Here is a 71,747-nt window from a genome sequence, read left to right as displayed (position 1 = left end):
AAGATGGGGAAGAAAAAAAAACCCCTACATTCCTGAGTATTTTATTTTATTTTATTTTTTTTGAATCGGACACCTTTTCCCAAGATGTCTCAAAGTGTTTTCTCCTTAAACCACAATTATGTAAGCAGCGTACGCAATGTTATTTCAGCCTGTGTGGGTATGACAGGGCTTTGGGCTCACAGCTACAGCAGTGTGAGATCCCCATCCTGTGCAGTTCTGCAGTGCAGTCCCAGGGCATTTGCGATAGAAATTAAGTTATGCTCACACACTGTCCTCCCTTCTGGCACAAGCCATATGTCTGCATCTCATGGTTGTTCTGTTGAGTACGTGTGTGTGTGTGTGTGTGTGCATGCGTTTGTGTGCATGCTTGCGTGTGTTTGTGTAAGTGTGTTTGCACGCATGTGTGTGCATGCGCACGCGTGTGTGTTCAAAGTGTGTGTGCGTGTGTGTGTGTGCATGCTTACGTGTGTGTGTGTGCGCATATGTTCATGTCTGCGCGTGTGTGTGTGTGCGTATGCCTGCATGCTCACGTGTGTATGTGTGTGCGTGTGTGTGTGCGTGTGCCAGTGAAACGCCACAGCTGTTTTACACAGTTTTCTGTGTGTCTGACAGAGGATGGGCGTAGCTCTGTTTCGGCTGAAAGAACTGACAACACTAGAAAAGGGCAGCCAAGGACTCTCTGTCTCCCTCCACGATTCCCCCCCTCCCTCCCTCCCTCCCTCCCTCTCCTCCCTCCCTCCTTCCCCTCCCCTCCCTGCCTTTCACATGAATTTGCTCTCTTTTTTCTCTCCTCCGCACCCCTGGTCCAATCAGCGGCGTGTGGTGTGAGAGGTCAGCTTGTGTGAGTGGTTTTTGTAGCTGGAGGTGGTGGATGGAAAAGCTGCACTGCAGATTGCCGGATCCTCAGACTCCTCCTGGACAAGGAAGCCGTTTGTTACTTTTTTAAATCTCCCAACAACAAAAAAAAAGGCAGCCATCCTGCTCTCCGCAAGTTTTTGCTGCCCCATCGGGACGGTGTCAGCTGGGGTGGTTGGTTGTGGGGGAGAGGGTGGGGGAGTTTGGGACTCTTTTTGGGTGCAGTTCAAGAATTTGGAGCAGGGATAGGAGGACACCAGGGAGAATAATGTCATTTGGTGCAGATGTTTTCGCCATGTTGACGTGTTTGACCTGAACCTCAGCCGGGTGCTCTGGGAAGAACCAGGCAGGGGAAGCAGTGAGATACTGAGAATACTTTGCATTTCCTCCTTTTCCGCCTGTGAAAACAGATGCACCGTAAAGCAGAAGTGGACACTGTGGGCCGTATCTGATTCTGGTTTTCGTGCCAGCTTCTTAATCACTTAATTAGCTCTTGCATTTGCAGCATCTGACTTTAGTCACATTTATTTTGGTTGGTGCATGAATGATGGCCAAAAACTGTTTGTTTTTGTGTCCCTTTATGAAATGTTTTACGGTGATGTAATCTAAGAGTGAACCAGTGTTGGTGTTTACAGCCAATTAACTCATTTAGCCGGGGGGTTATTGGTGGAAACAAAAACCTGGGTACACACCGGCCCTCCAGGACCGGAATCGGCCACCCTCTGCCATAAAGCAGGAGCAGAGGTGGAAAGTCCAGGTGGTCAGAGCAGTGAAAGTCCTGCCATGTGTTTCTTCCACCCGTGAACTCAGCCGGCTTGATGTTGCTAATTAGTGCTACCACCTGGCAGAAGCAAATCTAGGCGGTTGGAACAAAATCCTGGGGCGGACTTTTGTTTATCGGAAACCTGGACTTCACATCTCTTAGCAAACAGCCTGGAGGCCTGGTCCCAGAGAGCCGCTTGGTTGTCACGCATCACAAAATTGATCAATTAAAGCCGTCGATTATATAGTAAACTGCCCTCGCCTGGTTTATTGGGTCGGAATTGGCTGATGATTTTAAGGTGGAAATAAAAAAAAGCTGCACCCCTCCCGTAAAAACGGAGGGACGTTTTCGAGAAGTGCTTAACAACATGGCTGCCTGATGGGCCGTCCCGTTCACGCAGTGGATTTTAGTGCGGCGATGGGCCCACCGTTTCTTGTGTGCAGTGATTAGTCAGAAAAATTCAGAGCCGCCCGTGATACCAAAACTGAAACTTTGGGGCGGGAAATGTGCGACATTCAAACTGAGCAAAACACGTTTCATTCATATAAAGCTTCACGTATTACTCATATAACTGAAGTGCTTGGAGGAACCTGGGGAGATGTGGCTGGGGCCGTTGGGCAGGGGAAAGCACCAGGCAGAGTCAGGGATGCAGTTCTCGGGCAACTTTAATTACAAGCAGCCACTTTACACTGTTTCAGAGTTTTGCTCGGCACGCTGACGGAGGAGAGCGTTCTGCTCTGACACCGTTTCACACACCTGTTTTAACACCTCTCCTGCCTGGCAGCAAGCTGCAGTGGAGGGTGAAGAACCACAAACAGTGTGTGTAAGTTAAGGCATGTACATTACATTACATTACAGGCATTTGGCAGACGCTCTTATCCAGAGCGACGTACAACAAAGTGTATAACCATAACCAGGAACAAGTATGACGAAACCCCTAGAGAGAAGACATATACAACATTGCGTGTGTGTCTCCAAATTCCTTGTGTGACCGACACTGAAGAACATGTGCCGTTAACACAGGCATGCACATCATGACATACCTAATAGAAATTCCTGCAAGTGGTCTGGACAGATAATTGAAACCATAATTAGTCCGAATAGGAGGGAGACAGGAAATTAGCGATCCAGTTTTCAGGAAAATCCCATCCCTACAAGAGAGTCTGAGGGGTTTCTTGATTCTTCACCTGTGACTTCATTGTGTTTCCTTATCTAAATGCCATCAGATTTGTCAGGTACATGGAGGTACTATGCAACACCTTTTTTTACCTGAGTCTTGTGCAGTGTAAGTAAGGGGTGGGGAGAATATGAATAGTGCATGTAAGCAAACTTGTGTTGACCGATCAGAACTTCCGGCATCTCCCTCTCGCAAGACTGTGATCAGGAGAGAGCAGGGACACTGAGCTCTCTGTGCTTCTGCCTATTAATGGATCTTTAATGGATAATTAAATAGGGGTGTCAATAGATTGTGGTGTCATCACTTTTCTCTTAGAAACCAGACAGGAGCCCTCCGCCAATCATGGAGAACGCTGGTAACAAAAAATTGGACAAAGCCAATGATAACTGGTGGCTACCTTCTGGCTGCAGTCCCTTCATTGAAAAATGGCTCCAGGAAGTAAAGCCAAAAAGTCACCACCAATTGCCATCAGCGTTGCTCTGTTTTCTTTCTACCAACGTTCTCTGTGATTGGTTGGAGCTTCTCTATGGTTTCTGTGGACCACAGGCCTCATCACAGTTATTGCATGTGTCAAGGCCCTGGGACCACCCGCTCCGAGTTAAATAGGCTTTGTGGAGTCAGAAGCTCTTGGAGCACCACGTGCCTTCACTGGCATGAAGTGGAAAGACGGGGGACGTGCCAGATACGAGGCTGTTCTGCTGTACGTAGGTTTCCATATTCCGTATTCAGAAATCACGCAGGGAAGTTCGCAGTGATGGGCGGGAACTGACTACTCGACATCCTCCGGGGATCAAGGATCCATTCCTACTTTATGGTCTCGTTCATTAAGTGTTGCGAGGAAACGGATAGTCCTCAAGTCGCGTTGACTTCCCCCCAAGGCCTCGTTAATTTGTATTTGTGAGGCTCCCGTAAAACCAGCAGGACTGGAGTTGCCCCTCTTGTTTCTAATGGCATCTCTTCAAACTGCGCTAATCGCTAACGCCTGAGCAGTTAGCCGTAGCCGCGTGCTGTGAAAGTGACTGAGTGAGCTTGTTTCGGTCAGCCTCTGTGTGGTCACTCCACTGTAGGAGTCGTCCAAGACAGACATTCATAGCTTGGCTCGCAAAGAAGGAGGTTCTGGGTTCGAGTTCCCTGCTGCCCCGGATGCGTGGAGTTTGTGTGTTCTCCCCGTGTTTGCATGGGTTACCTCCCACAGTCCAAAGACGTGCAGGTTAGGTGAATTGGAGATGCTAAATTGGTGTGAACGTGTGAGAGTGTACGCATGTTGACCCTGTGATGCATGGTACCCTGTCCAGGGGTTATTCCTGCCTTGCGCCCAGTGCATGCTGTGATAGGCCCTACTCCCCCTGCAACCCTGACTTGGGCAAGTGGGTATAGATAATGGATGCTAGATGGATGGATGGATTTTTTTAGCTTCTGTGTCATTAGCTATTATTTTCAGAAGTGTCGGGCAATGGATGCGGAACTCAGCTTGCAGCTCAAAGGTTGTGGGTATGATATCCTTGATGCGGCGCAGCTGTTGTTTTTTAAACCAGAACTGATTCCGCACAATATAGGCCTAGTCATAGATTGTGAATAAAAAAAGTCACTCTACATAAAAACTTCTGCTGAATATCAGAGATGGTGAACGATCCCCCTAAACACCCACAACGCATCGTCCAGTCGTAATCGCTTTCACTTTTACACAGCGGAAGCAGAGAGAAGACATTCTAAATCAACTGACAACTCACGTCGTTGCCTAGCAACAAAACAGTGTTTCTCCAGAATTCCAGTGCTGAGTTAAATAATTGATTGTGGGGTGAAGTATAATCTCAGTCATTAGGTTAATTGGAGAAGAGGGCTGTTGCTCAGCTGTAAAGTTAATTCTCTTAGAGGTGAAAATTAATGAACTGTCAACACCATCTTGACTGGCAGATTTTTAAATTAAGTATTGAATCTAAGATATCTTCACTCTCAGTAAAGTCACCCACATTTAGATAATGAGTGTAATGTTTTTGCTTTGTGTAGCGACTCCATAGATGACCCTTCATTTTTATTGCAAGGTTTTTTTTTTTTTTGCAGCTTGATTTGTGGGTTTCAGTGATACTGGAAGCAAACTGCAAACTGTCTTGTTGAAGACAAGATGGAGGCAAGCCAAACCGAGCACAAATGTAAACATATTTGTTAATGGTCTATTAAACACTAATCACCAATCTCCATATGGATAAATTAGAAGCCTTTTCACCCTCTGTCTGTGTAAACTGTATTTCTCATCCCAAAGGAATAAAATATAGGCTACCTCATGGTAGCTCACAGTCAAACCCGTTGCTTAACGCTTTGACATCTGTAAATATTTTCTTCCAGCTCAGAAATTGGCTTAAGCGGCAGCCAAATAATTAGACACGGTCTGGCTCCACACATCGTTTCACAGTACGAAATCGCAACTGCTTTCTGCTGATCCCGCATCTTCAACGCCAGCTTGTTTCAAAAGCAGAAGAAAAGAACACTGAGAAAACACTCATGCTGAAGGATTAGCATTAAAAATTATAATAACGTGAAAACAACAAGAAGAGCGTGTGACAGCAGAGGCTACGTTGTATCTGTAAATGAATAACTCGGTCCGTAAATATAAATACCTCAAAACAAATGCTGTGAGTGGGCCGAAGCCTGGCAATGTTGTGTAGACTCGTTAGCCAAAGCGGAATTTGGCAGCCATTTATATATAAATTCCATGACTTAACAAATTAGATCTGATCTGATGACCTACCACACACACCCCCCTTTAAAAAAAAAAAAAAAAAATTTAGGAACGGAAATAATAACCCATTCCCCCACCCGACCACGCACACGCACACTCATTGTGTTTGGCCGGATAATGTCCGTTTTATAAGAGAAAATTAAGACGCATCCTGTCGTAAAAACTTCCGAAGTGAATTCAAGATGTGCTGCAAAGTGCTGTGAATGACCCGCTGCTGCTTGCCGAATGCCACTGCGAGGAGCCTTGGGCATCTTTCCCACCGGAAACAGCCCTGGCTGCACTTGGACTTGAAGTAGGCCTACCTGCAAACTCACGCAAAGCCCTGGCGTAGCAGAGAGAGCGGTGCTGTGCCGGCCAAGACGGGTTAGCTCTTATGTTTTCCTACAATGCATCCAGGCAGTGCGTAAGCAGGGATTAATGCATAAATTGCTTGCAAATGTAATGTAACGAGCTAATTTGGCTAATGGGAGTACATTTAGAATTCACTACCGTGGGTGGCAGTCAACTAAGTCTACGGGACCATAGCCGAGAGCTCTTTGGAGAAGCTAAAAAGGTTGGAGCCGCGTTTTTGGAATTTGCGGCGAGCTCAGTACGCTATACACAGTATATTTTTAAGGTGAATAAAGGTGCTTCCTAGTGCTAGTTTCGTCAGGATTCAACACTTGACTGAATAGCGACGCACTGCCACGTACAATGATGGCATTGTTTTGCTGCTAATCTCGCACACAACGCTGAACAGAAGCCAGCCACGCCACTTGTGTGTGGCAGTATGTTTATGCATTGGTTTATACAGTTAAATATACAGTTATGCAGCATATACATAGTAAGAAATCACCTAGATTCATATCAGTTCAAATCAAATTCAAACCAATTCAGGTTTATTTGTCGTCACATTTCTCACAAGTAAATCTGGAGAGGAATTGTTCCGTTGGTAATGGTTCAAAAGTGTGGAAGTGAAAAACATTCATGTAGGCTGACTCATACCAGGTAAAGTGCTCACACCAGGTGGAGGTGTGTACAGTTGCAAACTGAGGTGTGTTGTGTGACTAGGTTGGGCCTCACATGGGTGGGAAATGTAAACGTGATGTTGGGCAACAAGCCTAACCGACTGACGTTCTCATTGTCCTCTCTTGCTTTTGCCGGGAATAATAATCATGCAGGAGAATGGCTCTCATGCATTGCCGTGAAACTGAAAGGGCAGTGTTTCAACGGGTGAGACTGCAGAACAACAGCAGTGTGTGGGTGCTATTTCCCCTCGTTCTTCCTTACCATAGACCGCATTCACGCTGCACTCTAGCTTGAACAGACCCGCTGAGGTCATCTGGGCCTCGCTTGCAACACGCCACTGTGGTTAAGCCCAGGAAACCAGGTTTTTGGTCACATGACAGAAGGTCCGCCCGCTCGCCAGTCTCTTCGGTGAATTGGCAGTTCAGCTTATAGTAACACACTGCTTCTGCAAGCCATGGGTTCCGGAAGCTTCCTTCCGCACTCCCCCCCCCCCCCCCCTCCCCACACACACACACACACACACATCTGGTGTTACCGAGGCAACCAGAGTGCCCAGATAAGGGGTTGCGTTGATGAGGAAGTGAAAAATGAAGTGATGAGCTCATAGTTAAAGAGGGTGTTGGCTGAAACCGCTTTCTGCACGGTAGGGAAGAACTTATCCCCGCAGAAGATGGGGTTTCCATTTCCTTTTTTTATCCTAACACGTTTATCCCCCAAAGATGTGTGACTCGAAATTAACGTTTTCGTTGAGTCCGGGCTTTACTGTGATGTCGCACATGCCACACCCACATGTACACACACACACACACACACATTGGCATATTGATTAGATTCACCAGAAGTTTATTCACACTGATATGATAATTAGCAATTCACACAATTTTTTATCATCTTATTCATGGTTGTTCCCCACCAGCCTCTTCTATATCTCGATTTAAAAAAAATAAATTCTGGCTTCAGTTTGAACACCTGTGTCGACTGGATTTTAAGGTTGAGCTCGACGAGTGCAGAAAAACGTCGTCGTTGATCACGCAAATCACCCTCAGCTGTGTTTGCCTCCTTTGAGAAGCTGCTCTTTCAACCCCAGCAGTGCCTGATCTCTTCAAAGAGAGAACGCTGCTTCAGGTGTCACACCTGGGCGTGAACCGCCTTGAATTCTCCAGGAAAAAAAACACAGGAGAGTCAGGGTGAGGTGCAGTTACCTTACGTTCCCTGGAATTTGTGTGCTAAGATTGTGGCTGGCACAGCTTTTACCTTTTTGTCTTAGATTTTGTCCAAGGTCCACCACCAGACCACATGAGGTGGAGTGGATCAGCTGTCATTGGTTTAAAAGGAGAGCAGGCAGTCCACCCTTTTTGTATTTTATATTTTTTTCTTTTGGTTGAGACAGAGAAAGCAGAGAGAGTAACAGCCCAGTGACCAAAACCCAGAACCTAGAAATCTAGAGGGGTGGAAATCTAGGTTGAGAGATATTTTGATATAAATGGGCTAGGTTAGCTCCAATATAGCTCAGGTTTTACCCAGATATTGCTTGGCTATGTCCTAGTCAGCTAGAAAACATATATTCCATTTAGGTGTTTGGGTGAAAACCTGGCTACATTTGGTTTGAAAGTTAAAGTTTTCTATCCAATCAGGACATACCCAGGCTATATCCAGGTAATAACCTGAGCTATATTGGAGCTTACCTGAGCTAGCCTTCTCCGTTTATGTCAGAACAAATCTCAAGCTAGATTTCCACCCTTCTAGATGTTTAGATTCAGGCTTTTTCTCCCCGGGTTGGCAAATCAAGGTGACTGGAAGGAACAAAATACTGGGGAGGACTTTTATTTTCTGAAACTGGATTTTCCACTTCTGCTCCTTGACATCAGATAGTTTATACAAGCAAAATGCAACACTGGGGAGAAATTATTGAGCTATTCATGCCCCCCCCCCCCTCCCTGTGACATTCTGTGCTAAGTACCTCTTGGTACGAGTACACTGGCGGTCAGAATGTTTTCTAATTTTAGTCCGTATGAGCCTATGCCATGAATTGAATGACATGTGAACACCCTGGAATATTCGTGGAGTTTTTTTTTTACCACCCATTTATTCCTGTTTAGCTTCTGTTTCCTGTTTGTGACTTATGCACTTCAGTGGTCATGTCAGTGGTTCTTTATATTGCTGATACTGTGGGCAGCACATGGTGTGCCGTGGTTGCTGGTGGCAGAAGGAGCCATCTCTTTCTTTCTTTCTCTCTCTCTCTCTCTTTCTGTCTGTTTCTTCTTTCCTTCCTCTCTGGACATGCTGTCCCTTGGCAGAGCGGAAATCTGTCACACAGAGGGTCTTTGTCATGGTGGTGTGCCGACTGTACAGAAAATGATGCGGGGGTGGGGGTGGGGGTGGGCGGATGAAGTCTGTTGGGTCCTGTTTGGGTCTGTAACCATGGAGATCTCTGTCCTGTGACAGTGACAGTGGCGGAAACCGATGTTTGGGGAGGGGGTGAAGGGGGGTCAGGTTGGGCGGTCTGGATGCCTCTACAGGGCACAAGGGAGGCTTCAGTTATTTGTTTTAAAAAATAAAAAAACTGGAACAAATCAGTTGTGTGCTTTGGATTGGACTCCAGTAGCGCTTATGCTGTGAACAGGACCATAACGCTGCTCCATATGACATCTTATTATCATGCTCTGTGTTCATGTGGCTAGCCTTAATGTTCCCAGCCCATGCATGATGTCTTAGCCAGGGAGTGGCCCTGTCTCAAGTTGGTTGAGATAAGGAACTAGTGGCTGGCTAGTTACACAGACAGCATTAACTCATTTAAAATCCTCAAGTTTGTGTGGTCAGAAGTGGAAACAGTGGATGAAGTGTAAATAAATAAACAGGAATTTAAAATTGCTCATTTATATATAACAAAAATTAGATAATGTGTGCTAATTTGTTATATTTGCCTATTTGTCATGTGCATAATTAAATTAGCAAATGCTGACTCACTTGCCATATGCTCTGGGCCTGTGAACATTACTTGTTTGTGCATTCAAATTGAGGTGACAAGCATTGGCCTCCTTCCCATCATGCACTACAACATTTATAAAGCAAAGCTCCATGTCAGTGAGAAAGCAGTGTATTTTTAAACTGAACTGAATAACTGACATTAAGAGGTGACAGAGCAAGCATTTACCCTCATTGTCAATCTCTACATTCAAATTCAGGAAACCTTGAATTTATTAATTGACTATCACCAATATCTTGACAAAGACGTCGTTAGTTTTCTCCCTAGTGAAAATGTTATAGAACGGGCATACTCAAATTTTGCCCCCAAGGCCAGTAGCACTGCTGGTTTTCTCTGCTACCTGATAGTTAATTGATCACTGATTGGTCAGAGGTTGTACTCACCTGATGTCACAAGTTTAACTAAGTCCTGATTGGTTGAGGGAAGTACTACTGGCCCTGACTCCCTGAGGGTCAGGTTTGAGTATCCCTGTCATAGACGCTTATTCACAAACCAGGCCCACTTTGAAATATTCAGATATCTTTGTCTTGCACAGGGTTTATGGCTTTTACAGTGTGGCTGCATTGCTCAGCACAACTGCAATGTAAAATTTTCACTGTTAAATTAACTCTTAGATGATGATGATATACTTTATTGAACCCCGTTGCGTAATTTGTCCCCTGCATTTTGACCCATCCTAGTTACTCAGGAGCAGTGGGCAGCCACAGTGCAGCGCCCGGGGACCAACTCCAGTTCTGAGGCCAGTGCCTTGGTCAAGGGCAACTGCAGGAGCGCACCTAACATGCATGTCTTTGAGTGTGGGAGGAAACCGGAGTACCCGGAGTAAACCCACGCGAACACGGGGAGAACATGCAAACTCCACACAGAAAGGCCACAAGCCGAGATCTGAACCCACGACCTTCTTGCTGTGAGGCGACAGTGCTAACCACTGCACCACCGTGTCCACCCAGCTCTTACAGTGTACATGTGGTCCCTGTTGGACTACATAAAAACTCTGTTACAGTTGAAGTAACTCTGGACATTTTACTGTGTGGTCACAACTAAGATGCAATCGTGTGTGCATCACAATCATAATCTTGAAATGAAAGTGAGATTTGCTCTGTGTACTGATTTGATCTCTTAATGCGATGCTCTCTGCTTCACTTATGGTGTGGTTTGAAAGATGTGTTCGCATTAACATAAATGAAGAAATTAATAAAAGAAAGAAGCGAAGTAATAGGACACAGTTATCAACTTGGACTTCTGGGTAAATTATTTTAATTGATGGAAATTTAAAAGCAAACAAATGGATTTAAGTAATTATTATAAAAGCTTTTGAAGTACAGGTGAAAAAATTCAGGCCTTCACAGTCAGCTACAGCCTGGTACGTTCAAACAAATACAACAAGCGATGATGAGCTAATGAATGACTTGTAATTATGAAACAAGAAATATTTTAGTCAAACTTTTCTTTGGTTTAAAAGCATGTAGATTACAAGGTGACTTGAGTGTTGTCTTCTCTCTGTCTCTGGGCAGCCATTCTCCTTTGAGTAGCCTAAGAAGGGATCATCTGTCAATGCAATGATTTCTCACAACATGGGGAACCACGTGCATGTGCATGGAGTAGGTAGCTATGCTCAGAGAATTATTACACTTTTATTACACAGTTCCCAAAGATAACTCCTCACCTTTCCCAGGGTTTAGTTGCTGAATGTGTGGCTCTCGGTGCCCCCACGCCCAAAACCTGTAGGGAGAAAAGTGCGTCACACGCCACACTAAAAAAAATATTTTTTTTTTGAAAGGCTGGAAAAACAACGTGAGATTAGCGTCGGGCGATAACGGGACTAGCGGAACTCCCTCAAGCCAGGGATCTCTCGGAACGTTTTCTTAAAACCGGCGAAACGACTCCTCTGTGGTGGCGACATGGCCTCGGGCCAATCACATGACAGGAAAAAAAAAAAGAATTCTCACAGCTCTCACATTCCATTCCAAGAGCTCAGAGGAGCACGGGTAGCGATGACATCACCACTGACCTAATTTCCTGTGCGTGCACGTCGATGGAGGTGGATAAGTGGGCTCTAAGTTCCAATGTTTGTCTGCGGGGTTAGTCTCCTAGCCTTATTTCACTGATGTGTGCGCAGATAAGTGTACTGCAGAGGCTGGATCAAGCTAATCTGATTGTCATACCGGACCAGAATTCAAAATCTAGGATGAAAGGGGATCAGGCGGACCCCTGCATTGATCCCGAAACAAGGGGCGTGGGTGTTATTAATAGCAAGCAGCAAGCCTCTCTCGACCCCCCCCCCCCCCACCATTACTGAGGTGCCATAGAAACACAGGGGAAGATGGGTCATTGTTGCCAAACTTCACTGTGAGTGATGGGTTGTTAGCATATTTTGCTCAGCCCTGCTGCTGACGTCACCTGTTTGGGAAGGGCACTGCAGCTCCCATACAGTCCAAAACCGACCTGTGTGGACAAGCTTACACGGGCAGGTCCTTCATTCAGAAGGGAAGGGTGTAGTTGGGGGGAGCAGTCATTACGTTTTTACTAACCTTTGGGTCCAAAGAGCGCTGAGTAACAGGGGTTGTTGCAGTAGGGTTTTCCTTCATGCTGGAATAAGGACAGAAGCAGCAGTTCAGGTCTAACAGTAAAGCTCTGAGGCATGCTTAGTCCTTCGTCGCCATGAAATGATCTGCTTTCTGCAGAGAGATTCTTTGTCCAATTCTGACGTCATAAGAAAATTGCAACTGACAGTGACCACTGTATGTGTGTGTGCGCGCATGCACGTGTGTGTTTGTGTGCATGTGTGTGCATGTATGCTTGTGTGTGTGTGTGTGCGTGTGCATGTATGCTTGTGTGTGTGTGCATGCGTGTGCATGTGTGTGTGCATGTGCATGTGCATGGATGCTTGTGTGGATGAGCATGTGTGCATGTGTGTGTGTTTATGTGCGTGTATGCATGTGTGTGTGCATGTGTGCATGTGTGTGTGCATGTGTGTGTGTGGTCTGGTCTCTATTCAGGATTCCCACCTCTGCGTGCGAGCCCGCTGCCAGAGTCTTGTTGCACTTCTCACACTTCAGACACGGCTTGTGCCAGTCCTTCCCCAGGGAGGTCACCCTCTCCGCTGAGAGAGAGAGAGAGAAAGAGAGAGAGAGGGAGAGACAGACAGAGAGAGAGAGAGATGGCTCCTCATTAGACAGACAGACAGACAGGCCACATTTCTCTTTTCAATCCCTCCTTGCTCAATCCCTCATCTTGCAGTAACTACCAAGTGGTTTACCAAAACGAATCATGCTCTAAGGCCTGCAAACCCAGAATATAATGTAATGAGACCAACAGAACTATATTGCGTCCTCCAACTTCTGTTTCCTCCCACTTAAAAGCAGGCTTTTGGGAAACAGTGCATTGTGGGTAAGCTGAGGAGGCGTGCTGTCAGGACGGCGGTGAGAGACTGCTGCCAGCTGGCTCTGCCACGCCATTGGCCACTGAGCCCTGCCCTCCCTCTGCAGCTCAATGCTGATACGGTGTCTGTCCCTAATGGGGAATTATTTCTGGGCGTGGTCCCTGCTGACTTCAGGAATTCCATCTCGACACAATACGACACAATTTATCAGCCGGGCGAAACCATGGTAACAAGGCGGTGTAACGGTCGAGCGTCACAGTGACATTTGGAACTGTCGTGCGTTTCATAATGTTTTTACGACTGGGGGAATTGTGGGAGTGGGGAAATCTCTGGTGCTATGACATCACACTGTCAAGAGTGCGAGCCTGTAATGCAGCGTATCACTGCCAACGTGCGTGACACTGCCGAAGACCACTGATGAAGAGCAGGGCTGTGGAGAGAGCTTTTGAGGGGCAGGTGCTCAAAGTGAGAAAAGGGCACACCGACTGAGAAAATCTGTTTTTACAGACACCCAGTTATTGTACACAATATATTTTATCAAAATTAATATATGAAAATGAATGACAGCGACAAGTAATAATACAAATATTTGTTTATCAAATCAAAGGGCCAAATTGGGCACTTGGGGCAAAATGGCCAGGGGAGATCCCACACGAGTGACATCTCCCAATTTCGGACCAAGACACATTACCCATGGAATAAAATCGGCAGAAATTTTCAGTATAACCACAGAGGAAAATAAAGTCCACGTAAGCTTATGTATATACATTTCATATATTTGATGCCATTCAAAGTACTCAAGTCAGAAAATAATCAGTGCACAGAAGTGTATATACTTCTGATTTGTAGATCAGTGGCTGTGTTTAGTGTTTTAGTCTTGACTAGTGCAGACTGCAGTTTCCCTCTGTTTTACGCATCATCCAGAGACCTGGCAGAACAACACAAGTGTCCTGGACGACAAAAAGCATTTTGCACTGAAAATAGTTTCAAAAATATTATTTATTTCATGTTTGTACTGAATATCCCTTGTAGCGTAGGTCTCAGCACAGTGGAATATGCGTTTCTTGAACAGTAACGCCAGAACCTCACGTCCCCTACAGGGGACAGAAATGAATTGAGGGGATCTTAGGACACGTAAACCAGAGCACCACGGGAGAAGAAGAACAAAAAGCAGAGGAGGACTGGAGAGGCCAGGGAGGAGGGGAGCCGAAAAAAAAAGCCAAAAAAAAAAATCTCTAATTTCCCTGCATTCCAGGAGGGCCAGTTGGAGCAGACCTGGGTCCGGGCCAAGGCCGCGCCGATTACCGTTACTTAGCTTCCAAAAACAAGACCTCTCAGACGAACGGAAGCTCCCCCTGCGTTCCTGGCGCACGCACCGGGCTGCAGGCGGACAAGCGCAGCCGGACCCTTCCCACGCACCGCGACCGATCGACGGCCACGTCTGTGTGTGTGTGTTACCGTGACGACCCTTTTTGATTTCACTGTGAGCGCGTGCAGTGGCAGTGGTCCCCTGGCTCTTGCCTTAACCATAATGAACATGTTTTCCCCCTCCCTCCCCAATTGTTTGTGAAAATTATGAATGTTGAAGGGCGTGAGTATGAGAGAGAGTCACACGGGACACTTAATTTATGCCGTTGCCAAGAGCAACAACAATTTAAGTCTGCTCATGCGCTTGGCGATGTTCCTCAGCAAGACATCTGCATGAAGTGAGACAAGAGGAGCAGTGTTTGCTTTCCACATCAGGCTCCCAAAGTGTCAGTGATATGCAGCCTGTGTGAATTACAGAGCCGGTCCAAGGCAAACAGTCAATGGCGTCCAACCGGGAAAATCAAAGTGCAGAGCACCAAGCTGCCTGTTTAGTGTAGTAGTGAGCTGCTACTTTTCAGCCCTGTTTATCTTTCAGATGATTATTAGGGCGGTGCTTCTGATGTTCAGCGATCACTGATCCATCCTGAGTTTCTGAATTTAATGCTGATCACTCAGCAGCACTGACCCCGCTGGGAAAGCTGAAACCTGACCCTACCCGTTCAGAAGAAAGGGTTCCAAAAGGCTCCTCTGTGTCTCCATAGAGGAACCCTATCTAGTACAAGAGTTCTTGGGACAGGCAAAGTGGTTAAATCTAGGAAGCCTTCACAGTTTTTACACCTACCATAGAGGGTTCCATAAAGAACTAGAAAGGGTTCCCCCTATGGAGACAAGCCAAGGAACCTTTTTTTAAAAAAAATATAAGAGTGTAGTATTATGCTGGGAGAAAGGGTATTCTCAGGCCTGCTGTGAAATAGCGCCCCCTCTGGTTGACCAGGCACTTGCAGTTTGCCTTTAGGCTGATTTCCAGTGTTGCAGAGAATTCGCTCCTCAGTTTAGCTCGTGAATTGCAGTGGCAGCAGGCTGCATGCATTTCCGAGGCTACATGCATTAGCCTGCCTCCCCTCCCAAAACTACAGGTGATTTGACAAAGACGGGATGCGCTTTGAAATGTAACTGAGCAGTCCAGCTTGAGGGAATGAAGAAAACGGGGGTAAAATGCCTCATTAGGGCGTTTCTCTTGATTCTGATCCTCTCCGTTTCTACAGCTTATTCACTCTGACGGTTACGTTTCCATTTCCTGTGTACCCTTGTGAACTTCCTGTCTTGATGTCGCAACCTGCCGATAACTGAGAAAATCCAACAGCCATCAGACTACAGCTCGGCTCAGCTCAGCTCAGCTCGGCTCAGCTCAGCTCAGCTCATCTCGGCTCGATAAATAAATGCTCTGTGTCAAGCCACTGACTTTATGCGGGGCCAAAAAAAAACAAAAAAAGAGACAAAAATACAAAACTATATACTCAACCAATATTCCAGTGCTGACTCTCTAAGATCAAATGTTAATCGTCAATGAAAACAAGTCCTGATCACGCAAGGAGAAGCGGCACTCCCTCTCCCCATCAGCGCTGCACTGTGCAAGCAGAGCTGCAGAAGTCTGTCCGACAGGCAGAGTCTTTTCCCCTCCTCCTGGCTGGAAGCAGCAGCATGCACATTTCCCTACATCAGACCCTGAAGCAGATTGTTTCCATTTAAATGTTAATTTTCTAAAAAAATAAAAAATTAAAATTTAAAAAGGATGGAGAGGAGAGACCAGAGCAATAGGCATAGGTCTAAGGGGAAAGAGAGAAAGAGGAAGGGATGAGGAGGAAGAGTGAAGGGGATTATAGATGGAAATATATAGTTTGCAAATACAACGATGTGTAATTTGATGCAAACGACCATAGAATGGATTGGGGCCCATTTTACTTTCAAAGATCAAAAAATGCATTATTGGAATGCCATGATAAACGGACTCTAAGGAGAAATACTAGTTAAAACTATTTGTTGAGTTTTTTTATTTTTTGTGCCGAGGGTTGGCAAGGTCTGACCAGGGTGTAAACAAATTACAGTCTTTAAAACCAGGAGTGACCCTGCCCCTGATCTCCTTGACAAACCTCAAATACATAAAATGCTCCAAATACAAATACAAAGCGTGGCTAAATTTAAAAAAATAAAATTAATACTTCGTGCATATCCTCTCCATGAAAATTGTATTATTGTGAATCCCAACTTGACTGTCTAGAATTAGTAAGAAATTCAGTTACCGTTGTCCTCGTGTTGCGCGTAAATGCGAGGACACGATATATGTCCTGAACAGCGTTTTGCCGAAAACAACGTTGTCCCTCACATCAGAGTATCTAAACTCTTTTTAGATGGCCGGGACGTCTTTAAAAAGGGGAGGAGGATATTTACCTACCGCATGTACATGCTCCGCTCCCTTCATAAATAATACAACAGTAACGGTACGTTTCACTCAAAATGAAGGTTAGGGCTTTCCCATAATAACTTCTGGATGTTCAAAACCTCCTGGTTTATTCTTGAACGCGTCTATCTGGCCGAATCGTCAAACGTTACATGTTCATTTAAAAATGTATTTCTAAACATGCAATGTTTAGAAATACAACAAACAAACAGTGACTAACAACAGACGCTTAAATATTTCAAATGAAACAGGAAATAGATTCTGAATCGTCCAAAGCGCCGATTCTCGAGCAATCATCACGTGCATCTATGCTCTATGTTTTTCATCATTTAAATGTATTTAGATGTATATATTTTTAAGTATATAAGTATGAATATACGTCCATTTCTTTTGTTTTATTTCCGTCATTAGGCTACGTGATTATTTAAATGAAGCAGTTAAATTATGTTGACTAATTTACCGCTATAGCCATCAGTTGTCAAAAATGGTATCACATCATGCGTAAAAAACAAGTGTTGCTTCATTTGTTGACTCTGTGATCACTTATAAATTCTGAAAACTTTCTGAAACTGAATGAAGTTGTCTTACCGAAGTAAACTTCCTTGGTGCATTTAGGACACTTAGGCATATTGCAGGGTAAATCTGTTGATCTCCGAGAGAAAAAAATCCTAAAATAAAGTGCACGACGTTGCTATCTTCACTGCAGATCACCTGCCAATGGCCACGCCTCGTTAGTCCAGACTGTGTATGTACAGCGCGTGTTCTCCCTTATTTATACCGCGAATACTTTGCACGCGGAAGAACAGAGTGGGAGAGGCCGAAGCTGTGTGTGTGCGCGCGCGCGAACCTGCCTACATAACCGAGAACAACAAAAGGGAGGTTGAAGTTGTTGAGAAGTTTTTTTGTCGTGAAGCACTGTGAGTTTGTAATAAAATAAACATGTTCCGAACATTATTTAGGTTATGTTTATATGACCAATGTGCATAGCAGAATAAAAACACAAGTATTTAAAAGTGTTTATCTTGTGATGTTTACATTGGCAAATATATGTAAAAACGTTACAGTCCAATTCCTGTGTGTGTGTCCGTGCGCGCCTGTCAAAATTCTTGGTTTGGGTACAGTGTGCCATATTCAATACTGGTCCGTGACAAGTTTTCTGGCATCCAATAGGTACCATATGTAGTCTCTTAGATGTATGTGTGTATTCTGTTCTCTTTAAAGTTCACATCATTGATGTGATGTACAGTTGCAGTCATTTTGACCTCCCTTTACCTTGTATATGGCTGGACCAGTGACCAGTGGTGTAACTTCATAACTCGGCCGACCAATGGTGTAACTTCATCACTCAGTCACTCGGTCACAGACATTCGCGTTTGTAGGGCTGGCCCCGCTGTTGCGGTCCAGCCAAAAAAAAACTGTCATCACTATGACAACCAAACAAAGTTATCAACACCGGTACCGAGCAGACTAGGGCCACTCACTCTCTGATGAAGATTAGATAGGAAAACTGGCTTCCAGCAATAGGCTCCGCTGTAACGATCACTGCATTCTAATTGGACGCTTCTATAAGCTCCCGGGGATTTCAAAGGCTATGAGGTTGTGCATAATGATGTTATTCCAGTCTGAGGAAAAAACGATCCCCATGGACTGGTGGGGGAGAAGAAAACAGCAAACGGGACATTGCAGCTCCAACAGAATGTGTAGACAAAATAAGGCAATGGAAGTTGCTGTTTCTTTTCAGTGTGGTTTTGATTTGGTGGTTGGGTACTGTACAAGTTTACAGCGTAACATGGAGGGTGAAGGGAACTGATATATATATATATATATATATATATATATATTTGGATGTGAAAGTGCTGAACACACGGGGCCCAGAGGCTACCTGGAGCTTGTTCAGTCAAGCACACAAGCTCCTGGGCACCCATGGCCCAATGGCACCCCTCATGCCTGTCATCATCATGGGGGTGTGGGCTCAGCTGTAGGCAAATCTTACAGCCTTATTTTAAATCATTCAAACAATATCAGTTTATGAATTCCACTTGAAATGATGGGAGCATTACTTCTGTAGAATTAAACAGCACATGATACAACCCCTAACCATATAGTGGTGTGTAAGCAGGCTGGGATGAATGAGACATTCTTTTTTTTATAGTTCCTTTTTGTTAAATAAAGATCTGCTTGATGCTGGAAGTACATTTATGGAGTGGTCAAAGCGATGATGCTTTTCATGAGATCCTGGAACTGTCCAGAAACTGCCCAGTTTCAGCCACTTTGAGTCAGTTTTTGGACTAGGGATTCCCCACTCGTTTCTGTGTTTGAGAAAGATGTATTCATATTTTCAAAGTGAGCATGAGCTGGATGTTCTCTCGCTTTTACAAAGCTTAAATTATGAAAGTCACAAAAATAAGAAAAAAATAGGACACGTTATCTACATGGACTTCTGGGTAGTTTTTCATCGACTGAAAAAATAAAAAAATAAATTGATTTAAACAATTCTTGTAAAAACCCCTTAAAATACAGTTGAAAAAATCTGGCCTTCATGGTACAACCAAGGCCTGCTACACTCAACAAACAAATAAAACAAGTGACAATGCATGAATTAATGAATAAATGACTCGTCGTTATGAAACCAGAAAGATTTTAGGCAAACTTTTATTTTGTTTAAAAGCATATAGAATACTAGGTGACTTGAGTGTTGTGTTCTGTCCCTCGCTGAATGTCCATCCTGCTTCTAGAGTAACATAAGGAGGGATCATCTGTCAATTATTGTTTTTTTCATTTAACTTTATTAATGCGGGCAGGTTCCGACAATGCAACAAAGCACTGTGGGAAAGCACTGTGGATTCTCACAATATGGGGAAGCATGCGCATGTGTATGGAGTAACTATACTCAAAGAATGATTGCATTTTATTACACAGTTCCAAAAGCAATCTGTACCGATCTGCAGAAATGCAGATAATTCCTTATCTTTGTCAGGGTCTAGTGGGAGAAAAGTGCGCCACGTCACATCACGCCAAACTTTGTGGGAACAGTGGATATCTATGGTGTTCCCTCGAGCCCCAGGTCTTCTGGAACATTTATAGACTCTGTGGTGGCGATGCGGCCAATCAAATGCAAGAAAAACAGTTCTCACATGGAACATTCCAAAAGCTCAGAGGAGCACAGATAGCGATTGCATCACTACTGACCTAATTTCCTGTGCGTGCAGGTGGATTAGTGGGCACTGAGTTTCAACGTTTGTCAGTGGGGTTCCTTTCCTGGCCTTTTTTCATTGATGTGTGCGCAGATAAATGCACTGCAGAGGCCGGCTCAGGCTAATCTGATTGTCATATTGGACCAGAATTCAAAATGTGGGATAAAAGGGGATCAGGCAGACACCGACATTGATCCTGAGAACCTGAGAAAGGGGGTGCGGGTGTTATTAATAGCAAGCCGCAAGCCTCTCTCGCCCCCCCGCCCCCCGCCACTGTTACTGAGGTGCCATAGAAACACATGGGGAAGATGGGTCATTGTTGCCAAACTTCACTGTGAGTGATGGGTTGTTAGCATATTTTGCTCAACCCTGCTCCTGATGTTACCTGTTTGGGGAGGGCACTGCAGCTCCCACACTGTCCAAAACCGATCTGTCTGCTGCACCTACATGGGCAAGCTTACACAGGCAGCTGACGTGCTCCATTCAGAAGGGAAGGGTGTAGTTGGGGGAGCAGTCATTAGGGTTTTTTACGAACCTTGTAGTTAGTTGGATCCAAAGAGTTCTGAGCAGCAGGGAGGGCAATAAGGTGTTCCATTTTGCTGGAATTAGGAGGGAAAAAAACAGAAGATAATTTCAAACGGTAAAACTCAGAGGCAAAATTGATTCCTTTATCGCTATCAAATATGACTCAATGCCGGCTCGAGATACATATCTCTCACTCAACCATGTCACTGGGGAGGGGAGAAACACTGAAAAATCACAGAAAATGATAAAGCGTGATCTCCATCTGCATGACCATAGCAATGGCAAACATGTTTGAAAACGTGTACATTTTGTTTGGGCCTCCAACGTTATGGTGAGTCTAAGATATTTTTTACAACCGTCGAACACTGGAGGACAAACTAGTTCGGATGTTGAACAGAATTTCACATTTTTAATGAGACAAGTTGAATTTTGAAATTTGGGCGTATGCTAGGTTTGATCTTCAGTACTGCGGTTCCTCCTCCTCTCTGACTGGATAGTTTCACGCCTCTCCTGTGAGTAGATGATAGAATGGAAGACATTTATCTCAGGTCACAGATTATCTGCTTTCTGCACAAAAGTTCTTCATCAGTTCTTCATCTTCATCATAAGAAAATTTCAACTGACAGTGACCGCCGTGCGCGTGTGCGTATGTGTGTATGAGGGTATCTGCATGTACAGTATGTGTGTGTGTATGTGTGTACATGTGTATATGTATATGTGTATTTAGTGTATATACAGTACATATGTATACGTGTTTGTGTGTATGTGTGCATGTGTGTGTAAGTGAATATATATGTATGTGTGCGTGTGTGTGTGGTCTCTGTCCTGGATTCTCACCTCTGCATGCACGCTGCCTGCCAGATCCTGGTTGCATTTTCCACACTTCAGGCACGCCGCGTGCCAGTCCTTCCCCTGGGAGCTCACCTTCTCCATTGTGTGAGAGAGAGAGAGAGAGAGGGAGGGAGGGAGGGAGGGGGAAAGAGAGAGGAGAGAGTGTGAGTGAGAGAGAGAGAGTGAGAGACAGTACCTACAGTACCTACCAGTGGTTTACCAATGTGAACATTCTCAGAGGCCTCACTGTCCTCCCAGACTGTGATGTAATACGACCACAATATAAATCCACACGAGCTCTGCAAACTTTCCTCCTAAATGGCCTAAGGCTTGGTCCAAGGCCACACCGTTTACTGTACTTAGGTAATAATGGAGCACACGTACTGGGCTGCAGATGGACCAGCTCCACTGGACCCTTCCCACGCACCCTATCTGAATGATGACGACGTCTGTGACGCCCTTTTCGATTTCCCTGGGATCCTGTGACAGTGTTCCTCTGGTTCTTACCTTAATCTTAATAACAACAAGTCCCCTCCTCCATTTGTTTTTTAATGAATGAATGAATGAATACTTTTTTAAATGAATTATGAATGTTGAGATGCTGAGGTGTGCAAGCATGAGAGTGTACTGTAGTTGTGCCGTTGCCATGGGCAACGGCTAAGTCTGCTCGTGAACTTGGTGATGTGTCTCAGCTCAGCGATACATCAGCACAAACGTGAGAGCGGAGAGCAGGGTTTGCATTCCACATCGGCCTCCAAAAGTCCCGGCCATTTGCAATCTGTGTCAGCAAAAATGGATAGAACCCATTTTCATGAAATACCAACTATTTATTATTTGAATGTCCTGCTAAAATGTCTCTTTGACATCATTGACATCAGTGAAACTATTTGTTGCGTTTTTTTGGTTGCTTTTTTTAGCTGCAGGTTTGGAAAGGATCGACTTGGGTGTGAACCTGTTTCCACCTTGACGGCAAGGTATGAGCCCAGCTTCTAATTCCTTGCCCAAGATCAAATCCATAAAATGTTACAAATACAATGCAGAGTGTGTCTCAGTAAATCCCCTTCTCTTGTGAATTGCATGAAAATCATATTCTTCTTAATCCGAATTGGAATGTCTTGGATTATTGAGAAGCACTTTTGCTGTTGTCCTCCTGTTGTGGGCAAATGCAATGACACGACATCTGTCCTGTTTTGTTGCAACAATGCTGGCTCTTGCATTACAGTATTTAATCTCATCTTTAAAGATGGGGTGATCCTTTATTCTCCTAATACACGTACATGCTCAGTTTCTTTACATTTAAAAATGTAACGAGAAAGACAATAGCAACGGTCAGTTTCACTCGAAATACAGTTTAAGTCCTTTCCATTACAATTTCTGGAGGTTCTAAACCTGATTTATTCTCATACACATTTTTTCCATTTCATCACATTTGTCTGGGCCCATCATCAAACTTTGCTTGATGTTCATTTAAAAATGAAATTAAATGTACGTTTAATAATCATAATAACGAAAGACAAGAAAGTGTTTTTTTTTCTGTTTAAAGAAACAGCAGATTCATTTGTCGAATCGGTGATCATGTAAAAAAAAATTCTCAACAGGTGAAATAAAGTCTTACCGAAATAAACTTCCTTGTTGCATTTTGGACACTTAGGCATATTGCGGCGTAAATCTGTTGATCTCAGAGAGAAAGAGAAAATCCTAAAATAACATGCACCAAGTCGCAATCTTCACCGCAGATCACCTGCCAGCGGCCCCGCCTTGTTATTCCAGACTGTGAAAGACACAATGTGTTCTCCCTTAATTATGCCGTGTTAGAAATATATTTGCACGGGAAAGAACATAGAGGGAGAGGCCAAAATTGCGTGTGTGGGTGTAGAGTACGTCCGTGTGCCTAGCTTCATACCTGAGAACAGTGAAACTGACTTGGCTTCATTACATTACAGGCATTTAGCAGACACTCTTATCCAGAGCGACTTACACAACTTTTTTTACAAAGCATTTTTACATTGTATCCATTTATACAGCTGGATATATGCTGAAGCAATGCAGGTTAAGTACCTTGCTCAAGGGTACAACGGCAGTGTCCTTACCCGGGAATCGAACCTGCGACCTTTTGGTTACAAGTCTAGTTCCTTACCCACTGTGCTACACTCCGTCCTCCGTTCAGTAATTATTTCTGTGAAGCCGTCAGACAGCTGTATTCCAACGACAATAGTTCTGTCGAAGCTTAAAAGTGGAACCGTCCTCATAGAGATTCCCTTTTCACGGGGTGTTCAACAGGTTTGTCCTGTAGCACCATACCATTTCTTCTCTCCGCACGTCTTCTTTGTGCCAATATCAAATCAGGTATCTCCGGGACCTCTATAGCCAATCAGTGGGCTGATGATGTCACTCTCTTCTTGAAGGATGCCTCTCAGAAACCTGGCAGTTGGGCTCACCTGGCATTGATGGCATAAGCCAGAGCGTGGGGCGGCACTGTAGTATAATGGGTACGGTGCTGATCTTGTAACCTAAAGGTCACAGGTTCGATTCCCTGGTAGGACCCTGCTGCCCGTTGTACCCTTGAGCAAGCTACGTAACATGCATTGCTTCAGTATGTATCCAGGTGTATAAATGGATGCAATGTAAATGCTATGTTAAAAAAAAAAAGTTGTGTAAGTCGCTCTGGATGAGAGCGTCTGCTAAATGCCCGTAATGTAATGTAGATATTAAAGAACGTGAGTTGTCGGCTGTCGGCTGTGGAAGACTGTACAGCATCCTCTTGGAATTATTATTTCCAAAAATCAACATCTGGGATTTTCAGGCCTATAATTGAAAGAAATAGCACAGAAGAGATTAAATCTGTGGCTGCAAAGAGACCTTTCTTTAAAGGAAGGAGTATTGCTTTTGAAAGCAGAGGTAATATCCAGACATATGCTGCTCTATCTCTGCATCTAGATGGCAGGTCTATGAAAGAAATTGGCAAATTGCCCGTTCATTTTCTGTGGAACGATCAGACCATATGATGAAGTCTGTATCCATGAATATTTATGAGAGAGGCAGCCATTTTACTTCCTTGAATTATATCTTCGAGATGAATTAGATCAGACACTTTGTGCTAAATTCAATGTCTGTATGGAATTTCATCTCAGCATTATTTATTTCCCCACGATGGGGTTTGAACTTTCCTTTAACTTGTAATTACAATTTAAAAAAATAAATAAAAATCCTAGCAAAACTGTCTGCTTTCCATAGACAAGTTTTGTCAGTGTTGTAGTTCTGTTAAGGGGCATTCCTCCTCCTCCTCCTTACTTATCTACTCACAACCCTCTAGTCTGACCGGGAGGAAAGATCTGTTTTGCTCAATCTTTATATAATTTTTTTTTTTTTTGATGCATACATTCCTTATTTCAGGCAGATACTATCTCAATCCTCTGTGTGGCTGTTTATTGGAACAGCTGGTTCAGCAAGAAGAAAAGAATGGCTGCTTCCTCATATGTATCTGAACACAAATAAGTTTTGAGATGTTTCATTTAGAATTATCCATAGACAATAACCCTGCAGGTTTGTATCTGAAAAAAATTAAGAAGGACATTAAGAAGGACAGGACTTGCACCCTTTTTTGTGCAAGTGACCATTGAAGTGCTTTACACTCCTTTTGGCATTGTCTACCCGACATTAAAAATTTATGGCAAGACATCTCAATAATGTTTATAATAGATGAGATCTATCCAGAAAGAGATGTACTGTCCTGTCCTGGAAAACAACTTCCTCTCTCCCAAGAATGTGCCATAAAGAAGACACCTACTCCTACTACTGTAGTTCTGTGTAATTTAATGTGGGTATGTTTCTGTGCCTGTATGTCCAAGACAAATGTCCCTTCTGGGACCAATGAAACCTACCTCATCCTTTCCTGCTTCATTTGCCTGGCCTGTTCAAAGGTGCAGGAGTGAAAACTATACTGTCGCTTCTCATACCTGGCCTGCAGTGCACTTACCTGGCCCGTTGCCAGGTAACGTCCCAAGGCGATCTGGTGGGATGACCTGGATTCCTGAGCTGATAATTTGTGGTACACTTTGTGTGCGACTTGGTGATGTGATGACTCATAAAGGATGCAGCAGACGTGCAGCTTCAGTGCAGATGATGCACGATTATTGGTGAGTTTAAATTCACAAAGTGAAAAGCTTGCTTATAGAAGAAAACTAAACTCACTCACGCACAATAAGCATTGGGGTAGGGGGGTGAAGCGGGTTGTTCTGTCCTTCCTTTAATGGTCAGTTTTTTTTTTTTTGGTGTTTGATGTCACAGCACTCTAAAGATGAATTCTAAGCAAGATAAGTGGAACAATTCCAGTCATTCTGAATCTGGTCTCTCATATAGTTCTATTGGCTTTGTTACATTACGTTATATTCTGGGATTACCGTGAGGCATGATTTATATTGCCATATTGGTAGACCACTTGGTAGTTACTGCAAAATAGTAACTACCAAGCAACTACCAAGAGCAAGGAGGGATTGAGAAGAGAGATGCTGTCCATCTGAGTAATAAGGAGCTGTCTCCCGCTCCCCCACCCTCAGGTGCACTGGCAATGCAGTAAGTGCATAATTAGTCCACGCAGGCTTATAAAACTAATCAGCATGGTCACATTGGCCTCCCTCCTGGGTTTAACCACAGAAACACAGCCCTCATAAAGACATGTTGTCATTCATATTAAAATGTGCCGCAATCTCGTCTGAAGGAGACAAGCTAATTGGTCAGGGCCACAGTGATGTCACTGCTTCCTCCTCTGCATTGGTATCTGGTCGTTTGGTTCTTTGCGTCTCCTCTGCATTCACCGGTTGCTGTGGTGCATTTTGTCATCAGTAATCTCTTTGTTGACATACTGCAGACCCCATCTCCCATCATGCACCACTTCCTATAGCACCGCATTCTTGGAGTTGTGGCATTTGCTGTTCGGAAACACAGGAAATGCATGCTAAAACAGGGCCAGAAAGATGCGCGCATAGGCGGCCTAACAAATCGCTCAACAGTTTTTGGGTTTTCTCTCTTCCTCAGACGTGTGGACGGAGGCTCTGTAGCAAGCTTGCTGAGAGTGTAATGGGCTGTGGAGCGGTGCAGGGTCCAATTAAAATGATCCTCTTGTGTTATTACAGGAATGGCAACCCTTCACCGTTTTTAAACTTCTGACTCCGAAACTACTTCTTCTTCTTCTTCTTCTTCTCCTTCTTCTCCTTCTCCTTCTCCTCCTCCTCCTCATTGCTATTCTCTGTTATTGCATGTTGGAGTTCTCTGTGTTTCCGGGTGCCTTGAACCCCCCAAGAGGAGGAGTCATCCACCGTACCAAAGAAGACTGCAACTCAACCAGTGTTTCTGCAATACCAGTATTTTTGGCAGTGCTGAATATATTTTTTTTCACTACTTGTGGTGTGTACAAATGCATTGCCACAAGGATTCCACACTGTGGTTAACCAACCAACAAATCACTCTCTCTGGTTTAACAATGGGATATGCCACAACCCTTTTCTGATTCTTGGGTGTTGTGCGCACGAGATTACAGTCTTGCATCCCCCATCAATGCCTCCGCAAATAATTCTTCAGTGCCACACTCGCTAAGTATAGGGCTGTGACACTGCATAAGTCTGAAATGTGCTCTTGCCACCGCCTGATCTGTTTGTATGCGTGGTCTAAACAAACATTAAGACATAATTGCGAGCTGAATGAGACGGATGTGCGATTCGGCTAGCTGGCTGGCAGCACACCAAGCGCACGCACGCACACGACATATTAGCCATCTTTTTTTCAGCGAGTTCTTGACAAACAATAAACAAAACGTGAATAATTTGCATAAGCCCTGCGCTGGAAACCCGCCGCCAACACAAGTGCTGAGCGTGAAGCCAAATGCGCTGCCCATCTCCGATTGGCTCAGGGACATCCAATGATTCCATGGGATTCTACATACAGATTCTGCACTGCCTTGATCAGGTTCCAACCTGCATCCTGTCAGAGATAATCCTTGACAGGTGGACCTGTACACTGAAAATGTTTTGAAGACAATGACGAATTGTAGTTCACGCCGTAAACACCCAGAAGAGCGACAGCTTGCAAACAGCCTGACGACATGCAGTGTCAACGTTCACAGGCCGATTTACCTGGGAAAACAAAAAAAATCGGTTCTCAAAATCATAATGGCTGTGAGAAAAGTCACTGTGAACGAAAATCAGCACTGAAATCATACTGCGTGTCCTTGTATTGGGACGTAGGTCTGCTGAAGAAGGAGAGAGAGACTGAGGGTGTAGAGCACAGTCATGCGGAGTGCGGAGAGAATGTGTCATTCTGAGCACAGCGGCCCACACAGGAGCTTTCAGTGCCAAGCTGCAATGAGGGGGAAGGACATATGCTGAACAGTTTAAGCCCCACGAAGATGACAGGCGTCCCCAATGGTGTCCATCACAATTTCAGAGGAAAATATTATGGAGTTGAAAGGAAATCCCTGGTCAGCAAAGCTCCCTGAAAATAAAGGGGGCGGGGGGTGGGGGGGTGGGGGGAGACCAAAAGCAGAAATAGACATGACGTGTGTTCTTTGACAACTGTGGGGAATCAGTGTCTCTTGTGCGAAAAAAGAAAGGACGCTCCATGCATCTGAAATGGGATTTCTGTTTGCATGTGTTTATGTCTGTTTGTGCGTACCTGGGTGTTGTCTCTGTCTGTGTACATTAGTGTATATGTGCATATATGTGTGTGTTTGTGTGTGTGTGTTCCCAGTCTCTATGTTTGTGTATGCTTGTTGTATATGCATAGGTGTTGTCTATGCGTACATGTGCATGCATGCGGGCATGCGTGTTTGTGTGTGTGTCTGTGTGCATGTGGTGCGTGTGTGTGCGTGTGTGTGTGTGTGAGAGTATTTTCAGGAGGGAGTTAAAGATGGCCACTGTTCCATGCAGAGCTCTGTAACAAATTTGCATTACACGGATTAGGGGTGAAACTGAATGCCAGTAGCAAAAACAGGATGTAGCAGCAGTCTCAGTCAGAGAGAGAAAAATGATACGGTTTGTTATAGTGCATTGTGCTCCAGGCGTTTTATATACATTTTATGATGGATGACGCTAAATCTAATAATTGACCTCAAACATCTGTCATCAAAGGCACCAAAGTGGCACTTGTCCAACAGTTTGTTAAAAAATCCACTACCTTCAAGCAGTATTTACTTTTTTTTTTTTAATTAGTTGCCATGGTGATGGCTGGAATTGTTTTGTAAAGTGTTGTTTCCTGCACCATGGTAACCGAAATTAGAAGAAAAAAAAATTAGATCTGAAAAAGGAACTTTCGTTGGAAGATCATCAACAGTCATCTCTGACTGTCTGTGGGTTGTGAAATGAAGTGATCAAACAGGTGACGGTTGGTAAGGCAAATCAGCAAAAAAACGTTTTGTGAAGGCTTGTCTGTGGTAACAAGGAAAGTTCACCCCGCCAATCACTCACTCACTACTCAAACCATACGCAATGGCGCTAAATGTTCAGTGCTAATTCAGCGCTAACAGAGTGTATCATATAGACCGGACTTCAACAGGGATCATATGCCGTCTAGCTGAGTAAAATGTACTTGTCCAGAGTTGATTTAACAGCGAATAGTTTATGGTGGACTGCTACTTTCCAGGTACCTGGTTTGATAATAAAATGTGTTTCAGTTGTACGCCATAACAATCCATTGCTCGGCCAAGACTTCTGTAAAAAACGAACAACAACATACAGCTGGCGCAGAATGGAGGAGAGAGTATATTTTCGCTTCCTGTTTTTAAAATCAGAGCAGAATCTTTTTATACCATAGAGTGCTTGAACCACAAAAACCTTCAGATGCCCTCCAGGATTGGAGTTTGAGACCCGTGGTTCCAACTTTTAAACTTTTTTAAAAAACTGGTTTTTTTTTGGTGTAGATGTGCAGACTGGAATTCCATTGGGCTCAGTTGCAGTGATGAAAATGCAGTACGCTCAGGATTTGTTTAGTTTGTTATTCTCTTTTTGGGAGAGAGGGGCTGACTCTCCGTGGAGTTATTGAAGTAGGGAATGTTGAAGAAGAAGAAGATGAAGATGTTCATCTTTGAACTGTAGTACAGTACCTTACCATCTGGCCAACACCCTCCATCAATTCAGTTCTCTTCCAAACTGGTCTTCCATCCTGCTGTCATGTTTATAGCTGCAAAACAAAACAAAAAAAGAGTGGAACAAGTAGTGTTTACCTTGAACCTGCATGTGAGGGGGATGCTTGTAATTCACTGAAATATATTATTGTTCTGGTTTTGATACTTTTAGTGGAACATTTTCCATATGTCATGACCTGGGGCTGTAGTCACTGAAAAAAACCCCCCATGATTCACATCTGATGAGCCAGATAATGACGTACAGCTGTTCACCATAATTTTTTTACCTGATCCCGGGAGTCTCCATGGCAACAGTGTTGGGCGTGGCACTTCATCCAGCTGCAAGAAGCGGAATGCCTGCCTCCTGTTTTTTTTTTTTTACTCTGGCTGATGAAGTCCAAATATGGCTTTGCAGTCTACAGGATGCTTGCTCCCCCCCAACCCCCCCCACCCCTCAACCGCCCCACCCCCACATATTTTGCATATTTATCTGCTATTAGCCTGTTCATGTTACCATGTCGCTCAATCAACTCACAGCGAGGCTCGAAAAAGCAGCAACATCTGTCGCAGGGACAATGTGCGGAAGGAAAGGCCGTTTCTGGGTATAGTACTTGGCACTGAAACACAGGCCATCCAGCCCCTTACCCAACAACTTTTCACCACATCAGCATGTGTACCTGAATATGTATGTGCTGTCAGGACTGCACAGGTAAACTCATAAAAAAATATCATGTTTTAATGCCCTGAATTAAACAATATTTTTATGAGTTCACCTGTGTGGTCTTGATGTTGGCTTATGCCGCAAAAATGAGGAGAGAAAAAAATAGCAATTGTGATGTACGTATAATAAATACTATATATTATAGGCTATATTAACAGCTGCAGTTTCTACAGGAGTTTTACAGCCAAACTAAAAATCTGCCTTAAAGCCAAACAATGGCTGACTTATAGATTGCACTTGACCTCATTTTTATACGCATGCACTTTGCACTGCGTTTAAAAACTTTGCAACTTTCCACATTTCACCGTCTAGTGTTTATTGTCAGTATGCCCTAGTGTTACGTGTATGTGTAATTGTATTATTATGGTGTGGATTGTATGTATGCGTGCATTAAACTGCAACCTCTTTATGGACTGCAGATAAAAATTTGCTTCTGCTAACTCAGCTACGATGCATCAAGAGGCAGCATTTATGTTTAAGATTGTACATAAAAACTACATTTAAAAATTAATAATGTGACATAAAACAAATATTTTCTATATGAGCGTGTGTTATTTACATAGATGTCAGGAAAATAAAATATTCAACTCTTTTATTGTGAGTCTCTTTCTAATTCCCTTTCAAATAATCCGTTGATATATCCTGTCCCCTTGACCTCGCTCCCACATTCACTCAAAGCTCTACTGCAGGTGAATCTGAAGGATTGGAATAACATCGGACTGCTGTGAGCAATCAAATGGTCCTCTGTACACTTTATATACTGGCACTTAGCCTGACAAAAATACGCACCAAAGTTTACATGAGATGGTTAATTCTTTACTTTGAAATATCGGGCACTTTCACATTGCACCAAAGGATGTGATCCAAGTGCATATTAATAACTGTGTATGATATTTACAGCAGCAGCAAAGCCTGGAAGGAAAATGAACTGTTTAATGATTTTAATATTGCGCTGAGCTGAGGGCCACTGCAGAGGAGATGGGTGGGGGGGGGGGAGGGGGGGGGGTGGGGGGGGGGAGGGGAGGGGGGGGGGGGGGGGGGAGGTGATGTCTAATGAGCCCCGGGCTCCAGGCTTCCAGCATAGTTACAGTATCTCTCCTCTTTGTGTGAGCGAGAGCTCATCTTTCAGCCAACGCAATTACATATTCAAACACACGCCTACACACGGACGCACAAATACACGCACGTGCAAACACACAAACACACACACACATGTGCGCAGGCATACACAAACACACACACATTTACACAAGCACAGACAGACACACACACACATTTACACACACACACACACACACACACACACGCAAACAGACATTCAGGTACACACTGATATATACAGACACACAGTAGACTACTCTGATACAAAGGTCCGCTTCCGACATGTCAAATGACCCAAAGCAATGCCCTTTCCTCCCTTCCACTTAGCCCTGGTTCTGACCCGAGGGAGTGGGAGTTTGAGCCGAGAGCTGCAGCAGGTAGAACCTCCAGCACCGCTCCTCCCCTCTCTGTCGGTCCTCAGCTCTGACCAAACGCCTGACCCAAAAAGGCGTGGCTCCTGCATGATGTCGCCACCATGGCAATCCCTCTGAAAAACACCAGGATCCCCTTCTTCCAAAGGGCCTGGCATTGCCCCGCCAAAAGGGTTCTGTGTCATTTAAAATTTGCTGTAGAGTTTCATCTGTCTGCTTTGCATAACCACCCAGCACTTCCTCTACTTTATTTCCCGCGAGAAGCTGAATTTGGGGCTGACCAAAGCGAGTGCCTTTCGGATAACGCTTTCGGATAACGCGTTGTGATCTCCCCCCCCCACACGACGACCGGAGGAGGCTTAATTGATCGCGGACGCTGTGCAGCGGGATTCTCAAACCGAGGGACTGCCGCTAGGGTGACGCTCGTTGCCCGGCAACCGGGCGATAATGCAGCCCCCAGCCAGTGCGGACAGGGGGCGGGGCCAGGAAGGACCGAGGCGAATTTCCACTGCCTGTAGGGAGTCGAATTAAAGAAGTGAATCATAACCTCTTCAATCAATTCCAGGAGTTTTCTTTCCTATTTCCAAACCGCATAAACGATGATCCTCTTCCTGGACGTGTCCTTTTTAATGTCCTCTGGCTCTGTTGTGTAACCCCCATCACTAGTCACTGCGCTGTCCCTGAGTTCTTCATGGGCATTTGCCTCGTCCTTCTCTTTCTGAATTTTTTTTAGAGCAGGGGTGTCTGATCTTATCCGAAAAGAGCCGGTGTGGGTGCAGGCTTTTGCTTTAGCTCAGCACTACGGCGCTATGCTTCAGCTAATTAACTAATCATGACCTTCGGTCAGGTAGCATCAGGTAGCATAGTGCTGGGCTAAAACAAAAGCCTGCACCCACCCTTTTTAGGATAAGACCACACACCCCTCCTTTAGAGCTTTCAGTGTTTTCATTCTTAATCAGCAGAGTCATATATTATATTCTTTATTTCCTAATACATGATTAATTTAATACACACCCCATGGGACTCACATGGTAACGTAAAAAAATATTTATTTGCCGAGGTGACTGGCATGGCTAACCTAAATTAATATATTTACTTAATATCAATTTGTACTGATGTATATGTAATGACTCAGTCCAGTCCTTTGCCAAGGGGTGTCACGCCCAGCTAACCTTTGGGCTAATGGCTCGGGTTGTTAACCGTTGCACAACGCTGCCCCACTGGCTGCCTTTAGAATCAGTAGGAGGAATGTGACACAATTCATTCATTCATTCATTCATTCATTCATTCATTCTGGTGTTTGTCCCGCAGGATCCATGGGTTCATTCAGATGGAACGTGCTGCCATTAACGTGTAGCGCTGACAAAGGGCTGTCCTGGATAGGTCGCTATTGGCGACCAGCCTGGAGGGTGAACCTGAAGCACAGGAAGTGGTCCATTCGAGCACTAGCAGCTGTGCCATCGCTTCATGGTATTATTGCTCTCTTTGTGGGATGGATGCAGTTAAGGTATCCGCCCCCCCCTCCCCCCCCCAAATAAAAAAAGAAAGATCTAATGTAACAAAGCTGCACTGTTTTTGGTGAGAAATTGGATTCTCCAAGCAGCCGATGGAGGTCTGAGTCTCTGAGCGCCATTTAGGGCTGGAAGCTTTTAGCTGCCGCCTTTGGAGCCAGTTGGTGAGCATTAAAAGGAAGGGAAAGCAGCACGAAAGCAGGAGTGCAGGAGGTGGAAAATTACACGAGTGAGGAAAATAAGCAGATGGGGGGGTGGGGGGGGTAGCTCAGAATACATCAGCGACTCCAAGAAGGAGACGGGAAAATAATCAGCCGGCCTCTGTGTTGAATCTGCGGGTTTGCCTTTGAATACGGAGCAGGTTCGCATGCACTTAAGGCCTGGGAGGGAACCAGTGGCTGTGGCCACGCGTGTCAGAGTTTCCAAACCCGAGTCCATGTTTTAGAGACTTGTTTTGAAGTCCATTTGCTCCTTTCCCCCCGGGGCTGTGTTACTTCCTCGTTTTCATTTTTAGAAGCCAGCCCGCAAGCGCGACCGGTTTTTTGGAGACCACGTTGGAGCGCGGTCTGGCGCAAGAGCGCGATTTTTGCGCTCGTCTAAAGCGGCTACCGCGTGAAAGAACTGGAGCCGAAATCTGACGTCTTCGGACGCAGTTGGGCGTGGCCAGAAACCATGACAACGTCGCGGCTGGTGACGGCGCATGTGTGCGGAAAGATCCGGAAATCGGGCACGCCATAAGCGCTCGAAATGCGGTGCGTGTTATAAGTCAGTTCCGATGCGTGTGTGTGTAAAAATGCACGTGGATGTATAATAGATGCGTAAAATGCAAAAAGAAAAACGATGGATGATGATAGCTGAAAAAACGATCATGCTCGCGGAGTCGCCATGGCGATTTAATGCGCCGAGGTTGCGCCTGACCGAGCAATGTATGCGTAGTTGTGCTTTGCAAGGAAAATAGGCATGCATGCGTGTGGCCACGGGCCAAGAATTAAGACATTTATGTAAAGCATTTGCGCACATGTGCGGTGCATGCAGTATGTCCCTAATCTGCCAAATGCAAGATGAATGAATGAGCAGATACAGATAGAGTCATGTGTGGGAAGTGTTTTCAGTGGCCAATACGGGGCGGGGACTTGGACCAAATGCACCAAAAAGTATTTTATTTACACGCACGAACCGAGACAAAAAGAATTTCGGCGTCCTTAAAACTTTGCTTGTTTTAGTGATTAGTCCGGCAGATGGAAACGTTCCACTTTTTTTCCCCATTAGAAAAAATCAAAACAAAAAACAAACAAACTGCAGTGATTGCAGCCTCAAGAGGAAATCGTAAAGTATCAAATGAACCATCACAATTGTTTGGAACTCTGTATTTTAATAACGTTAGCATAATTGGTGGCCCAGGGTTATGGAGGGTTCAGTTTGGCAGGGATCAGATCTCATCGCTCTCAAGTGACCTCTGTGTTTATTCCCTTCAGATGCTCTTTCTAAACCTTTGATTAAAGTCTGCAATCCGTCAAGATCCTCTTTTACTCTTACTTTTACTCAATATCTTCATGCACACAAATGGGTTTAATCCAGAGCTAGACATGCAACTGTCTAAAATCTGTCTATGTGGCGACATAGCTCAGGAGGTAAGAGTCGGAGGGTTGCCGGTTCGATCCCCGCCCTGGGCGTGTCAAAGTGTCCCTGAGCAAGACACCTAACCCCTAACTGATCTGGTGAATGAGAGGCATCAATTGTAAAGCGCTTTGGATAAAAGCGCTATATAAATGCAGTCCATTTACCATTTAAAATCTGACACAAAAGGGGATGTAGTTCATGATTGGCAAAAAAGAAGAGTTACCCAATCACAGATGAGCAGTGATGAAAGTCAGAGCGATCACACCACAGGAATTCCCATATTATTCCGTCGAGAGCTTGCATCTATTTATTTTCATTATTTTATTTATTCACTTGCCGTGAGAGCGTTTACCCTGGGAGATCGATTTGCACAAATGTCAAATTTTGAAGTAAGACGAGGGCTGTTTGCTTTCTGTTGGCAGAACTCCTAGTTTGGCTAACCAAATGTGTTTTTGTTGGTTGAGTCCAACTTTGACTATCAAAATGGCTCCCGTTGGTGCACCCCCTGACGTGAGCTGAGTTGAATATGCTAACATGACTGGAATAAGCATCTGCTCAGCCCTGGTGCTAATGTTTGCATCCCACAGTTTTCATACCACTATCTGGGTACAAATACATAAATAAATAAATAAATAACCCACAAACCCTGACCGGGAGTTAGTGGGTTCGATAATGGATGGATGGGATAAATAAATAAATAAAACCAAACTCTGGCTTCTTTCTGTTTCTCATGAATGATTTTACAGTCAATGTGGGGGGAAAAAACTATCCTTTCTTCCACAGTTTGCTGTTTCAGTTTTCTTCCTGATGATGAGAGAGCCAGACATTCGGGCTGTTTGCTTTGCTAAATAGCCAGACAGAGTTAGACATCAAGGCTTTATATAACATTCTTGCCAGACAGGATTTAAAAAAATGGATAAGAAATAAAGACGGGAATAAAAATATCCAGGAATGCTGCTAATCGACGTATCCTGCATCGCCATGGAAACGAACGGTCTTCTCCAAAATACAAATAAACATTGATTTTGCTCTCTAGGCGCATGGACACACACACACACACCCGCAGGAGAAAAAAAAGAAAATAAAAAAATGAATGTTTTCCGAAGCGATAGGGGGAGGCTGAATTGGACCCTGTGGTGGGCCCATGTGGGAAATGTTTTCGGACCAGTGAAGAATTTATCTGAGAGCCTGACTCTGCTGCTGCTGCTGTGTGCGTGTGGGTGTAGGCCTAAGCGATCAGAAATACTTCTCATAGCTGTGCTCCCCGGCGTGCCTGCAGTATAACTGCTGGGTAGCTTGCGAGGGAGTAGAGCAGACACGGTAGACGAGGACGGCGGGGGATTTCAGAAGTGTACGGAGCTACATGACAATGCGCGAGAGAATGCCTCCGCGTGGGAGAATCTGAGACTGCACTGGGACATTTTGACGGTGCACAAAAAAGGAAGTATACCCCTTTAAGCTGGAAGATCGCAAATATGTGTTTGTTGCGTTCTTAACTGAACATTCTATTGCTGATGTCACAATCACTGCTGGTCACTGAAAGCAATGGAGTTCTAGAACGCTGACTCAGAGGGGTAGATGAGTGAATTCCATGTTGGCATTGTTCTAACGATCATGGTCCTCCCCCATCGCATATTTTCTGTCTCGACTTTATCCCTCTCTCTTCCCTACCTCCTCCGTGCAGTCCTTCCTTACTTTTCTTTGCTCTCCCTTGGTTTCTCACATCTCCGAATGGTTCAAAATGATCTGTGATGAGTGGGTTTCTGAAGCTATTCTGTCCTCTAATAAAATAGAAGCAAAACAAAGACTGCATACATTTAAACATTCAGAATAACTACCAGGGACCACCCACATTTTGACTGGACTTCAATCCAGACTGCACACTGATGATAATAATAATAATAATAATACATTTTGTGAAGCACTGGGCATGCCAGTTTAGCACTGGAGTGTAAAATGTTTCACACTGAAGTGGTCGGAGGAAACACGCTTGTTCCCCATCCAACCAGGATATGGCCTGCACAGGGTTGTTGGTATTTGGGTGTGGCTCCAGACAATGCTGTCATTGACCAACCCTGAAAGCCCAATTACATAATCAAATGACATCATGGGCAGGAAGAATTCTATTCATCCTGGGTCACAATTTGGTCTCTGGGGGTAGGTGAGCTCTCCAAATAGATTTTATTTTCACCTAAGCTTTTATTGTTGAATTTCTACACCTTAGTTCATGCTTCTTTGAATTCCAGAGGTGTGATAGATTTGCAGTTACAGCAACCAAAAAACATCTAGGGGTCAACTGCAGTGTGTTGAGCTGGAGTTTAAATCTCAGGTAAACCTCAGAACTACGTTACAACTGGAACAGCTATCCAAAGCAGTGGAATGAGGAGTAGCTGTTCGAGTTGTAATGCAGCTCTGTGGTCTGTAAATGTAAACCTGAGGTTTAAACTCCAGCTAAGCACACTGACCATTGACCCCCTGCTGTCAAGAGGGTGCCTGGAGTGACTGGGCGAGAGAAACGGGCATTTTTGCCCCCGAAACGTCAAACAAAATGGCCGCCACGTTCGGCGGGCCAAGGGACCGGGAGAGACGTGCAAACGTGAGGTCACTGGACGAGAGGGCGAACAACAGGAAATGCAGCGACAAAACAGGGAAAAAGATCCCGATGGGAATAAAGAAGCGCTGGCAATTTGGCAGGATTAATTTCCTTTCCCAGGCATTTCCTGTCCAGAGGACGCGGGTCGAGATGGGGCTGAGATTGCGGAGTCCGTAAAATACGAGCTGGCCGATTCCGCGTTTGGCTGTTTGTGGCTTTGGATTTAGAGACACTTCAGACCGTGCCCGTCCTCCCGGGGAGCATAATTTCTGGCTTTAGTGCCAACTTTACGATCGGGAGCCCTGTGTAATGTGTAACTGCTGACTGCGAAATAATAATATCCCATCCGTCACATGCAGGGCACTGCTTTTTATGGCTGCTCACGGAACAGCCAGATCTCTGTATTACGAGCGGGTGTGTGTGTGTGTGTGGGGGGTGTCACCTGAGATTACGTACCCAGGAATTTGAGGGGGCTCTGCCCTTACAGAACAACAAAGTGATGTTGTCAGAGCGGGACGGGCACGGTAATGGTCCTGTAAGCTCCAGAGGGACGGGGAGGGGGACCGAAAGCCCAAAAATGCTGTTATTGTTGGAGCAGGACATGACAGGAGTGCCGGAGATATGTTATCTAAACTGCGATGAGCTTTCCAGAGCCACCCTTACGCAGGGCTCAGCTGGGCGGGGTCCTCCAGTGCAACCTGCACTTCATCACAGGATAGCTCGGGAAAGCTAGAAGCTTGCATCCCGGGGATTTTACATTCATCCGTTAACCTTCCCTACGCCTAACCTCACCGTCAGATTTCCCAGCATTCCCCCTGACTCATAGGAAGAGATGGAGGCGAACAGAAATAATGATAGTGGGTTGCCCGGATACACAACGGATGGTCCACTCACCAATAAAGGGATGGGCAGCGGCTTCTATTTGAATAAGGCCCTTCCTCTCTCCCTTCGTGGTCTCTGAGATGGGCGTGTGTGTGGGGAAAAGTTTTGGCTCAAAGCGGCAGTGAGTGAGAGACAGCTGCTGGACTCGACGAGGGGGACGAGTTTGGATCGGTCGCAGAGTTATAAAGAGGTGCGGCTGTCTTGTGTTTGCACAATCAATCTGCAGCGTTGCCCTGGCCGCCTGTGCCAAGCGATCGTTGCATTTGCCAATGGTGCACACAGCCAAGGAGGAAAGGCCACGCTGATGTCACCCAGCACTGCAGTCCTCCAATCCTGCAGGGGGCGCCTGCAGTTTATCCCATCTTCTCTATCTTGACTGAGCCATTACATTCTGGAGTTAAAGAACAATTACTTTCCTTTACCCACCCAGATTGAATGAACACATAAAAAGTTGACATTTATATTTTAAAAAAATAAACACCTGGGGACCTGCACAGTTGAACTTTGACCTTTGGTGCATATTGCGGATAGACAAACAGATACATAAGGAGTGTGTTTGGGTTTAAAAAACAGCTGTGAGCTTTTGTGATTCCAGCTATCTGTGCATCTGCTGTTGATTGCAACAGCTGAGGAACATGAAAGAGAAGAGACAAAGAAACAGGGAGACAGAAGACTATAACAAACATTCCAATGAGGAAGAAAGAGATGATGATGATGATGATGATGATGATGATGGTGGTGGTGGTGTTGGGCAATAAAGCAGGACATAGTAGGGGTCTGTACACTCTCAGCTTTGTACTGAACTTCCAGCAAACAACATCCTCTAATTTATCATTATCAGAACCCTCTGGTCTTATTAAAAGCAGGTGCCATTTCAGTTATCTCATAATTTGAATGACATGTGAAATGCTTTAATGCTTTGCCCTGTAAAATGAATATGTTACAAATAAACTGCCATTGAGTAACCCAGGCCAGAATCTTGCTGGCTTTGTTTTTCCAGCGGGTTATAAAACTTCTGGAGAGCATATTGAAGAAAAATGCACAATTTCAGGTTTGCTTCTCCTCCAGGGTAGTTACCACGTCAACGACACACAGAGCAGGCTTCCTTTGGCTGGAACAACTGAGGGTTGGCCACCACAGGAACTTCTGTCCTTAATCCTGTTTAATCTCACTCGAGCCTGTCACATTCAGCAGCTGTGTGGGACAGGGGGGTGGGGGCGGGATATACTGACAGACCTGTGCTCCTGGATTTGAAATTTGGACATAATAGCGATCAAAAAGTGATTTCCTTGTCAGTGGTCCACTCGTTGAAGTTGCTGTCCAGCTTGTTACCAGCGAGTGGACCATCCGTTGTGTATCCAGGCAACCAGATTCTCAGCTGGTGTGGCAACAGGGTGTAATAAACTGAGGGTGGAGGAACTTTAGTCGATAGTCTTCCCTCATAGGAGACCCAGACTGTTAAATATTCACAGCCTGTATCGCCATCTCACTTCAAAGACTGCAGAGGGTGGTTGTTCTTTTTTTTATTTATTTATTTTTTTCTGTTTCTGCAGTGTTCTGAGGCCGGATTCCTTGTTGCCATGGGAGACAGTGAACACAAACCACTCCCTGTTTGACGTGGCAGGAAACAGACAGGCAGGGTCACGGCAGGTGCTCGTCTCCGTCCGTGCGATCGCGATCGCACTCGCGTGTTTCTGGAAAGCGTCTGTCCCTGCTGCTCACCGCTCCGAGCGTGGGCGTGCACCTCCCTCGTGTTCAGTCCAAATTGCCCTGCTGAATAGTCGGATTATGTCACCCCTTTGTCCTGCCCCTCTGCCCGGGGGCCACGGGTTGCTGTGTGGGGAAACGTCTGTCAGGCTTGTCACGGGTGATGCAAGGCTGAAGTTGTCAGTTAGTAAAATGGTTTGCCAATCTCGTGGCTCCTGTGAAGACTACACCCGCTCGGTTCTGTCTGGAGCCTTCCTTTCTGGAGCCAACCCGCCCAATTATTAGTATTAAATTATTACCTGCCAAGGAAGTTATGTAATGACGTCCATCCGTCCGTGACAAACATATCTGGAAATGTACTTCCCAGATTCCCATGACATTTGCTATGCACATTCAAGCTCTCGAGGAAGAAACCAGTTGATGACCCCATGACCTTTGCTCTAGCGCCACCATCAGGCCAAAAATAAGTTCTCTCAAAAAGTAATGACTGCATTTCCAGGACATTTGCTGCACGCGTGGGGAGATTGTTGTGCCTTGGCGGCTTCGCGGAGGTCTGCGCTCCGCGGAGTGCATTCTTTCGAGCTGTCCATTAATTGGACAGGCGCTATTATTCTGCCAAATTTAAGCAGCGTTAATGGATCAATTAGCCGCTTTCCAATTACTTATCCTCAGCTTGGTTCTTCTAATAAAGCCTTCCCAATTCCATGGTCTTGTGAGAGAAGAAAAAAAGAAACTTGAAAACAATCAAGAGTTCTGCAGAAATGAAAGTGCTGACAATGGCATGCAAAAAAAAAAAAAGCCCAAAAAAAAAAAAAATCAGAGACACAACTAAAGGAAAGAAGCTGTGCTTTTGACACAAAGGGAAGCACACTTCATTAGCCACATCCTCATTAGCTAACAGACTTATTGCTTTCCGTTCTATTTTGGGAGACACTTGAATAGGGAAGGGGAGGGGGGAGGGGGATGGGGGGGTCTTCCTTGGCATGCGTGGGGTTGATAAATTGCATGTGGTTGAGCCAAAATGAATGGAGTTGTAAGCACACTGTACTCTACAGGGCAGACCCCTATATATCTCCACCAAGCAGCTCCTTCTGTCTATGTCGAACCCAGGGGGGTCTGCAGCTCTGGTCCTGGGGAGCCACGGGCTCTGGCTGGTCTTTGTCGCTGCCCTGCACTTAATTAACCCATTAGTGCAGCTGATTACGCAGTTAATTCACCTCATCTGGTTAACTTGGGTCTGGTTACACTGGATCTCCAGGACCAGGGCTCTGGAGACCCCCTGGTCCCAAGCATTTTCCACATTCAGCCAGTATCATCCAGCATCCTCCCTGAGGGCGGAGACGATCGGAAAAGCAGGAGACACGGGTCCTCAGGGCTGGGCGAACTTGCGCGTTCAATATTCCAGAGCTTGCGTCCACAGGCAGCCTGAGCAGGGCGGGGAGCCCGCTGCACAGGTGACCAGTCACTAATTACCCAGTAAATTATTCATTAATAGCTGGGAGGGGGGGGGGGTGTGAATGACAAAAGCACATCAGCCCCCGCTCTAGGTAACCGGCACGAGGCGGACCCAACTATGAAACCCGAACCGAGGAACTTTCCAAAGACGAGGAGGTGACAGGGTGGAAAGGCACACCGGATGCGTCCCACTTCATTTTCTAAATGGACACGTGGAGGACATTACCCAGAAAAACACGTTTTTTTAAAAAACCACAAGAAGTGACATATTTACAGCATGTAAACTTTTAATAAGGATTACAAAGACAGAAGCTGTAGTGCTTAACGTTGTCCTGACAGTCTTTTTTAAGTGCTCAAAGCCACACTACTGGAGACATTTTGATCAGAACCATAAAAGCGGCAACAACACCAGCGCGCATTCTCACAGAATGACGGTTATTGTGTCTAAGCTGCGTTGCTCTAAAGACTACGTCCTATCGGCAAAGCTAATACTTTCATTTAAGTTTATTATCATTTCAAGAAAACTACAGGGATAGCTTTCTAGTCAGAAATTTTGACAGCATAAGAAATACTTCTTTCAAAAAAAAGGGTACATAAATGTTTAAAACTTCCCTTCCCCTTGCCTGGATAGAGGAAAACGGCTTGTTTTTGTGTATACTTTCTGGTTAAAAACAAAAACAAAACATCAACAACAAAAAGAAAACAAAACCTCAATAAATACTTTTAACGTCTCTCCCCTGAATACCTTTTTGGCCCTTTTGCCCCCCCCCCCCCACCCCAACCCACACACTGACTCTATCAACCTCACAAGTGCACATTACACACTCCCCCCCTGCCCCCCCCTACAAAAAAAATGCAGTTCTAGTTAGACATTATTCCAAATTCCTTTTCACTGCAGATGTCCAATAACAGGGGGAAAAAAATTCTATTATCTGCTTTATTGGTAAGAATGTTGTAGAGGAGCCAAACTATGAACCTACACTTTAAAACATTCCACAGATTTATGGCCGTGCTTCTGTAAAACACCTGGACGCCCACCATCTCAGGTGAAATTTATCCATCTGTCAGCAAAAAAAACGCTTAAAAAGAGCTGATCTGTGCTAAACCTGCATCAGTCTGGGCTCATCGTCCAAAATGTGCTTCTCTGCACTGGTCACATTCAATAATCTTTCTGACAGCAAAGTGTCAAAGATGGATTTTTGTCCAATTTGGTTAAGAAAACTTGATTGTATTTAATTTATTGGTCTGGTGGTGGTGGTGGGGGGGGGGGCAGTGACCTAGAAACAAACATACAAGCAGATTCGCAAATATTTACATCCTTTATCATGAGCAGGGCTCCATGTCCGCATGCTAACATTGTGTGTGTGTGCGCGTGTGTGTGTGTGTGTGAGTGAGAGTATGTGTGTTTGTGTGTGCGTGTGTGTGTACATGGGTGTGTGTAAGATTGTCTTTGTGTGTGTGTGTGTGTTTTGAATGCTTGTGTGAGGTGGGTGGTATGTGCGTAGTTGAATGTCTTGTGTGGTGTGTGTGTGAAAGAGAGTGTGCGTGTGCGTGTGTGTGTTTGTGTGTGTGTGTGTGTGTGTGTGTGTGTGATTGTCTTTGTGTGTGTGTATGTGTGTATCCCAGTGTACTGTGGGGACAACAGGCCAGTACTCTGACACTCTGGGACAAAGAGGGCATGGGGTGGGGTGGGGAGGGGTTTGTCTGTGTTACTGAATACTGGGGACCACACAGTCTTGGGACTGTATTTTTACCGAAGCCTGAGAAGGTGACCTGGGGGGTGGGGGGTGCAGTGGTGGGAGGGGCTCGTCTGAGTAACTGAATACTGGGGGCCACAGGAGTCTTGGGGCAGCGCGGCTGGGGGTGCTGGTGGACGAAGGTTCAAGGCTGGGTTTCGGTGCTGGGCATCTTGTCGTAGATGTAGCTCCCGACCCCCCCTGTGTTTACTCCTGGAGGGAAGGGGACAAAATGGTTTTTTGTGAATGACAAGGTATGCGGTATGGGTTTCGGTTACCGTAGAGATACCTGGAGCGTGACTGTAATTTACAGGTGTTAAGTTATATCATTACATTTTATTCATGAAAACAAACTTTCAGTAATGTGCCGTAGGGCTGCCCATAGGCAGGGTTTTAGTCATAAGCTGTGCAAGCTATGAACTGCACAGTTAGGAATTTGATCAAAACACTGCAAAGAACATATTATTGCAGAGATCCAGCAGGTTTAAATCAACATAATTATTTTTGTATGCGCAGGACAGTGGCTCCACCTAGAGGTCAGTGTAGAACACAAACGCAGCCGGGCATGAGAATACCTTTGGGCCCAAAGAGCACAGCGTAGCATGGTTTGTGGCAGTACGGCTGTCCATCATGCTGTAGAACAATAAGAAAAGAAAGAAAAATCAACTAGATTATCAACCATAATTAAATGTGCACAGACGTTTGCAGCTGACTTGATTGTATACGCCCTGAAGAGGTGGTCCTCTCTCCTCTCCTCCCCCTATCCTCCTTCTCCCCCCTCCTCTTTCCTCCCCTCTCCTCTCCTCTGCCCTCTCCTCCCCTCCTCCCCCCTCTCTCTGCCCTCCCTCTCCCTCCTCCCTCCTCTCTCCCTCCCCTCCTCCTCCCCTCCCCTCTCCCCTCTCCCCTCCTCCCTCCCCCTCCTCCCCTCATCCTCCCCCCCTCCTCTTCTCCTCCTCCCTCCCTTCCCTCCCCCCCCCTCTCCCACCCCTCCTCCCTTCCACCCCCCCCTCTCCCCCCCTCCTCTCTCCTCCTCCCCCCTCCCTCCCTCTCCCTCCCCCTCCTCCCCCTCTTTCCCCTCTCTCCCTCTCTCACCTCGGCATGGCTGCCGGGGGCCAGGGTCTTGTTGCAGCGCTCACAGCGTAGGCAGGGCCGGTGCCAGTCCTTCCCCAGGGACGTCACCTTCTCCGCTGTCACACAGAGGGAGACACGCGTCACCATGGCGACTGCATCCCAACGCCCGGCAACCTCCCAACCCCCACCCCCTTCCCTCCTCCTCCTCCTCCTCCCAGCATGAGGTCCAAGCAGGGGGAACGTAGGAAGATTTTCCTTCAGTCGGTGAAATCAACACCTCGCTTGGATTTAAACAGCACAGCAAACTCCAAGACTTCGGTAAGATCTTGCTTTGTTTTGGAATGTCAACAGTGCTGTTACTGTGTTTTTTTTTATTTTTTTTTTTTTTTTTAAATAAACATTTGCATTTGATTTCAACGTACGTCGGTTACAGTCTTTGCAATGTTTCTCAGATTTTGGCTCTCGGCTCGAGGAGATTACCCGTATGTTGAACCGTTTCAGATTATGTCCACCAGAGGGCAGCACCCACTTAAAAAAAAAATGTCATGAAGCAAACTTCAAACGGCAACAAAAGAAGACCTTTGTGAAAACTCCAAAGGAACAGAGACGTTCTGACGTGCGGCAATCGGTTTAAATTTCTCACGACTCCGTCATGAACTGATTCCGTTTTACTGACGCATCCGTGTTCCACCCCAAAAAAAAAAAAAAAACGATTTGTTCCCCGAGCGGCTCGTTACGACACTGACTGCACCGCACACGGTTCCCCTCGTGGGCTCTTCAGAGGAAGAGAGACATCATCACGCGCACGGTGGTCATCCCACACCGCCCAGATTTGGCTCTACAGAGAGCCGCCCCCTCCCCGCGGGCCCCACTCCCCGCAGCAGCCAGCAGATGTCACGCCTCCCACGAGGTGGTCATGTGACTCAGGGGCGCAGGACTTACCGAAATACACTTTCTTGTTGCATCTGGGGCACAGAGCGGGTTCACCGGAGAAGGTGGTGATGCTCGCGGCTGAAATGGGGAACAGAGTAAAAAGTCAGACCGTATTAAACAGGGACTGAATGGCGCCTCCTACTGTCTGAAACTTTCATAATCACCAAGAGAGCTGGAGGGACAGAGCCTGTCTCTAGCATTTCCTGTTACACTGTATGATCACCTCAGTAGGAGTAAGGACAAATCCGTTATCTATTATTTGTAAATTATGTTACCGAGACACAAATTCAATTCCCACCGCTGTTTACGCACATTGATTAATGTAAATAAAACAGGGAGATAGAGAGATGGAAAGAAAGAGAGAGAAAAACAGAATGGAGAAGGGAAGTTAGAGAGCTGACATGCAGCTGGGGGAAAAAAACACCACAGGCTCTACTTCCTGTCATGTCACCCGGTTTAGAAAGTAAACATCTTCCTGAATCTAGGCTGCTGGGAAACCCTTATCTTATCATGGGAGGTCTCTATGACAAATACAGTTACTCTCTCTCTCTCACGCACTCCAACTCTCTGCAAGGCCCTGGTCGCGCATACATTTCCCAGAGGGCCCTCTGCTTCCCGTCTGGTTCAGATATTGGTCGTTCTCCCAGTCAATCCCCGCCCCATTTTACCTTTCACGGGACCCCTGGGCGGGGCAGACGCCTTCTTCTCCTCGGGTTTGGAGCTGGTTTCCACGGGGACGCTGGCGGGCTCGCTGTTGACGGGGGGCTCGTAGATGTAGGAGCCCGCGCCCCCGATGTTCACACCTGGAGAGCAGGTGAGGCGAAGAGGCTCCAGTTAGCGCCACAGCTGCGCGAGCAGCACAAAGATCTGCACAAAGACCTGCATTACCAAGCAATAAAGCCTAAGGCATACCACAGAACAAGAAACGGTTCTCATGCGCGCAAGGAGGACCCAACGGTCACAAACGGACAGAATTATCCGAAGGGAGATGCAATGCTACCTCTTGGTCCGTAGAGGGTAGCATAGCAGGGCTTGTGGCAGTAGGGCTGTCCGTCGTGCTGCGGAGAGAAGAGATAAAAACGAATGAGACAAGCCGCCGAAGGGTCACAGTGAGGTGTCAGACGGACCGGTCACGACGGCCAGCGCTATCTGTAATTAAATCGTCCTCGTTCCAGTGCCGCCAGCGAACACCGGAAGGGCGATTAGCTTCAGCTCGGGGGAGCGCGGACTCATACCGCTCGTGCCGCGCCCCGAGGAGCGCAGATTTAAACTCTGAGACCGGTTCCTAAAGCAGACAGGGTCGTCTGGGTCTGCCTCTCCAGACGCTTGGCCGCGTCTCCCCCCTTTTCCATTTTAAGCGCTCAGCCGCGCCGTCCGCCGCATTCCCCGATTTCTCCGTCCACTCGAGCCGGCCCCCGTGACGAAGCGCGCAGACGCTTCCCGCCCCAGATAAGGCCGGCGGTTGCCAAGAGACGCCCGCTGTTTATGAATTAAACACAGAGACCCCCCCCCCACCCCCCACCCCTCACCCCTCACCCCTCAAAGGGGGGGGGAGGGGGGAGCCCTGCATCCAGGCCAGAGAACGGAAGCAGAGTTATCACATCACACCGCCTTCTCACCCCTCCCTCTTGCAGATAAGCGTTTCCAGGGAAACAGGCTGTGGCGGTGGAGGCGGAGCCTTTGGGTCGGACCATAACGTCTGGACTCTCCTCAGGGGCCAATCAGGGGCCATCCGGGCCAGCACGGCGAGACCAGCGCTGGGGAGTCGGGGCAGGAACGCCGGCACAGGGACAGTACCCACAATGCACTTCTCACAAGGAGCTAAATGGTAAATGGTAAATGGACTGCATTTATATAGCGCTTTTATCCAAAGCGCTTTACAATTGATGCCTCTCATTCGCCAGAGCAGTTAGGGGTTAGGTGTCTTGCTCAAGGACACTTCGACACGCCCAGAGCGGGGTTTGAACCGGCAACCCTCCGACTGCCAGACAATCGGTCTTACCTCCTGAGCTATGTCGCCCCCACGTTGCCCCCACGAGCTCAGCCACGTCCATGTGTGTTCTTTACGCACGTGCAATGAAAAACACACCCGCATGCTACGGCAACCGACGCAGCCTGGCTTCCTCCCTGCGGGGAATGTGTTTTTAGGGAGGGAAGGAAGGACGGGGATGGGAGGAAAATGACCCCCCCACCCCCGCCCCCCCCCCCCCTCGCAGGTCACGCATGCCAGCACCTGAAATGAAGACGCAGCCGCCTGGATCACGGACTCCGGTGATGGCCTTCCCAGCCAACCCTCTCACACACACACAGGGGCTGCATTGTCTCACCGCCCCGGCCCCCTGGCCCCCGGCCCCCGCCCCGTCTCACAGGGCTCCTGTTCCCGTGGCTTCTCTTCAGCGCTCCGTCCGTGAGGGACGTCACCCCCAAACCCCCACCCCCATTTTGCGGTGGCCCTCGTTACTTTGGGCGGCGGGACGGATTGGGTGTCCCGGCCCACTCACTTCCCAGAGTTCCCGGGCCCTGTACCCAGACGCGCCAAGAGCTCCCCTTTCAGCCCGCCCCCGTCCCACCTCGTAAAAACCGGATTAGGGGGGGACTGAGGACTTCATTCTGAGCGCTGGGGGAGCCGCTGTGGCCCAATCTTTAAGAGGAAAGCCATCTGCCACCAGCCCCAGGGGGACCCACATCTGCTTTTATCCTGCAGGACGGAGACCCCGCAGCCAGCCAGACTACAGTCCTCCACAGCACGGACACGTCGCTCTACTCCTGTCCCACAATGCACTCTGGTACTCCAATCACCCAGCTGTCCCGGTGTGGAATCCATACCACCCACCCTTCAACAACTCCCCCGTCCTCCTGCCCCAAATCCTTAGCGCAGTGACACAACGCTAGGACCTGACCAATCGGACACCGGTCCTCACCATGGCAACACAGCCACGGCAGCAGGATTTGGGAGACCTCGCAGGAGAACGTGCAGAGGGCAGACAAGCAATCATATGGAGATTAAATGCGGAACAAGGATCAATCGGATCTGGGTGTAATTATCTTTCTGTATGAAAGGGGGGGGGGTTGGGGGTCAGAGGGGACAAATAGACAGCAGGGCCATGTTAGGATGGGTGATGGGTCATTCACAGGCCCCTGGGGGAGGTATTGGGGGTGGGGGCTGGGCTTCTATAATGTGTGGAGTGGACCTCTGTTATAAAGGACAGGACACATGAAGAGGAACGAGATGCCCAATTCGCACACCGGTCTTCTGCAATGATTGTACGTGAATTTCAGGGGGTGGAGTCGCATCTGCCGTGTCTGTCCAGGGGCAGTTCCCGTTCAGCTCAGATATAACCCCCAGACTCCTGCCCGACTCACCTCAGCGTGGCCCCCTGCTGTCAGCGTCTTGTTACAGCGGGCGCACTTCAGACAGAACTTGTGCCAGTCCTTCCCGAGGGACGTGACCTTCTCGGCTGTGAGAGAGGGGAGAGGCGGAGAGGACACACCATTAGCAATGTAAGGTGGGACAACCCAGTGATAAACGTCACACCAGTGGGGTCACACAAAGAAAGGAATTCACACAGTTTTCCATCTGTTCCCTGAACTCCCTCTTCAATAGGAGTAGCTTCCTTGGCCTACTGTTTTCTGTAAATATTATACATAATAACCCTGGAATAGTAAGAATGGCTATAGAGTACACAACTCAGGATTTGCATTTCAGCATGAAGCAGGCGCTCTCATCCAGAGCAAATTAACACAGATTGTTTTTTTATTTATTTATTTACACACAACCCGCCTGTACAGCTGGATGTTTACCGAAGCAGCTCAGCTTGAGTGCCTCGCTCAGAAAGCTGCCCCTCCTGGAATGAAGCCCGTAACCTAGGAGACGTGAGCCCAGCTCCCTAACCACTGCGCTACGCCGTCACCCATTCGGTTTGAGAAGGCTGGCGATAGACGGGGGACGCCATTTTGGGGGTAACCGCCACTCACATCACCCTGTCTGAGAGGCCGAATCCAAGAGGGGTGGGGCTCAGAGAGTACTTGGATTGGTAGACCTCCAAAATAAACCAGCAGGGGGCAGTATTCCCCATGCACCAAGGAAAACAGCCAGAATCTCAATGAAGTGACAGTAAAAAAAAAAAAAAAGACTGTAAGAGACAAACATCGCTCATAATAAACTGGTCCTGATTCACTGTGGCCATTAAAGACCCCATGTTACCTATCAAACACTATGGGGTTTCCCCAATGTGCTAATTCCCCAATCTGGCTAACTCAATTCTGGCCATCTAATCATCCCCTAGGATAACTGGCCAATCACTCCCTCCTCCTCCTCCTCCTCCTCCTCCATCTCCAGCTGATGTAGTGCATTCTAGCGCGACACAGCTGCGTCGTAAAAGAAGCTCGGCGATTACACTGCACCGTGAAGCTCCTGTACCGCCCGACCGAAACACCCAAAAACCGGAACAGGAGCCAGCCCTGCTTACGCAGCACACCCTGGGAACAGAGCTGAAGAACGCCGCGCTACGCTACGCCGCCCCACGGGATCCTGGGAAAACAGCGGGGCGGTCTGCAGAGCAGCGATGGAAACGCAGGGTGTGGAATACCAAGGGAGGGATGAGGTCATGTCTGGGGCTGTGGGAGCAGGAGGTGGGGGGGGAGCCAAAGTGCAGCTGGACAGCGAAGCGTCAGCGACAGTGACCCCCCCATGCTCCTCTGTGACCTGCCCCCCCCCCCCCTTACCCCGCAGACGCACCACAGACCCTAATTTTACACTTTCCAATTATAAATGCGCACTGCTACACAATGGCAGAGGGGTGCTGAGCCTGGTCTCACAGGGGAGGAAACACCTTCCCTTATCGCCACTGCGCACACGGGACACAGCCCAAACTCCTGCTTCCTCTAACCCCCCCCCCCCAACCCTCTCCCTCTGTCCCATTTGGAGGACAAGCATTGTTCCCCCCCCCACTATCAAAGCCTCTTCATGTTTGCTGTGAAATTCGCCCGTGCTGAACTGCGTGACCTTCCTTGCTGAATCAAGTGACAAAGATAGCTGGAAGCAATACACAGATACTCTCCACTGAACGAAAGGAGTCACACGCCCATTATTTCAACAAAAAAAAAACATTTAAAAACATAAAAATCAAAAAGTGATCATTAAAAAAAAATTAAAAAAAAAAAAAAAAGGTCTGAGATCCAGGAAAACATTTATTTTGAAAAAGAAAACTGACGACGCTGCTGTTTATTGTCTGACCCCCCCCCCCCACCTCTACGCGGGCCATGTCATACTGGAGCTGTTCAGGGACCACCCCAAAACACTGTTCACCTGAATCAACGCCAGCGGAGTGCTGGAAGACCCAAGGCTCCGTGTGCAGAGTGAACATCTGAATAATGATGAGAGAGAGCACAGTGCAAGACCGGGAGCGACAAACGGAATACTAAACAGCCGTTATTGTAAGCTAAGAGGACACCGAGGGACCGATTTGGGCAAAGTGGACCCCCCCCACCCCACCCCACCCCCCCCTCCTCTGCAGCTCCATTACTTCAGTCCTTACAGAGACAACAGGGTGTTTTCTGTTTTGCTTTTAATGGAGGGGGGGGGGGGGGGTTCCTCTGAGGACTTCAACAGCATTTCACTCGCGTTTATCAAATTCACCCTCGAGTTGCGTCCTGCAGCACAATCGCTTTTTTTTGCTGGAGTAAAAGCGTTAAATGATTTTTAAGAGGCTGTGCGGCTCACTCTCTCTGTGTCGGCCCCGTTTTATTTGTCTTTACGGAGACGAAGACGTTACGAAGACGCTTCGCAGGAAACCAGGACGACAGAGCAGATAGCAGAGACTGGGGCCTGAAACAGACACAATATCGGCGTATCAGCAAGTGACATCGGCGCGCGGGTGGATCGCAGCCAAAAGAAACCCCCGCCATTCACAGGGGCTTAAGTTTTGGGTGTGGAGCGTAGTGTCTGGGAGACGGGGTTGTGAGCATTGCTCCCTTCCCCATACGCTCTGGCCCCCGCCACACACCATCCACCGTCCCACAGCAAAGGGCTCGGATGGAACAGCAGCTGTGCCCGGCAGCTGTGTGTGTGTTCCTCCAGCTTTAACACACACTGTACTGTACCACAATCTCGCTCACACACACACACACACACACACACACACGCACCCACAGACACACATGCACACACATGCCCACAGGTTATGCAGGAGAAAAAAACAGGACAGAGGGAGGAAAGAGTCCAGAGAAGTAGAGGAAGACTGGGCTCACATGAAAGAGAACCCCCCTCATCACCAGACAACTCCACAAGCACAAACACACAGCCCCTTACAGAACACCATTAGCTCAACAGGAAATCCTCAGGAATTGGACGCTGTTTGTCCTCCAACCGCAGCTGTTTTTCCCCGGCCTACACAATGGAGAGAGCCGTTTCTCTACCCTTGTAAAATTTACTGGGGCACTCCGGTTAAAAAAAAAACAACAAAAAAACAAAAAACTGCAACTTCACACAGAATGTTGCAGAACAAAGCACATATAAAACGTTGATGACGGACGCTTCCAAAGCATGAGATACAAGCCACTCCCACTGAATACCAATGACACAATCGGTAGCCCCAATATGTCCCTATAAACCAGGTTGTTATCCCCAATGTGTCCCTATAAACCAGGTTGTTATCCCCAATGTGTCCCTATATACCAGGTTGTTATCCCCAATGTGTCCCTATAAACCAGGTTGTTATCCCCAATGTGTCCCTATAAACCAGGTTGTTATCCCCAATGTGTCCCTATATACCAGGTTGTTATCCCCAATGTGTCCCTATATACCAGGTTGTTATCCCCAATGTGTCCCTATATACCAGGTTGTTATCCCCAATGTGTCCCTATAAACCAGGTTGTTATCCCCAATGTGTCCCTATATACCAGGTTGTTATCCCCAATGTGTCCCTATAAACCAGGTTGTTATCCCCAATGTGTCCCTATAAACCAGGTTGTTATCCCCAATGTGTCCCTATAAACCAGGTTGTTATCCCAATGTGTCCCTATAAACCAGGTTGTTATCCCCAATGTGTCCCTATATACCAGGTTGTTATCCCCAATGTGTCCCTATAAACCAGGTTGTTATCCCCAATGTGTCCCTATAAACCAGGTTGTTATCTCCAATGTGTCCCTATAAACCAGGTTGTTATCCCCAATGTGTCCCTATATACCAGGTTGTTATCCCCAATGTGTCCCTATAAACCAGGTTGTTATCCCCAATGTGTCCCTATAAACCAGGTTGTTATCCCCAATGTGTCCCTATAAACCAGGTTGTTATCCCCAATGTGTCCCTATAAACCAGGTTGTTATCCCCAATGTGTCCCTATAAACCAGGTTGTTATCCCCAATGTGTCCCTATAAACCAGGTTGTTATCCCCAATGTGTCCCTATAAACCAGGTTGTTATCCCCAATGTGTCCCTATAAACCAGGTTGTTATCCCCAATGTGTCCCTGTAAACTGGTGGGTAGAAGCAGGATGCTGTCGGAAGAAAACAGCTCTCTGCCTGCAGGTCCTTGATCACTCAAAGACACCACTGAAGTTGCAAAAGTGCGCGGAGTGACAGCGTGCTTTATGGCTCTGTGGCACGGTGAATAGATCGTTCTTTTCCTAAATAATACGCGCATTACAACTTCCTGCTTCCTCTCGCGGTTTTCTGGTTTTCCAGCAGCTCTCCGGCTCCAGTCGCCCCGTCGTCGCCCCCCGTGGCGGGAGGGGCTGGTCGCCGAGGTAACAGCACGCTGAAAGCGCCTCTCGGCCACTAATGCAGCAGCTCAAAACATCCAACGCAGAATAAATGGGATTCCGCTTGGGGCGCCGGGTCAGGGGGGGAGACGGGAATCGGTCGCTCTCCGGCTCTCCTGGACCACAGCGGTCCCTGCAGTGTGTGCAGTCACACACACTGTCTGTCCTGCCTTTAATCAGGTCTGCTAATATGCTCTAATAAATGCCATCGCCTGTGCTTTATAACCCCAAGGCCTCATATCCCCACAGAGAGTCAATGCAAACGCTGTGTGCACTGAAACTCTCTTCTGTGCACTGAAACTCTCTGCTGTGCACTGAAACTCTCTGCTGTGCACTGAAACCCTCTGCTGTGCACTGAAACTCTCTGCTGTGCACTGAAACTCTCTGCTGTGCACTGAAACTCTCTGCTGTGCACTGAAACTCACTTATGTGCAGTAAGGGCAAGCATGTTTCCAGCTGGTCATGGTTGAAAATCCCATTTGTGCCAAAAACGTCTGCCCTAGTATATGAAAGGGGGGCAGGTGCTTCTGTTGAACAGTGCTCTTATTCAACCATAAGAGAACATTCATATGCATGGTCAGCGCTGTGTGTCAGTTTGCAGACAGTAACATGGTTCATTAATGAGCCCCCTAGTGACTTACACCAAATGCAGACGAATGAAGATAAAACGTAATAATAACACTGTAGTGAGCATATGTTGGAATTAATTATCACTGTGCACACAAACAAATGCACATACACACATGCATAAAGCAATCACCCACACACACACACGGACGCACGCGCACGCGCACACGCACGCACAAAGAGCACAGTTCTATTCTTTCTTCCATGCTGCCATGGCAACAAGGATGGACTTGGCTGTCATAGCGACATGTTGCCATGAACCACCTAAGCGTTGGACGGGTCTCATCTGTTCGGTGACATCCTCCCCATTTGCATATGTGCCAGAGCGATGGCCTAGTTTCACAGCACCCCACCCGACCCCACCTGCTTTGGATCCCTGACTGGATTTTCCAGTAGGCCATGTGGGACAGGGAAAAACACAGGAACACCAGCTCCATCCCAGTCTCCATCACTTCACTGTCTAACAAGGTTATCCTTCTTTACAGAGGCCATTTAACTCGAGAGTACGCTGTCCAGTTCCCCCCCCCCCCCCCATCACTGATTAGCGCTAATCGCTAATATCTGTCCAATGGGAACCAGAGAGCTCTTTGGAAACAACAACAGGTGCTTTAGGTGTGGAGCACAAAGCAAAAATACAGTTTGTGTGTGTAACAGGAACAGTAAAAGATTTAAATTAAATCTGAAGAGACAGCAATGCCCTTTATATTTTTCCGTTCTGTGGAAAGAGTAAGCGGCACCCTGCCTTCCCCGGTAATCAAATAATACGCTATTTAATCCGTTTGACACGAGGACAAACGAAATTAAATCTGAGGATGAATAAATAAATAACAACCACTAAAAGTCACCCTCGATACAGGCCGCTCATGTGATGTCCTGTTGAAATGGCTTAATGTGCATCTCTAAGGTTTTTTTTTGTGTAGGAATTAATGCTGTCATATCCTGCCGAGCTCAATGGAATATTATTGACAGCTGTGAGCAGCGTCCGGACTTTGTTTCGGATGAGAAATAAGAACCGAATTCCGTTGTTGTTCTGAGAATCGTTCATCAGGACGATAACTGCGGGGGGGGGGGGGCGGTGAGAGCCCCTGTCTTCAGGCAGATGGTCTCGGCCCAGCGCGGAACAAGATGATGATCAGAATTAGGTTAATGGCGTAAAAACCGGCGGCTGTAATTAGACAAGACACTAACGACGGGGAAATAATAATCGCGCGGAACCTGTAATTTAACAAAGGTCTTCTGGGGGGGGGTGGATGGGGGTGTTCCCGACGGACGATTATTTTTCTCGCCGCATAATTACTGCTGCTTAATTACCAAGCGAAACGGGGCACCGGCACCCAAACAGAGGGACTGAGGGGCAGGACTGTGCTGGGACAGAGAGAGAGAGAGAGAGAGAGATGGAGAAGAGTAACTCCCTGCGTTTTGGCTCATTCAGTGTTTACGTCGGCAAAGTCACGCTGTGAAACGAACCACATTCGCTCGGCTGAACTCCCAGCATGCTCTCTGATGTGGGGGGGGGGTTGTGCATTCGTTCAGTCCCACGTGTCAGCCCTCCCATTCTTTTCGATGATGCAATAATACGGAAGGGGAGGGGGGGAGAGCCTCTGCTCGGGCCACAGAGAGGGCCTCTTGTACATACACCTCTTTATTCCAGAATAGAATTATCGGTGAAGGAGGAAACAAACAAACAAACAAAAAACAAAAAAAAACCCTGTTTCCATGGAAACACTGGAAGCCATCTTGAGAATGGACTGTTGTGTCCACACGCTAGTCAGTCTTATTTTGGGTGGTGTCGATTACAGTGTATTGTGTTTTCTCATACTTTCATTACAGAACATTTCGGTTTAAGTTCCAGTGAATGTATACATTGTAAAGAAATATAGACTGTACTCTTTCGAAACTCAAAATATTCACGTATTTTTCCAGCATGTTTTGTCATACAGAGGCTTGTGGGATTGAATTGGAAGTGATGCATGAGTGAGTGGACGGTATGTATATATATATTTTTGTGTTCTGGGTAGGCGAGTGGAATTTACAAAGGGTGTGGTTCTAGGAGGAAAGACTTTGAGTGTAGCGCTGAAAGAGGGCAAGAGTCTTATTCATATCCTTCAGTTTTTCCATTCGGCACACAGAAAGCAGTCATCACACGGCATGAACGTTATAAATAACTTCATATACCCACATGTAAATAAGTCTATATGCTACATGACATCATAATCGCAGTACAGTCGAGGTTCTTGCTGTACGCGTTTGCACAAACGTGCCTAAAAGCTAATTTTTTATGAGCACGTTTGTTTGTTGAAATAATCATTGAAGAACGCATTAAATGTACTACACTGCAACGTGGGATTAAGTGTGATTGTGTCTGGCAAGCAGAATAGGAGGTATGGCAGTTGATAGTTACGCCATCAGTGAAATTCCTGCATCATTTTTTCCATGGTTAGCTGGACTCATTCTTATTTCACTCATCAGTGATAAAAAGCCATCTGGTCCCCCCCGCCCCCCCGCGCCCCCCCCCCCCCCATCCTGCCCCTGACCCCCCTCCTCTGTATGACCCTGCCAGATGGGCGCACACACAGACATTTGCGTGCATTTGCCAAAAAGATAAAATAATTACATAACCCCTTTCATGAAGAACCTGGGAAGAGGGTCACACTGTGGGAGCGAGGTCTGGAGGTACAGAATGCCTCTGGGGTGGGGTGGAAGGGGGGGGGGGGGGAGAAGGAGAAACAACTGCCAAACTCCCCAATTGAATCTCTCCATTCGTAATGGCAGGGGTGTCTAACCGAATCCGAAAAAGGGCGGGTATGGGCATGGCTTTTGTTTTAGCCCAGCACTAAGACCCGATTCAACTAATTGACCAATCACGGGCTGCAATCAAGACCTTGATAAGTGGGATTATGTGACTTAGAAGCTGGGCTGAGACCTAAGCCTGCATCCACACCGGCCCTTTTTATAAGACTGCGCGCCCCTGCATTACAGAATCGGAAAATCAAGCCTGTTTTTGAGTCCAAACGAGTTTGGTTTTTTTTTTCCGCGGAGGCCATAAATGCTCAGCTGTGCGGCACTCTCCACCCTGCTGGGGCCTGGAAGCCTCCGCCTGTGGGCACAGAGGGTTCCCCACCCAGGCCAGCTCACAAGGCTGATGCAATATCTGGGCAAGCTGTGCCTGGGACGAGGCCACCGGCTCCCCCCCCCCTCCTGTGTCCAAAAAAACCGCCTCATGAGTGCTGCCCTGCAATGACGATGGCGGCGATGGCGGGAGCTCTGTGGCGGCGACTGCCCGCTTCCTGTCTGAGGTGGACAGGGGAGCCCCGGGGACGGGGCGGGCGGGGGGGGGAGGAAATGACCTCATTCTCCCACTGGCCGCCGCCGCTGCCGCCGGCCTCCTCCGCCCAGCTCAAACTGCGCCCCGCCAGCGGACCCCCGAGCCTCGCGGCCAGGTACTGACGCGAGTTTGACTAAACAGCGGAGACACGGGGCCCTGCCCTCCCTCCAAACACCAGACAGAGCGCACAAAATCATGCCAGAGGAGCCGTAAACACATTTTCAGTGCAGAAAGAATAAGTATTCACGAGCAGGGCAGCTGGACACCCATATATAGCCTACAGTGTTCATACACTTACTATTTACTGTATTTTTCTTGGTGAATGTTGTCGCTGCCATTGCCTACACCCTCTTGTCTTCAAAGTGATACCCAGAAAGAAAAACAATGCAAATACCTGAGGTTCACGACATGAACACAGATACACGTTTAAAAAATCTCAGAACTGTCAAATGTTAACTGTCATTTTAGGTGGATGTGAAAGTCTGTTTTAGAGCTGTTTTAGTCGTAGAAATTGCAAGGTCTGCTCAAAGCTGAGGCACTCATTTCATTTAGAAATCGCATGTGTGTCTCCACTGCTTTGTTTTAACTTAAAAAGACATCGCATCGTGAAAGCATGAAAGTACATTTGCATTTCAAAAGCCTTTTTGAAAAACAGCCAGTTAATGACACCCTCATCATTCTGAATAAAAAACAAAATTACTAAAGGGCGCTTTTGCTAAAAAAGAAAAAAAAACAAGCAGGAATCTTTTTCGTTGCTCTGCGATAAATCAGTTACAAAGCCGGTGTTTTCAGGGCCGGTCATAATAACACACGCTCCGCTATTGATTCTCACGCTACGGCCGCGGAGGAGAGTTCGATACGAAGAGATCGCGATAGCATGTTCCCTGTTGACGAGAGACACGAGTCTCGCATTGTGACGTCACGGCAAAGATCAACAGTGTGACCGAGCAGCAAGAAATCGTTACATAATCGGGACGGAGCTTAGCCCCCGTGCGCAGCCGAGCAGAAAATGGAGTAGCGTACCGAAGTGCAGGGAAGAGTGAGAGGCCAGCGCTACTCGAATAGAGATGTCAGCATTCATTATGATGCATGAGGTACTTTCACAGGCTGGGTTTAAATAGGTCCCTCATTTTAACTTAAGCATGGGGAGGAATTTACAGCCTGGAGGGAAGGATGGAAAGAAAGAGGAGAGAGGAGAGGAAGGGGGAGGGGTGGGGGGGGCAGAGAGAATGAGTGAAAGACTGAGTGAGTGTGAGGAGAGGGAAGAGAGGGATAAAAAAAAGTGAATGAAAGCGGTTGAAAGAGGGGAGAGAGAATGGTGAAGGAGAGGATGAATGAAGAGAGGAGGGTGAAAGAGTGTGTGAGTGAGTGAACAGAGCACTCTATATGAAAGGGCGACTGGCTCCTTGTTCCAGCTCCTTTTCCCACTTGGGCCCATTGCAGTGAAAGAGAGGCAGAGGGAAAGGAGAGGGCAGCCCATGATTACAGTGGATTTTTCTGTCCTGAGGGGGTCAGACCATTTCCTGGCCTGCTCTCAGTTCTCATGACCCAGCCCCACTGCCACTGCTGTCAGCCTCAGGCCTATTTATTTATGCATTCTCTCTCCCCACTTCCCCCCCTCCCTTAGACCCCCCCCCCACCCCACACCCCCCAGGACCTCTTCCCTGCTCCCAGTGCAGCCATCCAGCCCAGACTAAATTTGTGCAGCGCTCACATAGCTGAATTTTTATTCGAGCACTTGAGTTTGCTGCAAAGGGTTGTGGGAAATGCAGTTCCTAAAACGTCAGCCTAAAAATCAGCCAAATCGGAAAAATCATCCAAATCTAAAATCACCTATCTAACCATTCAGTCCAACAGGGAAAAAACCAGCACCTACGTCCTCTCCGATTTATAAATGATAAAACAAAAACCAAAACTGAAGCATTGATTGAACAAAATACAATATATTACTTAAAGATATACACAGTGGGGGGAAATGAGTTTTGCCACTACAGTGTCGAGTAACAATGAAGGATTTACAGAGAGAAAATCCCCTTTGCTATCAGAAACTAAAGCCCGGGTCAACAGCCACAGGCATCAACGCGAGCAAGGCCAGCTCCTTTGAAGCTTTGGACAGAGGGGCCATGGAGGTCGTGTCACATGTTCTGCTCCATCTGTCAAACAGGAAGCAAGCGGCTCCTCTCCGCATCCACGGCACATTAACATTTACCCACCCAGGGTTCCGCTCCACAGAAACGCCGGAATTCCTTCCACACTCCGCGTGTGCGAACAGGCCGTCACATGATTATCGTCTTAATTCTTAATTTGCCAGGGACGGCAGGGGTGACTCCCGCAGCCGCCCGGATCGTCAGCGTAGATTCGGGTTTTCACTGAACGAAGGGAAGTGTGAGCGGTCCGGCAGCTCGGCAGATGTGGCGGAGCTGCCACCCCCGCGCGCCCGAAATATTCCAAACCGCAATAAACGGAGCTTTGCGGACGTCTCTGGAGCGGGACGGACACACACACACACGTGACACACACACCCACACACACACGCACAGTAAATGAACCCAGGTTCACAGAAGAGACGTAACCTTTTTAATAGCTACTTGGTGAAAGCAGTCACAGTTGGCGTGGGAGAAGGTTCACGACCTTCTGAAAGACACCCACGCTTTCCGACAGCCTGACGAAAGAGGCCATTTTCTAAAAAAAAAAAAACTATAATTACTGGTCAAGGCGGGTAGTAGATACTACGGCTCTTTCAGCCATATTATATTACCATGCATGTAAATCAAGAGGTACGGTGTGCCTTGGTCCCCTTATCCATCCCAAACCCTACAGGCCAGTGTTAGAGGGGCCCATTGCAGTCCTATGAGAACTGTTACAGCAGCCCAACAGATGTACTCAGGAGTAAAAATAACTTCTAAATCACTCAGCATTAAAAAAAAAAAAGCAAAAAACAAGCCCCTCCTTTTCAACTGAATGGAAAATAGTGGTGTTGCACAAAGTACTTAAAGGTTAATGGATCGCACATGCCTCTCTGAAAAAAGCAGACTGCAACCTTAAGCCTCCATTAGATAATGGAAATTAAAACGTTAACCGCTCAATAACTATAGCATTCGCATGCCATAATTTCAGCAGGAAAGGGCCAATCGCTTTTTTTGGGGGCCCTCTTCCGCGATATTCCTCGCAGCTTTGGCGCGAACCTCTTAAAGTGGCAGCTTGTGTACCGCTGGCCTTATCTGCTTGCATCTCCCCCCCCCCCCCCCCCGCAGAGCAGGTTTACCGCCACTACCGGGCCGCAGCACGATCAGCCAGCTCGGTAATTCTGTTATGTAAACTGTGTTCCATCCGTGCCACTGATGCGGCCCTGTGACGAACCCGCCGCTCGTCAGGTAACGCAGGGAACGCAGGTAAGTTTAAGGACGAGTAGAGAGGCCGGCCGTACGTTTCATGGGGCCGACATAGCTCAGGAGGTAAGAGCGGTTGTCTGGCAGTCGGAGGGTTGCCGGTTCGATCCCCCGCCCTGGGCGTGTCAAAGCGTCCCTGAGCAAGACACCTAAGCCCTAACTGCTCTGGCGAATGCGAGGCATCAATTGTAAAGCGCTTTGGATAAAAGCGCTATATAAATGCAGTCCATTTACCATTTACGCCCCCTTATCGCCCTGCCTGAGGTCCGGGGGGCACCTAGCCTGACCTGGAAGGTTCGAAGCGTCCCAGACGCCGCTCGTTTAAATGTCTCAGTTGCCACGAGCCTGCCGCTATCCAATTCAAATTCCAAAACCCGAATAGATTTTCAAACTTTTGAACCGTTTGCCTAACCCCAAAGTTTTGAATACCATGGAAATTAACCAGTCTTGCTACTAATGCCTTTGTCAAGGTCATATTTTCAAATAAGGATGCAAATAATGCGATCCCTCTCATTATTAATCTCAGTTTTCTATGCTGAACCCAGTTTTATGGAAGTTCTGCTGAAATCCACTGCTAACCCTTTTATTCCTGCTGATTCATTTTTTAAAATGAGTCACTCCTATGATACTTATGTAAGCATGGTAAAATGCTTCCTGAGAATCCGAACATATAGCTTTTTTAAGCCTGATCTGAGTCAATCGTTTTGTAATGTCCTCAACGTAGTCCAAGATATTTTAGGAGCACAATCTCCCTCTCTTTCGTTCAGAATACAATTTTCCCCCAGGAAAATAATAGGATAAATTATAAAGCCTTAAATGAAATTGAGGAAGGAACTTTCATGAATCTCTCCTGTTTCATTTCTGCACCCTAAGGAAGACCCCTTTTTCTTTCAAGGATGCAATCAAAGACAAGAATGTACTAGTTGGCTCCTATTCTCAGGACTTCACAGCCTCTAAGCTCCCAGGCCCTCAAGAGGCTGGCATAACTACTCAGCCGCTACTACAAGCCTACACAAACCCACAGCATGTGTGCCCTTGGATAAAGAGTGGCCTAACTCATCCTGTTCGCACTGGTCTGACATGCTTCAGAAGGAGCCCCTTGCATGCCACACATTCCTAAAGGAATGTAGTAACCCAGCGTTACTCCTCCGTCACATCGCTTCCCTGGGCTAGGCTGTGTTCCGGCAGAATTCCAGAATTCCAGGACGACAGTTGAGGTTCTGCCCGTGGGCGGGTCCAGCCCCACAGAAGCTCTGATCTACCCTTTACCCACTTCATTAGTTCCAGAAGTGCGCCGTGACCAAAGGATTCATTCTCTCTCTGGCCAGGAACCAGTCCAAACACTATGGGAGGCCCATGCCTACAACAGGCACCGAGTAGGCCACACACATATGCGCACAGACACACGCGCACACACATGCACAGACACACACGCGCACAGACACATGTGCACACGCACGCACACACACACACACACACACACACACACGTGCACACACACGTGCACGCAAGCACACACACACACACACGCACGCACACAAGTGCACGGACACAAAACACCTTCTTTTGACTTGTGCAAACTTCCTTTTCTCCACCTCCAAGCCCCCTGCTCTCAGAATTATTTTGGCATCTTCTCCCTGCAAAAGCTGGATCCAGCTGAAAACCACAAGTTCTGGACACTCTGCTGCTATACAATGCAGCACATTGTGCAGAGTCACATTAGCCTTATAATTACCACTCACAGCCACCAAACTCATCCAGTTTCTCTAATGGATCCAAAAAGTCTCCTCTTCCTCTCTATGGTATGCATGCAGCCTCTCTAAAGGGCCTGGTAACCTGTTCCTGTAGGTCTTCCATTTCACTATAACAGTGCAAGCCTGCCGGTTTTACCACTAGATCAAAAATCTTGCACTCTGGGTGATGAACCCATCAACAACAATCACAGAGTAGAATAGCTTTGGACATAATTTAGAGGTCCTTTTATTTTCTTCTGAACAGTCTAAGCTTCTAAGGATAAGACTGAACTGCCAAGGTTCTACCACGGGCCAAATAGCTAAATTAATTCTTACAACAGCCGCCATGTCCATGAAATATTAATATGACACAGGGAAGCCATTCATCATTTGTCAGCCTCTGAATTAAAAGGCCCAACCGTACCGACATTTAGATTGTTTATGAAGGCCTCGGTGCCGTATCGACACGCAGTCGGCGAGAAAACAAAGGTCACGCGTCCAGTCTAAAGCCGTTGGCATTTCCGCAGCAGCTATGTGGCGTGCAACGGCCGTCCGAGTGGTCACGGCGAATCAGAAGAGCCGCATTTCACCGGAATTTGCCCCGCACGACGTCCTCCAATCAGGACACATCGATCTCCGAGGCTTCACTGAACAAAACTTCCAACTGCCAAAACTTCAACTGACCAAGACCAACCGCCAATGGAACACGGACGATCGGTCATTCCGTCTTCAGATTAGAGCTAATGAACATATATGGGCACACTAACCCAACATCAAACGTTTGTCCTGGTTTGTTAGGAGACATCCAGGAGGTGTGCATTCACTCTTCGCTTGCTTCTGGCCAGCACAAGCACAGAATGGCACACGGTACAACCATACAGCTACCGAGGGGGGGTCAATACAGTGCAAGGTAACAACCTCAATAAATTCACAGCACAAAGCCATCACGGAGTCCATAGAAAACCTCTGTTTGGGCTGGTTACACAATGCAACTCGTGGATTTATTGTGAAAAGAAAACAAGACCTGTTCAAGACCGCGGTGGTGTGAGCAATCACAGCATTCAGGTTTTTTTTTTTAATCCACTAAAAATAGACCCACAATGGCCCAACCGTGCCACTGTTGTCTTAAATAATTCAGTCCGTTTGAAGACAATGCTTGTACTGACACAATACACTGTTCATATATATGAACAATAGCGTTTGTGCCAAGACAGATCTCTTCCATTCAGTGTGAACTTCTACATAAGCTACATATTTTCACTCGGGGGATTTTCTGTAAGATAATCAATCAGTTTCTGAATAGACTACAAATTTCATTTATACGATTGTGCACGTGCACTCCGACACACACATGCACAAATTAGCCGATCTTCTGTTTTTCTGTAAAGAGTCTATACATAGGGTTTGTTTACTTTATATATTTATTTATCTATTTATTATCGTTGCACTGCCACTTTATGCAAATTAATTTATCTAGGCCACCATTCATTTGTTTCTTTGAGGTGCTTTGGTAAACACGGGCTTCAATGGGGCTTCAGACGCTCAAATGTAAAGTATCTTACAGTATGGGATAGGGAAAACGGAATAATAGTCACATTAACATTTGAGTAAGGAGCAACTCTTGAAATATTATATAGCAATGTTACGTTTTCCAGTATTCCTAAACGAAAAATTCATTCTATCTAAAAAGGCTAAATACATTTCCCCAATCGATTTTAAAGATTCAAACGTTACGTTCCTAATATGATTATTACAGCAATTACAAAAATAAGAACGAATTCTGTAAACAAAATAAATACAGATTTTTTTCTTATTTTGTAATGCTGTACGTGCACTAATACGAATGAAACATATTTTTCACCTAGGCCACCTGTCTAGTTAGCTACGAAGCAACATAAACAAGGTAGCAACTGATCATACATTTTTAAATCCCTGAAAGCAGATCTAGAGTTATAAAGGTTAACGTTAGCCATGCAAATAATGTTGCTTCCGATCAAGCTTGCAAAACACCCTTCGTTTATTTAGTTCACACTGTATAAACATTGCCGACGCTGGCTGCACTTGGTTACGATATTGTTCACTTGGTATGCAGCTACACCTATACAGCACAATTCATTGCTAAATATTAGACAACACAAGTGCCAGGATTTATTTTTTTTAAAAATTGTCTGCGGTTGTCCGCTCGAAACCGCCCTTCCATTCAAAAATGGGCGGATGTTTATTGTAGCCTCCTACTACTTGACGGTCAGCTTATAATGAACAAAAATAAACATCAAAGGACACTCACCAAAATAGACTGTCTTGTCGCATTTCGGACACTTCGATGCCATGGTTTAGATTTTTCAGTGCCAATCGTTTATTTAATACTTTGTTTTTGGAGGCTCGCAGGAACGCTTTGCTCGCACTCTATCTCGCTCGCTCCCACTCTATCTCAGGCGCGCAAGTGCTCCTTTCACTGAAACCTGGGGGCATCGCTGTCAGAGCGCCTCTCTTTATTTGCATCGCCCCTCCCCTCTCTGCCTCCGTTGCTCGGCACCCACCCTTCCCATTTCACGCGCTTCTAAGTCCAGCGCCCAGATCGGTCATTGTTTGAGGAGGGGATGAATTTAGTCAGCGACATTTGCGCGGGCTATTTCTATTTTCTACCCCCCTCTTTTCCCTCCACCCGTTTTTTTATTTTCCATGTCTAACGCGGAGACGTCTAGGAGGATGAACAATCTGCTCTTTCATTAGGAATGAATAGGAATTCCATCGGAAGACGTAAAACCGTTTAAATTTACAGTCAATGCTTCATCTACATTCGCTCTGTTGGAACATATTCAGCTCAATGCGGATATTTCATAGCAATTTCCTGATAGCCAATTGAAATTATATCTCTCTAGTCCTGGGAAAAATGTCAGCGAATTCAGGTGTTTCTATTTTTAGACACTAGACTCCTAATTCTCCGCCCCTCGTCGACGTTATCTTTCGCAGGAGGAATTGTAGACTATGTGTGTGTTCCAAACAGTGGTTGTTAGGTTACTCACTCATTCACACTAGCGCTGTTGAGACTGAACGGTTATTGACATACTGCAGGTCTCCAGCGCTGGGACATTCTCCAGCGATTTCCCAAGGCAATGTCAATTTACCCACCCCATTAGCGCTAACTCGTCTGTGACCGGGGTGAATAGATGCCTTTATCTCTGAGGTCACTGATTTCTCTTCTTTAAAAAAAATAAATAAAATAAACTGTTTCCCTGAAAAGTTTCGCTCAAGAGCGGCAATACATCAGCAGCGCCGCGCGGAGATTGCCGGGACTTTTTAAGATAATGGGAAAAACTGCTTCAAGTTACGAGGGAGGAGTGAATCCGTCGCGCCGGACTCAGCAAACCCGCCCCCATTAAACGCGAAAGGTCTCGCTGCATTCGCACAGTTGTTCCCCAGGAGCAGGACGAGGGAGAAGAAGAGAGAGGGAGAGAGAGAGAGAGAGAGAGAAAGGACATGACAAAAGGAGAGTGAATGCGAAGTGAAGCTCTAAGTCATAAAGCCGGCGTGGGAGGAGAGGACAGTGGAGCAGAGGGGAGGAAAGGGGGAGGCGGCTCCAGTGGCTCCAGAGAGCACTTAGCCCAAGTGCCGTTAGCCCCTGCCCAACAGCAGCAGTCTTCGCGCAGCAGGTGTGCGTCTCTGGCTGTGTTCCTCGGCTGAGCTGGGCTAGCCCTCGCCCCCAACTGCAGCATACAGGCCAAAGGCTCTATGTGCGTGTGTGTGTGTGTGTGTGTGTGTGTCCCCCTACACACACACACCTGTTCCCCATATTCCCCAACCTCATCAGAGCTCTAATCCCTTACAGTCAGAGACGGACAGGTGCCAGTCCCCGCCCTCAGCCCCCTTAACCTACGCCCCTCTCTGTCCCGGGCGTGACGGGCACACCCATGACCCGGGGTGTGTGCCACCCAGACCGCCCACCCCCCACACCCCACCCCACCCCACTCCAGCCTCACTCATTTAGAGCTCATGAAGACGTTGAGCTCCTGGGTGATTAAGAAGTCACGCACGACTCTGCCACTCTATTAATGCGTGTCTGTATGGCAGGCAAGCCACAGGCAGCTGAGGTATGTGAAAGGGAGTGGCGTGGTGGTGGCGGTTTGTGTGTGTGTGTGTGTGTGTGAGAGAGAGAGAGAGAGAGTGTGTGTGGGTGTATGTGCATGTGTATGTCTGTGTGTGTGAGAGAGAGAAAGTTAGAGCGTAAGATGAACTGTATCTGTGTGGGTGTGCGTGTGTGCGTACGCATGTGTGTGTAAGAGACAGTTAGAGTGTGTGTTTGAGGGAGCTGGGATGTGTGTGTTGTGTAAGTTAGGTAGTGTGTGTGTGTGTGAGAGACAGTTAGAGTGTGAGAGGGACTGTGTGTGTGTGTGTGTGTGTGTGTAAGAGAGTAAGAGCATGAGAAGGACTGTGTGTGTGTGTGTGTGTGAGAGTTAGAGCATGAGAAGGCCTGTGTGTGTGTAAGAGAGTTAGAGCATGAGAAGGACTGTGTGTGTGTGTGTGTGAGAGTTAGAGCGTGAGAGCGACTGTGTGTGTGTGTGTGAGAGTTAGAGCGTGAGAGCGACTGTGTGTGTGTGTGTGTGCTCGTGTACGTGCATGTGTGCGCTTGCAGATGCCGTCTGACAGCCATCTTGGGAGGAGGGTCTGGTGGGTTAGGACACAGAGGGGGGGGGGGGGGGGGGTTGCAGAGTCCCCAGACTGGGGAGTGTAAACAGTGTTTCCAGATGGATGAGACTGGGGTTGAGAGACAGTTCATGTAAGAGCACCTCCTCTTGGCTCCATCCCTCTGTGGGCTCAGTCTCTAATAAGGTGAGAGACGCTGCTAAGCAGCTGAACCGATTTGGGTCCGCAGCAGCTAAATGTTAGCCCCCCCCCAGGCACCGCCGCTGATGCGCTCAGACCCTCACCCAAATGGGCGCCGCGAGACCGGTTGCGCGGGACGTCATCCGGGGGCCTAATGGGAGATTTCGTTTCGCCTTCATCGTTTCCTGGAAACCGTCCTCTCCCCGTCGCCCGCTCTGGCCGAGAAGCCAGGGGGCCATTTTGTTGCCGACGAGGAGCAGAAGCGGAGGAGCGTTTAGGGCTTCAAACGAGGCGGCTCACATGTGGGCTCAGATGTGGCACTGGGTGAGGGGTGAGGGGGAGGGGAGGAGAGAGGTGGGGGGAATTCTGTATCCCAGACTCAGATCCCAAGTCTTGGCTGGCTTTCCCAAGACTTCCTGGCTACATGGTGGCAGATCTGGAGGGATTCCCAGATCGATAGAGTGCTGGGATTTGCAACACATTAGCAAAAATCTAAAAAAAAGTAAATGTTGGCAGGATTTAAAGCCAAAAGTAGGCAAAATTGTTCTGTTTCCCAACAAACTGACATGACACATGTATGACACATGTTCCAAACCAATGGCGGTTAACAACATAAGGTCATTCGCAATCTTCATAAAGGAGAATCCCTCACACAGAGTCCTGGATGTGGCTACAGTGGTGCTGTATGGTGGGGAAAGCTAGGACGATTCCAGGGGCCCAGACTGACAATGACCCTCAAAAATGATGGTGCGGTCAGAGTAATTGTGCAGGGATGGGGGGAGGGGGGGGGGCCTGGCGGTGCTCCTGTCTGCCTACATTACGGTGTGAAACTGAACAGAGAACGTAATGCCCTAAAATGGGGAGGGTGGGGGCTCAATGCAACATAATTATTATTGCATGGTGCAGGTACAGCAAACTGATGGTTTGCAGGGCCTGGTCTGTCTGCAGGGCTGTATTTCTGCCTGCGTTGCAGCTGCAGCTGTTTGCGAGGTCTGTGCGGGTGCAGTGAGTTCGATTGGTGATCAAACTGTCCCAGTTTTCCAGCAGAGTCAGCTGCAGTGTCAGGGGTAAATCTGCTCTCTACTTCCCCTGCCCCCCCAACCGCCCCCCCCCCCCACCTTCCGATCCCAGGACAACGCTCAGGGCTCATGCTTCATTGCTCTGGGATTCCTGCACACAGCAAAAAATTCACCATCGTTTCTCCATCACAAAATTTTCCTCCTTCAACCGCTGTTGTATATTAATGACCAAATTAACAGTAAAACTGCTAACGATTACTGCAATGTAATATACTGCAATATAATGTAAAAATGTAAATTCCCCACATATTTATGTGGATAATATACAGTATATGCACTTTTTTAACAGCCACAATAATTTGTACATTTGCCTATATACTACGTATATATTGCAAGTTCTGCAGTATCCTAATAACATATTTTAATTAAATATCCTTTCTGTGTATTTTGTTTAAGGTAGGGAAGGGGAGCAGGTTGGTCTGGTAATCACATTAAGAGATTGATGCATATTATAGTAACCTCCCATTTTTGCTGATGGTAATGCAGTGAATTCATCCTTAGACTTTCCTCCTCTGAAATTTAAACAAGGCCACGTGGGAGGGATATTTTAAAACCAACACTCAGTCCTTTCAAAGATAAACACTGACAACATTTCTCACGTATATACTCTTTCAAAAATAACCCGTTATTAAAACACAGGCCCGAAGAACGCCTTCTGCACTATGCTTTGGACGAGAGTCAAAAATGATGATCCATACCTCACTTCCTTTTTTTTTCATTTTTTCTCTCCCATATTGTGTTTTAATTAATGTTAAGGCATATTCACCGTGGTAAAAAATGTAAAAATCTACACAGGTTGTGTTTCCATTCTGCAAAGCCCATATGAACAGTTAGCAGATTTAAAAGATAAAAATATATGCAAGTTCTGTTTCCATTCTGTAAAGCCATAAGAACAGTGATAAAAGGTGAAAATCCACGCAGGTTGTGTTTTCATTCTGTAAAGCCATATGAACAGTGATAAGATGTAAAAGGTGAAAATCTACGTAGGTTGTGTTTTGTAAAAAGGCGCAGTGGTGCGACGGAAACAAAGCTTGTTTTTTTGTTTTTTTCGCGGAAGCGCCCTCAGGTCCCGCCGGGCTATGGGAACGCAACGCTCTTTAAATAAACTCTCCGGGTTCCTTTTCGGCCATTTTGTCCGGAGGAGCTGTCAGAAGTAAAAGGGGAAGAACACTGGGACTGACGGACCCCCTACTTCATGCCAACCCTCCCTCCCCCAACTGCCCCCCTCCCCTTCCCTCGTGAAGCTGCCTCAAAAACTTTCTCCTTTCAACCAAATGTTGCCGAGTTTTCACTGGAAGGCCTAGACGGTGTTTCGACAACTTTGCACCACAGAAATGTTCACTGGGATCAGCCTTTCTCTATCCATATATACTGCCTTGCTTCTATATTTCCTTCCAACCTCCATATCTCCACATCAGTCCCTGCCCACATGGTCCCAGGATGAGGGCAGTGGAGAGGGGAGGGTAATGACCCCAAACTGCCACCCCTCCCCACCCCGTCCCATCCCGTCCCGTCCGCTGGCTTGCACATCTCTCCGCTGCACTCTGCAGAAATGCCCCGCGGCTCATAAATCTGATTCCGAAATCTGTTGAAATGCAAATACCAAATATGCCCCACACCACTGGCGGCTGGTGAGCTGAAAATGAGCTGCGACAAGAGCGTACCTTCATTTGACAAGACCTGTGAACCCGCCTGTCTTTTATTTCATATGATTGTGAATGGCAACACTCACTGTTAAGAAAATGCAACCTACTTGATTAAAAGCGTGACGTTTCAGCTGAACTGACCTTCGTTAGATAAATGTATGATTGTACGACTGACTGACATGCAAACATGGATCGCCTAGCAGCAGCGAATTCCTTTTAACCCGATTGCATTTCAAAAATGTAATCAAATTAATTGTTGTACCATAAACTGTAAGTAAACAGACAGTCTCTAATCTCGTTATTATACTGAACATTATTCAAACCAGTTGTTATTGAACTATACATTTCACACTGACTGTGAAGTTAATGCTTCTTCATTAGGCAGAATAAGCACAAATTGAAAGATGGGCGATCTTTACTAAATCGGGCAGGCTTGCTAATGAAGAAATAACAGAAACTATGAGCAGCAGGTTCAGTTTATCAGATAAGACACTTATCAGATTAGTTTTAATTTCTGTCTTTTCTATTTTTTGCTCACAGCTGCCAGAGGCCTCCACGTATTACGAACAACATAGTCCTCTCTCACACACACTGTACATTAGGACATGCAACCACGCAGGCAACAGAAGTCACATGGTATAGGCCAGTGGTCATGCACCCCCTGTCAGTATGTCTTTGGTACTGCAGGTGGTGGACAAGGCTTTAGTTTGGTCACATGAAGCGGTTCTGCAACCCTTAACCAAAAAACCCACGTGTTAAAAAGCCATGTGTCCATAAAATATGGGTGAACACCCAACATGTGAAGAGTACACATGTGAACTATAAAAATAATCCCACTTCTGAGAGGGTGAAAAGGTAACCTTTGCTATTTCCAATCACATTTTGTTATCAAATGTGAAAATTGTCGTTCACATGTAAAAAAAAAAAAGCCACTGTGAGCATTTTATTTCGCAGGTGAAAATGTGGAAAGGCAAGTTTCACGTGATTTTCTTTCACGAAGGATGCCCTTGAAGGATGCCCTTGAAGGATGCCCTTGAAGGATGCCCTTGAAGGATGCCCTTGAAGGAGGCCTTCAAAGCTGTCCAGCTTCTGCAGGGCATGGATGGTGCCTGCAGTCAAGCTGCATTTCATGCGCGTCTCTGCGCAGCTGAACAGTATAACGGCAGACCTGCGGAATATTCCAGGCTTGCTGCTGCAATGTATTCAAAACTGCAGCTCCCGTCGATACTAAACAGAGACTGTACATAACATTTTGTGATTCATTTTGTGTATTACATAAAAATTCAGCTCTGTAACGCTCCATCGATAACGCCATGGTATTTGGATGCAGCATATAAATATGTGAGTAAATGTATATAAATATGTGAATAAATGTATATAAATATGTGAATAAATGTACATAAATACATACAAATGTGTGGTCATTCTGCCATATCCAGCGTTTTGTGTTTTGAAGGCAGTGCAGAGGAATACAGTATAGCGTGTGAGATGTAATTGCTAACACACACACACACACACACTGGACTCCATCCTCTAGATGCACACACACACACATACACACACACACAAACATATCTGTCTGGGACAGCTGCTGTACACTCTAAGCACCACTTTGGAGGGGTTCGGAGATGCGTGGGACGGTGTGTGTGTTTGTGTGTGTGTTGGGGGTTGGGGAGGGGTGGGGGGGGGGGGTGGAAGGGCCGAGGTGTATGGGGTTTTTTAGAAGTGCAGTCCCACTGAGTGCACTGCCAGCTGTATTTCTTTCACCACTGTTTATCTGGAGCGACCTTTTGGCAGACTTCAGTCCCTCCCTTGCTTCTTCCCCCAAGATGGGGTCTGCATTAGAACTCTCATTCGCAAAATGCCTGGCACATATCCACAGAAAACGAGCGTGCCAGTTGAAGCTTTTAGAATTCTTGGCATGCCCCCCCCCCCCCTCCCCAACCCTACTCCCCCTGAGGCTTGGCTGGAGTGGAATAGCCCCCAGGGGGGGCCGATGGGAGACAAAGTTCCCGGGTTTCTGGGGGCAGCTGCAGTGTTGGAGACGTTATCCCCCCCCCCCACCCCCCACGATTTTCCAAAACCTGGGTAAACACCTGCCAGCACTGCTGCACCCTTATTTTCCAAACCAGCCATCACAACCAGCAGTTTCCTCATTTCCACGTGTGGAGTCTAATCAATCAGACCACCCCCACCCCTATTTCAAATTCCTGTGCTGCTTCGCTCTCGGTGTCAAAGCCAGAGAGGAGCCTCTCGATGGAACACGTTTTATCTCCCCATTTCCTCTCCAAACCCGAATGACCACCCTTTTCTATTAATATCTCCTA

At 46.7% G+C, this 71,747-nt stretch overlaps 2 protein-coding genes across 3 annotated transcripts; both read right to left on the bottom strand.

The window, feature by feature from the left end:
- Window positions 1-10,766: 10,766 nt before the first annotated feature.
- crip1 (cysteine-rich protein 1) lies at window positions 10,767-17,447 on the bottom strand. 2 transcript variants are annotated; one of them, XM_064310528.1, is made up of 5 exons: window positions 17,263-17,447; window positions 12,535-12,629; window positions 12,058-12,115; window positions 11,193-11,248; window positions 10,767-11,074 (listed from the first exon to the last, which is right to left on the bottom strand). In XM_064310528.1, exons 1-4 carry the CDS (start codon window positions 17,300-17,302, stop codon window positions 11,205-11,207), a joined length of 237 nt encoding a protein of 78 aa, XP_064166598.1. In that variant the 5' UTR covers window positions 17,303-17,447; the 3' UTR covers window positions 10,767-11,074; window positions 11,193-11,204. The 2 variants fall into 2 exon arrangements, with proteins under 2 accessions (XP_064166598.1, XP_064166687.1); XM_064310617.1 differs by having other exon boundaries at window positions 10,767-11,059.
- A 25,409-nt stretch (window positions 17,448-42,856) lies between these two features.
- crip2 (cysteine-rich protein 2) lies at window positions 42,857-64,348 on the bottom strand. The gene is made up of 9 exons (XM_064310389.1): window positions 64,159-64,348; window positions 48,402-48,496; window positions 46,039-46,096; window positions 45,707-45,841; window positions 45,048-45,116; window positions 44,127-44,221; window positions 43,610-43,667; window positions 43,136-43,247; window positions 42,857-43,029 (listed from the first exon to the last, which is right to left on the bottom strand). Exons 1-8 carry the CDS (start codon window positions 64,199-64,201, stop codon window positions 43,180-43,182), a joined length of 621 nt encoding a protein of 206 aa, XP_064166459.1. The 5' UTR covers window positions 64,202-64,348; the 3' UTR covers window positions 42,857-43,029; window positions 43,136-43,179.
- Window positions 64,349-71,747: the final 7,399 nt, after the last annotated feature.

Source organism: Anguilla rostrata, chromosome 1 (genome assembly GCF_018555375.3).
Source record: "Anguilla rostrata isolate EN2019 chromosome 1, ASM1855537v3, whole genome shotgun sequence".
Taxonomy (NCBI): domain Eukaryota; kingdom Metazoa; phylum Chordata; class Actinopteri; order Anguilliformes; family Anguillidae; genus Anguilla; species Anguilla rostrata.
Note: the sequence above shows the minus strand (reverse complement) of the source record. Positions and strands in the feature narration are given on the sequence as shown.

Bases quoted from the DNA above. Each gene is read 5' to 3' on its own strand.
- crip1 (XM_064310528.1), bottom strand. From the start codon at position 17,302: ATGCCTAAGTGTCCTAAATGCACCAAGGAAGTTTACTTCG. The intron at 12,116-12,534 runs GTGGGAATCCTG...TCCTTATTCCAG, and splicing joins CAGCGGGCTCGCACGCAGAG to CATGAAGGAAAACCCTACTG. The intron at 11,249-12,057 runs GTTAGTAAAAAC...TTCTCCCTACAG, and splicing joins AGCGCTCTTTGGACCCAAAG to GTTTTGGGCGTGGGGGCACC.
- crip2 (XM_064310389.1), bottom strand. From the start codon at position 64,201: ATGGCATCGAAGTGTCCGAAATGCGACAAGACAGTCTATTTTG. The intron at 44,222-45,047 runs GTAAGTCCTGCG...TCTGTGTGACAG, and splicing joins CAACAAGAAAGTGTATTTCG to CGGAGAAGGTGACGTCCCTG. The intron at 43,668-44,126 runs GTGAGAGAGGGA...ATTGTTCTACAG, and splicing joins CCCCCGGCAGCCATGCCGAG to CATGATGGACAGCCGTACTG.